Genomic DNA, 72,089 nt, shown 5'->3' with positions numbered 1-72,089 from the left:
GGCCCTCAATTTGACCCAATTCCGCCCCAAATTAAACCAGCCCAATCCCCCAAATTACTCGACCCTTGATCCAATTTAATAACCCACCCGGCTCCCTTTTGATCCAGGCCGTTGATTATTTTGATCAACAGCCATAAACTCCCCTTTCCTTTTTTAATTCCCAAACCACCCTTAACCTAATTCATTTCACCGAGATGCCGCCTTTGAACCCTCTTCGTCTCTCAAACTCTCTCGAACCTCTTCGAAACCCTAATCGTTTCCCACCTTATCTCACCATGTTTCCACCGGAATCCATGGCGTCTCCGTCCATGGACGGTCTGTACTCATCCTTTCTCATCATCAGACCTAAGCTATTCAAGGTTTGAAGCCTGACTTCAATGGCCTTCTTCATATCCTTCTCAGATCTATAGATCTATGGCTTCTCCGGCCATTATTCCGGCATATTCAAGCAATATGAGTCTTTTCGACTCAGGATCTGACTTTCCTCAAGACCTTTCTCATTACTAGGGTTTTCTATGCAACTCTAAGCCATCTGAGGTTCTGTACCCGCCTATTTTTTTTGATCTGTGATATGTCTTGGCTTTATTTGACATTTTAAAGGTTTTCCCCAAATTTCCTTTTTAAAATCGTTCAATTTCGATTTTAAGGTTTCTGAAAAAGTTTCTTCAAATATCTTTCTGATTCTTTCCATTCTTTCTTTATGTGTGTTTATCTATGTTAGGCTCGTATGTTTTCTTTTCTACTATGCATGAGTTTGCTCTCTTGTTTCTTTTCTATTATGCGAGACTCTTCTATTTTCCTGTCACTCTTATGCTCTCATGTTAATCCGTGTTATTAATCCTTATTCTTTGCTATATGTGTTTATGGTTGAGTTCTTTGATTTTGTTCACTTTACTGAGTTCTGTTTGTGTTCCTGCTAAGCATATTTTATCTACTTTTGTTTAAAGATCGTATCATCTCTTTCTTCTGAACTTGTTTAAACTCCAAGTTTTCTCGAGCATGTTCTCATGACTTTGAATCAGTGTTCTTTCTATCGTGTGTGTTTGTCTCTCATAAGTCTTTGAAAAAGACTTCAGAGCCCCTCTCAATTGGCCTGCCTTCTCATCTCCATTGTCTGACTCAATTTGAAACCCTAGGATTTGGGGGTTTCTTTGGCAAGTGGTATTAGGGACCCTAGGTTTTCAGACTCACTATGGATCTGTAACTGAACTCGAATCCCTTTTGCTTGTGGCTCTAAGACTTTCAATGTTAGACTCTTTTTCTAAGAAATCTGGCGATTCCTTTTGCTTGATCTGTGTGCTTTATATATGAAAAATTCCTCTTTCAAAAGTTTTCACCAATTAAGTGATTGATTCTGAAATCCCTTTAATAAGGATGATGAATTGTCACTGATTTTTTTCCGATTGAACCTCTTTTTCCTTTCTTGACTTGGTTCATTCGAATTGAACTTGAAATTTTGGTTTCTTGGCTGTTTGATTGATTCCCTTGCCATATTTGGCACAAACCGTATGCCATTGATTATTTTCCTTAAATAACTTCTATGTACTTGCCCCTTTTGTGCTACTTTGAAAAGGTTTTAATTAAAACTTCTTTCCTTAACTAATATTTACCCGTTGAAATCAGAATCCCTTAACCAAAGGGAAGTTGATTTCAATGATATTTCCTTGCCTTTCTTACTTACTCTCTGCACTATAAAACGGACTACCCTTCTGCACTTTTAAGACACCTTACACCTTCAGCTCACACGACCTACGCACTACCAATCCTTAACTCCAATTCAATACTTGCACACTTGCAATATTGCTTTGAATTCAATACTCTTTCAACAGTCTACTTTTGCTTGAGATCTTTTGGAATTGCTTGGCTTGCAACTTGGCTTTTTCTCAGACTACTGTTTTTACTTGTTTTCCCCTGAAACTTGTATGTTTTGATTTAACGCTTCTGCCTCACCCCTATGTGCTTATTTACAGTTTTCTGTAATCTTGTTTACTTTACTGCTCATGTTAATGATTTGTGCTAAGTATGTTCTTTCCCTGCACCTATTCCTATTATGAATCCCTACCCCCTATTCCCTTGTATGTGTTTGAGTTAAGGCTCATAGCCTGACAATATTCAAATTGCTGCTCAGGTCATCACCTGATCCACAATGGATCCTAACTCTTAAGATTTGGCTAACAGGCTGGTCGGGGGTATGCCAGCATTCCCAATTGCTGAGCATGACCACCAACCTACCATGCCTTTCCCCTAATTCCCCTATGCACTTACACTTATTCTTAGACTCTTAAGTTCTGCCCCCTCTTATGAGCCTTGCTTTGGGACCTTGAGTTCCATCTGAACTTGGACATCAGAGGGTTGGCCCTTCCACACTGCACTATGATCTCAATTCTGCAATGTGTTATGGGTGTAAGCACTGCCCGGGGCCCTTTGAGACTCTTGGAAACTTTGACACATCCCAAATATGAGAAAGGATTTTGGAAATATGATACTGGAAGTTGGTTTATCTCATATTGTTGGACTTTGAGTCTGAATTAGGCTGTTTGGTTGTAGCTGGAATTTCTGATATAATTTTACCTTTTTTCTGATTCATTCGGGTCTGTAATAATTTGTAATAACTATTGGGGTTGGTTAGTGAAAGGGGATGGGGATAAATGTATGCAAAGGGTAGAAAACTTACCTATAGGATTTTTTTTGATTTCTGCATTCTCATCTTAGAACTCATGCATATAAGATTTTCTGATTTCTGCATTCTCATCTTAGAAACCATGCCTATAAGTTTTTCTGCACTTCTGCATTCTCATCTTAGAAACCATGCCTATAAGTTTTTCTGCACTTCTGCATTCTCATCTTAGATACCATGCCTATAGGACTCTTGCATCTATGTAATCATTTAAAACCAATAACGCTTAGATAACTTGCCCATAGGAGTAATCAATTGAATCAACTTCGTCTATTTCGTCTATGAGTCTAAAATCAGTCATAAGGTTGTTTAAAATCTGCAGATCTTTTGTTTATCGAACCAGTAATCCTCTCTTTAAAATCAGTACGCTCCGTTAGATATCATGCCTATAGGTCTACCTTAGGCAAACCATTAGGTCATTAATTGACTGTGTCAGTTTTGATAACTACAACCAGACAAGGCTAATTCGGACTCCTCATCTGAGAAATATGGGATAAATCAACTTGTCCTAATGCTTTTAAATTTAATTCAGACTATAACCAGTATTTGAAGTCATGCTAAATAATGTGCTCCTTTAAGTAAGGAGGCCTGTTTGAGCCCTTAAACTGCTATTTGTTTCCCCTTACTTTTTTATGTGTTTTGTTTGTCACATTAGAATTTTGTCCTTTTAAAACTCTGGAAAAAAAACCAACCTCCCTCCCTTTAGGACTAGTTGTCCCAAATGCCTCCGGGACTGATAGAATCGGGATGGGTAATAGCATGCAGTAAACAACGACACTATTCCGCGTTTAATACCTTAACGGGGTGGGAAAGGGTAGATATGGACATGAGTGCGACCCTTCTTCTGAGGAGTGACTGCCGGGTATTGCATTGATGTGATCCATATTGTTTGTAAACCTAGGATCCCTTCCCCTTTACTTGTTATCCCTTTTTTTAAACTGTCCAGACTATTTGCTTAAGATTTCTGTTTTCTTTATCTTTCTTCAAACTTTTAATTCACTTGCAACATTATGTGTAAATCCCCTTCTATTTGAGACCTTTATTTGCTTACTTGTTAGTTAAATTCACAATTTTTAACATGGTCGGGAACCACACAAGTGGATCTTGGGGGGTGCCTAACACCTTCCCCTCGAGATAATTTCTAGCCCTTACCCGAACTCTGGTTTTCCAACTCGAACTCTTCTTTAGTGTCCTAATGCACTTTAATCATTAGATGGCAACTCTTCAACCCAAAAAAAACAATTCCCAAGAGGGAACGAGTTGTCCTCCCAAATGTCATGAACCCGATTTCGCCTTTAGAAAAAGGGGGAGCGACAATTGTACACACCACCAGTGACCGCAGGTACCTACTGAGTGCGAGTGCCGAGTGCTGAGTGATTGTGAGGAATGAGTGACTGTGAGGAATGAGTGATTATGAGGTTGGAGTGATTGGGAGAACTGAGTGATGATTGCCCGAGAGGCAGTATATGATTTCATTATTGATGCACACAGTTGCCTTACATCCTTGTTTTGAGAACTGTTGAAAGATATTTTATCTGGCTTTACTTGAACTTGACTTAAACAAACTGATTTGACTTAAACTTCCTGATTGAAAGCATGCCTATTCTTTACTAAACATTATGAGATAAATTGTATTTGTATAGCTCATCACTGCTTCTCAGTTCCTTATTTATTTCTATTACTTACTGAGTTGGTGTACTCACGTTACTCCCTGCACCTCGTGTGCAAATGTGACGACCCAAAGGGTCATCACCGGGTTTCTCCCTTTTTCCGTGCTTCCGAGGCCTTGAAAACCTCAACTTTAGTTGCCTCGATTTGCGTGCGCAGTCTGGACGCGTAGCCATAAAAGCTTATGTGGTAAATTATGTGAAATTTGATAAATTGTGTCTTTAAAATGGTTAAAGTTGACTTTGGTCAACATTTGGATAAACGGACCCAGACCCATGATGTGACGGTCTTGGAGGGTCCATAGAAAAATATGGGACTCGGGCGTATGCCCGGAATCGAAATCCGAGGTCCCGAGCCCGAGAAATGAATTTTTAAAAGAAATTGTTTCTTTGAAATTTATTTGGAAATTTGAAATAAAAATGAATTAGAAAGCATTGGTATCGAGCCCGTATTTTTGTTCCGGTGCCCGGTACAGGTCTTATATGTGGTTTAAGCGCTTTCTGTAAAATTTGGTTGAAATCGGACATCTTTTGACGTGATTCAGGCTTGAATTCCTAAATTTGAAAGTTTATGAAGTTTGATAAAAAAAGGATGATTTTGATGTTATTTTGGCGATTTGATCACTCGAGTAAGTTCGTAGGATGTTATTGAATTAGTTTGTGTTTTGGTTAGGAGCTCCGAGGGCTCGGGAGTGTTTCGGAAGTGTTTCGGAGTTGTTTTGTCCTTAGAAAAGTTGCAGAAGTTTCAGTTCTGGTGGTCTGGTATCTAGTTCTATGCGATCTCATAGGTAGCATTGCGATCGCATAGAGTAATCTTTCAGGTGCCCCACATTTGTTCTATGCGATCGCATAGATTCATCCGCGATCGCATAGCTTAGCAAGATCCTTCAATGCGAACGCAACCTTTAATCCGCGTTCGCGTTTCATTAAGTCCAAACCTGGAATGCACAACCTTTTCTTCTATGCGTTCGCATCAGCCCTTCCGCGATCGCAATGACCAGCTTCCCCTTATCCTATGCGATCGCATTACCTTCTTCACGATCGCATAGGGCATTTTTGCCCAGTGATTTTAAATACCCAAAATAGAACAGTGACAAGATTTAGTCCATATTTCACACGAGTTCTTCTTCTCCACAGCTCTTGAGCGAATTTTTGAGCACTTCTTTACCAAAGCTTCTTAGGTAAGTAAATTCCCACTCATTTCCTTCATCTTCCTTCATTAGTTAATGAGTTTCTAAATCTAAATCATGTAATCTAGGGTTGAAATTGGGGGAAAAGGGTAGAGTTAGGGCTTTTCGATTTTCTTTGATTTAGACCTCGTTTTGGGGTTGAATTTGAAAACAGATTGTATATCCGGACTCGTAGGGGAATGGGTAACATGGAATTGGTTCGAACCTCGTGTTTTGACCAAGCGGGCCCGGGGTCGATTATTGGAATTTTGGGAGGAAAGCTTAGAAATTCATATTTAGGCATTGGGTTTAGTTTGTTTAGCTATTATTAATATTGTAAAGTCAATATTTCATAGATTTGACTGAGTTGGAGCCGAATTAGAGGGGTAAAGCTATACTAGAGGCTTGAGTTGAGTTTGGAGCATTCGAGGCAAGTGTTTGTTCTAACTTTGCCTTGAGGGAATAGGATTAGAGTGTTGTTTGCTATTTTCTAATTGTTGAGTACGGTGTATAGGCATGGTGATGAGTATCTATACACCAGAGTCTAGCATGACCGTGAGTCTTATTTGTGTTTATTTAGATTTTGCGATACCTCTTCCTTGTTAAATTGATAAATTTCATATAATGTGAAGAGTTTGAGGAAGAATTATGATTTGTACATTCTTGGATGGAGCATTGGCTCGAGTATATTATAAAGCGTGAGAGTATATGAAATGATTGAATCCCTTGGAGCATTGGCTCAAGTGGTAAAGTGAGATGAGAGGTAAAAGTGAAAGATAGAGAAAGAATTATTGAATTGCTCCCTTGCCGGGATGTTTGTTTCTTTGTTGACTATCTTCCTTGCCGGGATGCTGAGATTATTGATATTGTTCCCTTGCCGGGTTTTTAACTACTTAATTGTGCTCCCTTGCCGGGAGTTAGTTGTTTATTTGTATTCCCTTGCTGGGATTTCTATCATTATTTGTCTACTCCCTTGCCCCTTGTTTGTGATTGTTGCTTGGGTGAGGAAGAGTGATAAAGCACGAAGGGTGATGTCGTGCATTGTTTGCTATTGTGAGGAAAGAGTGTAAAGCACGAAGGGTGATGTTGTGCCGCACGATGTACCATTCTGTGCCGATTTTATTGATTATATAGTGAGGAAAGAGAGTAAAAGCACGAAGGGTGATGTCGTGCATATTTCATTTATATGATTGCTTTGGTGAGGACGAGAGTAAAAGCACGAAGGGTGATGCCGTGCATTTGTTGATATCCGAGTTATGTTGTTTCTTTCATTACTTGTTGTTATTTGATTTACTTCGAGGTTATAGATTCCCTTACCCCATTTGCCTTGTGATTGTTGTTTGGGTGAGGAAGAGCATAAAGCACGAAGGGTGATGTCGTGTATTGTTTTGGTGAGGACGAGAGTAAAAGCACGAAGGGTGATGCCGTGCAAATTGTTGACTTTTGATTCTTGTTGAAATTCTGGCTTTGTTACTTCTTTCTGTTATTGAGGATTTCCATTTGAAACTGTTAGTTCCCCATAGCATGCTATCCCCCCCCCCCTCTTAGCTTCTTAAATTCTATATATTTCCTTTTATTGAATATATCTGCACATGTTGTTTTCGATAGGTCATGTCTAGCCTTGTCACTACTTCGCCGGGGTTAGGCCAGGCACTTACCAGCACATGGGGTCGGTTGTGCTGATGCTACACTCTGTGCATCTTTTGCACAGATCCAGGAGAAGCTTTTGGACCTCAGCAGTAGCATTTGATCGGGAGCTGAATTCAGTCCAGAGACACCGAGGTAGCCTTGCTGATGTCCGCAGGCCCGGAGTCTCTCTCTCTTTATTCAGTTTGTTATCTTTTGTACCGGAACAAACAGTTTATAATTTTCTTTCAGACGATTGTAATTAGTAAATCTTAGAAGTTCGTGAGCATTGTGACACCAATCTTGGGTAGAAGATTATGTTAAACTTTCCGCATTTCTATTCCGTATAAGTTAAGACTTCCGCTTGAAATTTTAATTATGTTGCCTTTATTACATGTTGATAATTATGGAAAAGAATGTGTGTTAAACGAAAGGTAATTTAAGTTGGCTTGCCTAGCTCCTATTAGTAGGCGCCATCACGACCCCGAGGGCGGGAAATCCGGGTTGTGACAGCAAATCTAGGAGTTGTTGGTCGCGAAAAGTGCTGATAGTCCTCGTAGCTGATTATTGGAGATAGCGAGGTAGCTGCCCGGTGTTCGCAACCTTGCTTTCTTCTTCCCTATCTTTCCTTTAGCTGTATTTTGGATTCCAGACTGTGTTAATCATGTTATTTTTGGACAGATTATATTTAGATGCTCATAACTTAGTGACACCTTGATGTTTGGGGCAATCTTTCCGCATTTTATTTTGATTTTAACTCTTGTTTTTATGAAAATCCTGTTTTAAAAAGGCTTTTGGTTTATGTTTTAATGAAAAGTATTTTGAAAGTTGGCTGGCCTGGTACCATTGATAGGCGTCATCACGATAGGTTGGAGTTTTGGGTCGTGACATGGACAGTGCAAGGCTTTGGCCAAGGCATTGTCATTGGCGCCTCTGATAGCACCTCACGCGAAAATGTTGGCGCCTCTGATGCTGCCTCTGGAGTAATAGCGGTGCCTTTGACTATGCTCCGCGCCAACGATGCTTATCCGAGCCACTTTTTTTTTCTCTTTATGTTTGGATGTGTAGCCCTCATCCCTACCTTATAAATACCTCCTAAACTTAGTTTTTAGAGGGAGAGATTGATTGGAGAGGCAAAAGGCTACGGAACACTCTGGAGCGCGGATCACACGAGTTTTTCTCCCCGTTCTTCTTTAATATATATAATTTAATGCTTTTGAATATTACTATGATTGTTTAGACAATTATAAGTAGCTAAAATCTCTAATATAGGGTTTGATGAAATCTTTTGGAGGATTAATTCTTGTGACGTTTTAATATAACTTTACCTTTGAATATCCCTACTTGTTCAACTACGTATTTATTGTTATTGATTGAATGACCATCAATTGAATGTTCATATTTATTATGTATTGCTTGAGAAAGAGTACATATTTAGATTATTGTCGAACAACGTCACTCTCAAGGTATATGAGAGATCAATACGGCAGGTTTAAAAGCAGGATTAGAGATAACAAAACTTTGACGTGATCATAGTGAGCGGTAAAAAAGTGCGAGCTAGTGTAATTCGAGCGAATATGACTAGTACATTATTGTAGTTGCTCGAGAGAGAATTATGATAAGTCGAGTGCTCATTATCAGTAGAAAAAACTGGGCAAAATTGTAGGAGACATTGCGGGAAGGATTTTGACAATTGGGGAAATTATAACTCTAGGTTTTTCTAATCTTATCTCCAAACCTTAGTATCCCTAGATGTTAATTTGCTACTTCAATTTGTTAGTTAATTAGTTAGACATAAGAATCTTAATATTAATAATTTTGGAATCATTCAAACTTATCTTTTTAGTGATATTGAACAGTTATAGTGAAACCTTAGTTCCCTATGGGATTCAACTCTGGACTTTTAGACCGAATTATATTTGCAGCGATCGCTTATCCTTTTTAGGACTAAAGTTGTGTAACGACCCGACCGGTCATTTTGATTTCTAGTGCGTCGTTCAACAGTTTGAGGCCATGAGCAGCTTCACTTCAGGTATTATGACTTGTGTGCACGGTTGGAATTGAAGATAATTCTCATTTCGGAAGCTTTAAGTTGAAAGAATTGACTAAGGTTGGATTTTTGAGTAAAAGACCTCGAAATTGGGATTCGAAGGTTCCAGCAGGTTCGTATGATGATTTCGGACTTGGGCTTATGTCCGGACTGGGTTTTGGAAGACCTGGGAATGTTTCAGCGCCTATTCTGGAAGTTAGCATTTTGGAAGAATCTCATAAGTTTGGGTTGAAGTGCATTTCAATGTTATCAATGTCCGTTTGGGATTCCGAGTCTGGGAATAGCTCCGTTTGGCGATTTTGGTATTAGGAGTGCGATCGGAAGTGAATTCGAAGGTCCGTAGGTCCTTTTGGAGTCATTTGGATAATGATAGAAATTTGAAGGTTTTTGGGAAGTTTGGCTGAGAGTTGACTTTTTGATATCGGGGTCGGATTCCGATTTCGGAAGTTGGAATAGGTCTGTAATGTCAAATGTGACTTGTGTGCAAAATTTAAGGTCAATCGGGCATGAATTGACAGGTTTCTGCATCGAATGTAGAAGTTTTAATTTCTAAAGTTCATAAAGCTTGGATTGGAGGTCGATTAATGATTTTGGCGTTGTTTGATATGATTTGAGGCCTCGAGCAAGTTCGCAATATGTTTTGGGACTGGTTGGCATGATTGGTTGGGGTCCCGGGGGCCTCGGGTGCATTCCGGATGGTTAACGAATCAATTTTGAAATTTGAGGAAGAATTGAGGCAGCTGATATCTGGTGTAACCGCACCTGCAAAGTTTTGGCCGCAAGTACGGAGCAGCAGAAGCGGCCAGGAGAGCCGCAGATGCGATTTTGGGCTGGAAGTGTAAGGACCGCAGATGCGGTCATCTCGCCGTAGAAGCGGGATCGCACCTGCAGAAATTGAGGTGCAGAAGCGGAAAGGGGATCCCGGAGAGAAACCACAGGAGCGGTAGAGGGGCCGCACCTGCGGAACCGCAGAAGCGGTCGTGTGACCGCAGGTACGGAATTGCTGGAGGTAGTAAGGTTCTTTAAAATTGGGGGTCTTGGCCATTATCCTCTATTTATCTCTTGTTTGTGCAATTTTTGAAGAGCTTCAAGAGAGGGATTTCATCATCAAACATGAGGTAAGTTAATTTCACCCCTTGTGAGTTAAATACATGGTTTTGTTACGGATTTGAGCATGAAAACTGGTAGAAACTTGGGGTTTGAGGGAAAGCTTAGAAAATTGATATTCTTGGATTTTGACCACGATTTTGGGTATGGAATTAAGAGAAAATCATGTATTTGAGTTCGTGAATTCATGGGTAAAATTTATCTTCGAGAAATTTCGGAATCCGGGCACGTGGGCCCGAGGGCAATTTTGTCAACTTTTCGATCGGGGTTAGAAATTTTTATAAATTGGATTGTAATGAGTAATTGAATGAATACTAATGGATTTGCATAATTATTGGCTAGTTTTGGAGCATTTAGCATCGATTCGAGTCTCCAGAAGGGCGTGGAATGTCGGTTGTAGATCTTCGGAGCGAGGTGAGTGTCCTTTCTAACCTTGTAAGAGGGAATTGTCCCCATAGATGAAATAATTGGTTATGTGCTTCTATTTGTGGGGGCTATGTAAGCACGAGGTAAAAAGAGTCCATGTGTAGCTACTATTATATGTAAGTCCGGGTAGTCTAGGACCCAAAAGCATGCTATACTTGGAATATTTGTAATCTTGTTGGCAGTTGAATTTCTTAAATCCTATCAAATCGGTAAATGAATTTCAAAAAGGATTAAACTTCATATCTTAAATTGCTAAAAGAGAATTGGCTTTTATTTAGATAAACGTTCCCCGATAAATTCTTAATTGGCTGTTTGAGCATGTATTTCTATGTGTACCTGCGTCGCATGTATGATTCGCGAGCAGGGTGATTTTTTATTTAAATTTAACCATGTCGCATGTATGATTTGCGAGCGGGGTAATATATGCATCTATGGTTTGCGCCGTTCGACCCTCGGCAGTGCATATTTTACATTTATATTAGATCGGGTCGTATGACCTTGGCATGATATGTGCATGCTTGTATGTATTGCCTGAGAATTTTAAATGTTGATAATTTCCCAGCCAGAGATAAATTGATAAAGATAATGAAAAGTAAATCCTTGGAAATCCTTTATTATTTGAGAAGTTGTTTACCTGCTTTCCGGCTTTATGAGTTAAATTTTTCTTTATGAAATCCATATGTTCCACACACTTTTACTATATTATCATTGGACCATTAGTAAGTGTCAAAGTCGACCTCTCGTCTCTACTTCTTCGAGATCATATGGGACACTCATTGGGTACACGTTGTTTTCGTACTCATACTATACTTGCTGTGCATTTTTGTTGCACAGGTTCATATGTGGCTTAATGGCATAGAGGCATGGTTGATACGGAGCTGTATTTATCGAGACAACCCGCAGCCAGCAGAGTCCCCTTCAGAGTATTTTACTGTGTTTTTCATTTCTGTCCACTTTGTATTTCGGACAATTACTGTATTTTATTCCATTCCCTAGTAAATGCCCATGCACTAGTGACGCCGGGTTCTGGGATGATTATGGGTATCTTGTATTAACTTCTTAACATTCATATTTGATTTGAAACAATTATCTTTTACTAGTAAAATTGAAGAAAAATTATAGTTTTCAAAATTATTAAAATGAGAATTTAATTAAGTATTTTGGTTGGCTTGCCTGACAGCGGTGTCCGGTGCCATCACGAACCTTAGTGGAATTTGGATCGTGACAACATGGTATTAGAGCACTAGGTTCCCTTAGGTTTCATGAGTCATGAGCGAATCTAGTAGAGTCTTGCGGATCCGTACGGAGACATCTGTATTTATCTTAGAGAGGCTACAGGGCTGTTAGGAGCACTTCCCTTCTTGATTTCTCATCATGCAATTTGATTCCTTGAGGCTTATGACCTTGTTTACTTCCTACTCAGTCTTACACAATGCGAATCGCTTGTTATAAATCGAAAATTGAGGAATTATAATGGTACTACAGATGTGGTGCGGGATGTTTCTCCTGGCATAGTTGATTGGGCTATTGTTGTCGCCTTGCGGAAGGATTTTTCTATTGTTTCGGCTCAGTAGTTGTGCTTCTAGGAGCTTGGAGGCTATGTACAGGTTGCTATGATACTCACGATTGGTTATCACATAGTATGGACTTGATAGCAGGAGACTTGCTTATGTGTTGGGGCAGTGAATGATTTGAAAGGATGCCTACTCAGTGCACGATTCAGAGACTTGATATTTCATTTCCGGCAGAGGAAAAGCAATTGGCCTAGGGATGTCCAGATTTGGAGTGATGGAGTAACAAGGCTCGGTGATTTCAAGTGTGATGGGATTTTCGTTTGCAATATGGTGTCGTCATCCGCGATTGCATGTGTTAAGTTCGCTAGTGTTATGGTCTTCTGCAATTCGACTTTGGGGTAAGATATTGTGAAATAATATTGGAGAAACGACTGTGAGATATCGCGGGGTACGGTAGTTCAGGATTGAATCAGTGTTTCTAATGTTGACGGCTCGAGAAAAATGATCTTCGGAAAGGTTTAAAGTTAGTAGCGATTTGTGGGTTCAAGTGTTACGAAGATAGATTTTATTTAAGGCAACAACTGAGCAGCAAAGGATGAGGAAGGACAAGTGGGGAGTGTCAGGCGGTGGTTAAAATTTCTAGAAGGCCAGGTATAAGAAGCAAAGGTCGAGTAGTCAACTAAAGGGGTGAGTTCTTCCAAAGTGGGTGAGTGGCAAAGTTGCATATGGGCTTTGTGGTAGGATGACCATGCACCTTGAGGAGAGTTTGGAATGATTTGGGAATTTTAGAGATTGGTGATTGGGGCCTACGGATTTAATTTGAAGCATGGGCTATTATGAGGCAAGAGATTTGATATAACGGAAATGAGCTGCTTGAAATAAAGAAGGATACAACATAACTTTGAATTGGAAGGATGTTGCCGAACATCTAATTGATGTCCACGAGGGGTAAATGGACTTGTGCAGCTAGAGAGTGAGCCTGGACTCAAGATAGGTTATTGATGTCGTAGAGATTGTACCCCATGCAGCAGCGTTGGAAGATGTCGGAAGGTGATTTCTACAGGTGGGTTATTCCCTGTGAGCAGGTTAGCGGTCACGTGGTTAGCGAAGCTTCTACGGAGGATTTTACTGTCCATTCTAGTAAGAGGTCGAATATGTGAATGTTGATGGAAATTCAGGGTGTTCATGAAGTGCTAATGGACGAATTTCAAGGAATCTGGCGGTTTAATCGAGCGAGGTCATGTCAATAAGAGATAAAGAATCTTGGTGAATTCCAGATGTGTGTAATAGTGGCTTGGGAGAGTCCCACCGCCTATGATTGGGTTTCATGGTTAACTACTTGCGAGGTTTCTTGTTACTAGCATGTTGATGGGTTATTTTAGCTACAGGAAAAGAACATAAGTGGTAATTTAAGCAAAGGGATTGTTAAAGGTGTGCTATGGTTGGCCTTATTGGCTCATGTTCAGACTTGGGGAAGGATTCAGGATTTGTGCCTTGTATGCAGGTTTCAAGGAAAGTGATTATGTCGGGTGCTTTGTCGAGGGGGTATTCATATGTTATATGATTCATGGAGTAGATTATATTCGGGGCCAAGTCAGAGTGGGTGGCTCTCAACAATGGTCCTGGTGGATTCAAAGGGGTAAAGTATGGTGCCTAATGATTTCGAGCCTATAGGTACGGTTAAGGATCAAGCTTTGTAGAAGCTTATGAGAAGAGGCCCAGAATATTCTATGATGTTTTGACTTGCAGTGCAGCATTTGGGAGGAAAATGAGAAAAGACTTTGGATTCGTAGAGAAATTATCAGAATGGGCATACCAGTTGAGGATGTGGATGTGCGCACAAAGGAGGTATGGAATAGTTTGTCGGATTTGAGACAGCATGGTCTCGTGACTCAAGGTCACTCAGGATGAGTACGGATGGAGTGAGCTATGTGTTGAATGGTGTTATTATTATTTCAAAGGCAATCAAGGATAAATTGGACGAAGATAGACTGGCTAGCCATAGTTGAATTGGCATATTGGTGGTAGTGATCAATTCCTTCAGCGTGATCAAGTTATGCAACGTGTGAAACTTGTCGGCCACCGTAATTGATGTTATTCAGAAGTATTCTACTGTTATGGCCTATTATGTGTAGGCGGATCACAGAAGGGCTATGGTGTCTTAGACCACTACTTAGAGATTTACATATTCTACTGTTATGAGAATTCACATGTGTGTTGCTATGGCTTTCCTAAAATGAGTTAAGGGAAAAGTTTTTATATGATGAAGTGTCAATCTATTAGTGGCTCCGGAATTATGATGGAAATCGTGTTCTATCATATATTGGCATATTGGTTGTAGTGAGAGGTATGGAATTTGAAGAGAGGATCAAGGTTGCAGCTCAGTGTTGACAAGGATGTCACGAGCTCGGATGAGCAGGAAAGGAGTTTGGATGTTTAAAGTAAGTTGGATGTTCAGTGTTGATAAGAATTCTTGATCGCTCTTCAGCGTTAGTGCGTCCGGTGGTTTGGATGCACAGACCTGTTCTTTGTTACGGAAGGTTGTGGGAGTGTGCCCCATAGGAAGGTTGTATAAGTGTGGCATGTAGTCACGTGATTGGTTGAAGAGTTAAACCAAGTATGAAGATTATGGTGATGTCGTTAAATTGAGAATTGATGCCTGGAGGGCACTCGGTTTATTGGGTTGTGGATTGTGGAGGATTACTCTGGTTATGATGGTTGTTCTGTGTGTTATGAGAAAAGGGAAGTTATTATGGACCTTTGAAAGGTTATTAGCTTAGTTCAGTGCGATCAGAATTAGCTTGAGGTCTGTGGATGGAGTTAAATGTGAATATGGGTTCTATATCAGGCCAGATGTGTTCATTTCAGCAATGCGCTCCTTATGGAAGAGTAGTCGGGGTATTATTTCTTCGTCAGCTATTTCATGTAATGATATATTGCGCCGTGTGAGTTATGAGACGGCTTGGTAAATTTCTTATGTGTTGAGGTTCCATGTAGAGATGATGTTATATGAGTAGAATGGCTCTTGAGATTCAGATCGTATATCGCACCTCATTTGTGCTTGAGTTTGTAGCTTATAGCGCTATATGTCTCCCCAAGGATGATATTATGTACTTAGCGTGTTTGTGACCGACATTCGGTATTTTGTTATAATGAGCAATCTGGCTCGGTGTGCATCTCCTTATGTGAATTTTATGGGTGGATCGAGTGACACGCTGCCATGGGTATGTTGTTTGGATCGGGTTGCGCGCCGCAACAGTGTGATGTTGAGTACAAAATCCTATTTCTGTTTTATGTGTTTTTTTCCTATCTTTCTGAGGAAAACTCATATTAGTTGTTGTTGATACCCAATTTTTTCCCTAGATAATTTTAATATGCAAAATAACTTTAAAATAGCATATACATGCATATATAAGTATGTCCAAATGTTTTATTATTTTTCCCATAACTTTTAAAGGCTTTTAAATTAATTTATTTCCCTCTTTTATCCATAAAAACCCAATAATTATTTCCAAAATTATTAGTTTTGGTAATTCATTATTGGATTTCTTTATTTATGCTAAATATAGCTAAGGTAATGTTTGCATATTTTTACAAATTTATTAAGTATTTTTTAAGCTAAATTGCATATAATTGCAATATTAGCCCTTTTAAGATTTAATTATGTTTTATATTCATAAAATTAAGTCCTGTATTTTTAAATTATTAATTATATGTTATAAATCATTTTAGTGTTTTCAATTTATTTTTAGAAATTAATTTACTATTTTTTATAATTTAAAAAGGGAAAAAATTGGCTATTTAAATAATAGCCCAATTGCATTTCAATTTTAGCCTAATTGTAACCCCAAATTAAACCCAATTTTACCGGCCCAATTCCAATTCAAACCCGACCCCCAACCCAATTTGACCAGCCCAACCCGGATCCCCTACCTACCCTCTTTAATCCATGCCGTTGATCATTCAGATCAACGGCCAATATTCACCTTTTCCATTTTTAACCCTGAAAACCCCCTAAACCTAATTAATTTTCCACCACCCGCCGCCTCTGAATCCCTTCCCTCTCAATTCTATCTGCAACCTCTCATGAACCCTAGCTGCCGCCATCTAATTTCACCCTAATCCACTTCAATCCCTGCCTAATCCATGGCCTCTCATGGCCATTTGATATGTGTATCGGTCTCCTATGGCTACTGAGTGTTTGTTTCCGTGATTTCATGGTCAGATCTCGAAGAGATCTGGTCCAGTCCTTGCTCAACTTCCATTCATGGCCTTTCTCCGGCCAACCATAACCGTTCAAGTCGAATCTTTGACTGTTCTGGGTAGATCGGTAACTTTCGAAGTCTTTCTCACTTTTTCTGGGTTTTCTGAAACCCTAAGCTTTAAGATCTTTCAATTTTCTTTCAGATCTATCTTAGATTTGCTCTTACTATGAACTTCTTAAGTATTTTTCTCAAAGATTCTCCGATTTCGTTTCAAAGTGACTCTTCATCTTTCAACGATCAGGGTTTTTCTTAACTTCTTTTTAAAGATCTCTTCTCTGAGTTTTGATGTTGTTTTATGATTTACTATGTTCAAACAACTTGTTTATGCTTTCCTTCTACTTGATTCAGCATATTGAAAACCCTATGTCTTTTGGTCTTGTCCGAATTTTGAAACTGTACTTGTTTGTTTGAATGTGTATTTGTTCGATTAAGTTCTTTAATTCTCTTTTCTTTGTGTGACTTATCTGGTTCTGGTTTCTTATCATCTCTTAAACTCGACTACTGTTGTCAAAACCTTAATTCTTTAAAAGGTTTTCCTCACTTGTTACTGTGAGACCTTTACTTGTTTCTGATTCTCTTACATGTTACTATGTTCTTCTTCACTGTTGATTCTAAGTGACTACTTGACCTACTTGACTACTGTGCTTCTAATACTTTTCTTACCGTTGAACCCTAGCTTACCCCTACTGCTACTGTATGTTTGTGTTGCTTCTTTTGTCAACATGTTTGACTCTGCATGCCTGTTCATTCCTTGCTATTTATATGTTGAGGTGCAGAATCTTGACCCTTTCTTGATTGATCCTGATTCCCTCGATATTGAGACTGAATGCAAAAGTTTTCTTATGAACCCTAATTTACTCGTTTGTTTGAATTAATTGATTCCCCTTCTTTAATTACTGTAGTGTTTTACCTTGCTGAATTTTTCCCAAAAATTAAGCCTATTTTGAACTTAGACTTGATTGTTTACTTCATGTTTTTACTGCCCCTTATATGGCAATAATCAATCTATCCCCAAACTGATTTCTTTTCTTAATTAAAACATGTTAGTATCCGTTAAGCAGTGATTCCTTAATTAAAGGGAATCACTTGTGTTAATTGATTCTGATTGTGATTATTTCCATGTTTGTGTTAAGACTTCACTCGTTTTCAAAACTATAAATGCCTACCCTCTCTTCTTTCAAAACACACGAACAATTTGAGTTCAGAACACACACTTACACTCAAACTTTCTCTCTTTTCTATAATATTACTTGTGCTGCTACTTTGTCTAGCCTGCTGAAAGCCAAAGCTAGACCGTGGAATCTTGCTTACTTTTCTTTCTGCACTTTGCTTCTCTACTGGTATGTCCTAGTTAATTATTAAAGTCTCAACAACAACATGTTCCTTTGATTGGTCTAATTTCTTTCATTCTTTTCTATTCCTGCTTATGTTTCTGCAGTTAAGTTATATTACTAGCATGCTATAATATGTCCCTTCCCCTTTAGATTAATGCTTCCCTATGTGTGTACTATATCAGTCACTTGTTAAGTGTTTGCTGACTTATGAATCCCATACCCCCCCCCCATATCCCCTCTATGTGTTTGTATCCTATGGTTGGTTTGTGGGCATGCCAGCATCAGCTATTGTTGTGCATGACCAAACTTGACCCCTTCTGGGGTCATATGCTACATACAATGTATTTCCCAAAAAACCCTTTACCCATTTGTGTAACTACTGATTCTGTGTAGTTTCAGTTTTACTACTACTTTTTTCAAACCACCATTACCACTTACTATTTTTAACCCTGTTTTAAATAAATCTCTTCCAACTAAGTTCTACACTTCCACTATATTCTTAGAACCTAGGTTCTGCCCCTCTTGTGTGAGTCTTGCCTTAGGACCCTTGAGCTCCCTCTGAACTTGGACACATAAGGGCTGGCTCTTCCCACACTGCACTCATTTCTGTCTGGTTATGCAAACCTAGGTGTAAGCACTGCCCGAGGTCCCTAGAGACCCATAGGGAACTTTGACACACACAGGTATGAGAAAGGCTTTGAAACCACAAATGGCATTTGAGGTGGTTTATTCCATAACTCAGAGAGGAAGTCAGAATCAGGCTTCCTATGGTTGTAACTTCTTATTTTACACTTTTTCTGATGTAATTCAGTATTTGGTCTGTAATAATTTGTAACAAATATTGTGGTTGGCTAGTGAAAGGGATGGGGTGATTATGCATGTTTTAGATATTAGAACGGTAGATAACATGCCTATAAGATGTATTTCGATATGATCTGTTAGAGAACATGCCTATAGGATCTGCTCTGTTTTAATTAAGTTATGCATGCTTTGCTTTCACACGAATAGAAACCATGCATATAGGATCTAACGGGTTCTAATAGAGATCATGCCTATAGGATCTAAATGGTTATGATAGAAGTCATGACTATAAGAACTTTGCTTTGATCAAATAAATCCTGCCTACTTCACTGCATGTTCAATTAAGTATCATGCCTATAGGACCAAATCAGCCTTTTATACTTAGAGATACTGACTATATCTAAAATCAACTTAGTTAAAATCAGTTTGACTTATGTCTATCTGAATCATATTAAATAGCTCACTCTTTTCGTGTTAATTAATATGGTTTAGAAAGCATGCCTATAAGATCCAAATCGCCTGTTTAAAATTAACCACTGCTCTACCGAATTCCTAATCAGTAATAGACATCATGTTCATAGGACATCACTATCACACATAGGCAAGCCTTAGGTAATAATAATATTAAAACAGAACTCGCCTTTGATTAATTAGCACTGCTACAACTAGCAGGCAAGCCTGATTCAGACTTCTTATCTGAGTTATGTAATAAATTTAGTCTGCTTCAACAATCTAAACACCCTGCTTTAGTGTTTTAAAATTCAGACCCCAATTGTGTTTAAGTAATGCTATTTGTATGCATTGTTTGCGGAGGTGTACATAAGCCTTTTAATTGTTTACATGTTTCCCATTTAAATGCAGTCCTACATGTTTTGTATGTCGCTTTAGCTTTTTACCTTTTAAAACCTAAGAGTCAGCCTAAAACCCTCCCTCTTATAGGAATAGTAGTCCTAAAATCCTCCGGGACTGATAGGAATGGGACGGGTAATAGCATGTAATAGAGGTCGAGACCAATCCGCGCTCTATTACCTTAACAGGGTGGGAAGGGTAGATATGGTATGATGATCAGTGCGGTAATACCACGTGTATCCCCTCTTCTGAGGAGTGTCATACCGGGTATTGCATCGAGGTTATCCATATTATAAACAAACCTAGGACCTACCTCCCCTCCCTTTTACATTCTCAATTATTTGTGAAACTGTAACTCCTTTTCAAAATTTGCCTTTTAATAATTGTTTTCAAACTCTTATGTGTTTAAACTTAAATCCCCTACTATTTGAGCCTATACTTGTCTATTTGCTAATTGTACAAATTCACAAAACTGTTTGGCCGGGAACCACACTAGTGGATCTTGAGGGGTGCCTAACACCTTCCCCTTAGGATAATTTCATGCCCTTACTCTATCTCTGGTTATCAAACAAACTCAGAAATGAACCCTATAGGTATCCTAGTATACCTTAAATCATTAGGTGGTGACTCTTCAAATGCAAACCCAGTTCCCAAAAGGAATGAGTTGTCCCATACCCAAAATGTCATAAACCCGATTTTCCAATATGAAGAGGGAATAAAGGGGCGCAACAGCATGGCGACTCTGCTGGGGATTTTAGGCTTTTACCTTTTTAGATTATTTTGTGAATTTGTACCCCTCCCCCCCCCCCCCATGTGCAATTACCTGTTTAAATTTCTTTAGGCATTTAATCTCCTTTTCAATTACAAAACTAACATGTCTTCTTTGTTTCTTTCCTTTATTGCCGCTTTAAATTATGAAACCGTTGTATTTATCACTTTCTTAATGTGAAAATATATTCCAACATGCTTTTAATTATTGCATAATCATGCTCAATATCATACTCCACTCATGCCAAACAAATATCATAGCAACTCTTATAATGAGTGGTTGCGCTCCTCCTATATCATTACTCCCTAAATTCAGAAAGGCATATTTGCGGTAAAACTAGTCGATCACCGGTGCAGTCGATAGTTCCATGCCTTCCCACTTGAGTGTCCGCTCAGGGGTACCAATCTAAAACCCCATAGAAACCTTACTTTGTTTAAATTGTGCATGCATCATGGTCAAACCTAGCCAGGTCGGTTATGTTGTCCGCATAATGATCCTTTAAGATAGCTTTGTCCAAAGTCCACTGGGTTTCCCTAAACCCAAACTGACATCATCACGTTCTATGCATTTATTTGGAGAACTAAATGCTTCATGTTAATTGTTGATATTAAATAGTCGAGTCTGGTGGGGGTAAGAGCCTAACCTTATTTGTCTTGCAGAAATATGAAGAACGAGGTCCCCAGCTTCGGTATGGTTAGCACACTCTCACTCTTACTAGACTATGGAGGAATCTTAAGTCAAATGACCAAATCAATGAATGGAAAGGGAGGGCAGCCAAATCCAGCGAAAAGCTGGAATATCTGGAATACAGCCTGCTGGAATTGGAAGGAAAAGTAAGGAAGAGAGTCACAGATTGCTAGAACGCTGAAGGGAACGAAAGAGAACACCTGGCAAAGGCATTTTTACTGGTGAACCTACGCGAGCTGGAGGATTTGATCAATGAGGGAATTTAACTTGAGGAAGGTCCTTTTGGGACCAAGTAGATAGGTCTTCTTCGCTTTATCAATGTAATAAGGCCAATGGTCATTAGTGACTTTTATTTCTTGCTTACTTAGTGTCGTTTTGGAATTCGCCTATCTTTATCAATAAAATGAGGCATTTAGCATTAAAAGTTCTCCAAGTCTATTTGTCGCTAGGCCTATCTCGGGCACAAAGAGGTTCCCAAATTAGGACACGCTTTACATTCTTGCACTATGTGTTTAAATATTGTAGTACTTCACATAATCCCCACTGACTTGATTACCTCTTTGTTTTTGCTTTTGTTTTATTATTCCCCAACCCAAAGGTTAGTTCGTGCACTCTGGACCTTCACCCACTCCTCCTCTTAGCCCCATTAAAGGCAAGAACAAAGGGTTCGGCAAGAACCTTCAAGGAATCTCTAAACCCATAAAACTCAAGAAACATGGCACTACCTTCGGTTTAGGATATGAATACACCTGGAGGAATTCAATAGTTGGTCGCCACCATGGCGTGGTCCTTACTGTCCACTAGAGCATCCAATACCATATCTGGAGCAGACTTTCCAATAGTCTGACATTATTTATGGATCAGATGAAGAAGAAGCACTTGCAGCGGTGAAGAACTTGTTCCTAGAAGACAATGAAATGGACTGTTGTGTTGTTCTCGGGGAGGAGGGGAGGAAGGCCTTTCCATACAGGCTGTGAGCAGAGGGGCACGCCTCAACAATTGGACCATCAGGACAACCAGAGTCCGACGAGCCTCGGGGTAGCAAGGCTAAAACAAGCATCATTCACTGTTTTATTTACTAAATAATTTTCTTTTCGCATTTTCAATTCCTGCAATAAGATCTTCAATGTTCAAAACAATTATGTAATTTATCAAAGAATTTGGATTTTCTTATGAATCAACACTCATTATCGTTTTCACTCATTACTTTACTTATACAGCATTACTATTACTTATCTTTTTGAACCAATGATTGTGACATGCAATGAGACAACGCAATAAACGGACATTGATTCAGAGGAGGATGACATACCTGACGAAATTGTTAGAGAAGTTGAGAACTTTGAGAACAGACCTAAATCCAACCTAGACGAGACCGAAATTGTTAACCTAGGAGATGTAGAAAACGTCAAGGAAACACGAATCAGCATTCACCTACAGCCATCAGAAAAGAAAGAATATATAGATTTTCTAAAGGAATATAAGGATATATTCGCTTAGTCGTATGATGAGATGACTGGCCTGAGTACGTCTATTGTGGCTCACAAACTTCCAACCGATCCGACTTGTCCACCGGTAAACCAAAAGATCAGAAAGTTCAAGCCTGATATGAGTTTGAAAATCAAGGAAGAAGTCACCAAGCAGGTCAAAGCAAAGGTTCTTAGGGTAGTAGAATACCCGACATGGTTAGCCAACATTGTACCAGTGCCAAAGAAGGATGGGAAGGTCAGAGTCTGCATCGACTACCGGGATCTCAACTGAGCCAGTCCAAAAGACGACTTCCCTTTGCCAAATATACACATCCTGATTAACAATTGGGCCAAGCATGAGCTACAGTCATTTGTAAATTGCTTCGCTAGTTATCATCAGATCTGGATGGATTAAGAAGATGCTAATAAAACGGCTTTCATTACGCCGTGGGGAATGTACTATTACAAGATGATATCGTTCGGCCTGAAGAATACAGGGGCCACCTACATGAGGGCCATGACTACCATTTTTCATTATATGATACACAAAGAGATAGAGGTATATGTAGATGATGTTATCATCAAGTCCAAGAAGGCCACTGACCACATGGAAGACCTGAGGAAGTTCTTCAATAGATTGCAGAGATGCAACCTAAAACTGAACCCCGCGAAGTGCGCATTTGGGGTTCCTGCTGGGAAATTGCTTGGGTTTATTGTGAGTCGCCGAGGAATAGAACTGGATCCGTCGAAAGTCAAAGCTATTCAAGAACTACCACCACCGAAGAACAAGAAGGATGTGATGAGTTTCTTGGGGAGACTTAACTATATCAGCCGGTTCATAGCACAATCTACAGTTATTTGTGAGCCAATATTTAAGATGTTGAAGAAGGACGCCGCTATCAAATGGACCGATGACTGCCAAAAGGCCTTCGACAGAATCAAGGAGTACCTGTCAACACCACCAGCCTTGGTCCCACCCAAGCCAGGTAGACCCTTATTACTCTACTTTGCAGTATTGGATGGAGCTTTCGATTGCGTTCTGGGTCAGCATGATGAAACGGGGAGAAAAGAGCAGGTCATTTATTACCTCAGTAAGAAGTTCACCCCATTCGAGGCCTGGTATTCTCTATTAGAGTGCACCTATTGTGCTTTGGCTTGGGTAGCCCAGAAGCTGAGACATTACTTATGTGCCTATACTACATATCTCATATCAAGGATGGATCCTTGAAGTACATCTTTCAGAAGCCCATGCCCACTGGCAAGCTGGCCAAGTGGCAAATCCTGTTGAGTGAGTTTGACATTATCTACGTAACTCAGAAAGCAATCAAAGGACAGGCACTAGCAGATCACCTTGCTGAAAATCTCGTGGACGGAGAATACGAACCCCTGAAAATGTATTTTCCTGATAAAGAGGTATCATTCATAGGAGAGGACATTGTAGAATCCTATGATGGTTGGAGAATGTTTTTTGATGGAGCAACAAATTTCAAAGGAGTTGGAATAGGAGCAGTCCTAGTATCAGAAATCGGTTAGCATTATCCGGTGTCTGCCAAGCTCAGGTTCCTCTGCACCAACAACATGGCCGAATATTAAGCTTGCATCTTAGGGCTTAAAATGGCCATTGACATGAACATTCAAGAGTTGCTAGTGATTGGAGATTTAGATTTACTTATACATCAGTACGAGAAGAATGGGAACCCAAGAACTCCAAGATACTCCTGTATCTGCATCATGTACAGGAATTGAGAAAGAGGTTCACGAAGACGGAGTTCCAACATGTTCCTAGAGTCCAGAATGAGTTCGCTGATGCATTGGCTACCCTATCATCTATGATACAACATCCAGACAAATATTTCATTGATCCCATTCCAGTAAAGATCCATGATTAGCCAGCTTACTGTGCCCATGTTGAAGAAGAAGCAGACGGAAAGCCTTGGTTTCACGATATCAAGGAATATTTGGCAAAAGGAGAGTACCCTAGAGCTTGAAAATCCTACTCAAAAAAGCACACTTCGGAGATTGTCTAATAACTTCTTTCATAGTGGAGGAATCCTGTACAGGAGGACTCCTGATTTGGGATTATTAAGGTATGTCGACGCAAAGGAAACATCCAGGCTACTAGAGGAAATTCATGCTGGGACCTGCGGTCCACATATGAACGGCTTTGTCTTAGCGAAGAAGATACTCGGGCTGGTTAATTTTGGATGATTATAGAGATGGACTGCATCCAGTATGTCCAGAAATGCCACCGCTGTCAGATACATGTAGACATGATAAAAGTACCTCCAAATGAGCTCAATAAAACGAGCTCACCATGGTTGTTCGTCGCTTGGGGAATGGATGTTATTGCACCAATCGAGCTTGCCGCTTCCAACAGGCACAGGTTTATCCTAGTAGCAATCAACTATTTTACCAAATGGGTCGAAGCAGCATCTTACAGAGCATTAACTAAGAAAGTCATGACAGACTTTGTCCGCGACCGCATTGTTTGTCGATTCGGGATTCCAGAGTCGATCATTACTGATAATGGCTACAAACTCATTAGTGACTTGATGAAAGCGATGTGTGAAACCTTCAAGATCAGACACAAGAATTCCATAGCCTATAGACCTCAGATGAATGGAGTTATAGAGGACGCCAACAAAAACATCAAGAAGAGGAAAATGATAGAGAAGCATAAACAGTGGCATGAGAAGTTATCATTTGCTTTATTAGGATATCGCACCACAGTCCGCACATCAATCGGGGAAACCCCCTATATGCTGGTTTACGGTACAAAGGTAGTCATTCCCGCCGAGGTAGAAATTCCTTCCCTAAGGATTATACAAGAAGTCGAGCTCGACGATGCAGAATAGGTAAAAATTTGTTATGAACAAATATCCCTCATAGACGGAAAGAGAATGAATGCAGTCTGTCATGGTCAGCTCTATCAGAACAGAATGTTTAGAGCCTTCAACAAAAGAGTCAAGACAAGACAGTTCACACCAGGGTAGCTGGTGTTAAAGAAACTTTTCCCGCATCAAGATGAAGCCAAGGGGAAGTTCTCTCCCAACTGGCAGTCCATACATGGTTTACTGGGTTATGACAGGAGAAACCCTCATAGTTGCAGAAATGGACGGAGAAGTATGGCCAAAGCCGATCAATTTAGATGCAGTCAAGCGTTACTATGTGTAATCCTAACCTGATTCCCGTTTAAGAGGGGATACGTAGGCAGCCCTATGGGTTCGGTCACAATGCAATAAAAATTTCATTTCCCCCCATCTCCCCCCCTCCCCCCGCAATTGGAAACTGAGGCAGAATTTTGAGGAGGACCCTCAAAATTTCGAAGTAACTTCAGCCGATCGTCGTGCGAGCAGCAGCCAGAAACGTCAACCCATCAAACTAGGGCAAAATTTTGAGGGGGACCCTAAAAATTCCGTAGCTGGAGAGGTTGCAATGTCCCGAGCTATGTCGCAGTCATCGGTTCATCTAAAAAGCTAATTTAATTATACACTTATGTCATATTTGTTTTACGAAATTATGCATATTTATTACTGAAACTGCTTTGTTTAGCAACGTTACCCCAATAATACAGATGGTATTGCCAGATCAAAGCCGAGCAGGTCAAGCAAAGCCAGTGGGGATACGAACTAACCTCCCCTTTTACAAAACTCACGATTTTTCTTTGGATGTAGGCACTAGGATTGCAAAGTCATTAAAAATACTGCATGCCTACAGAGCAAACACTGCTCAAAGATACGACTCTCCGAACCGTTACACTTGCAAACATTTTCTATCAGCATACACCGGTGATGCCATGTATGTCACAATGCTCCCAGTAATCACAACACTGCAATCTGCTATCAGCTAAGAAAGCTCTACTATCAATTGTCATTTTATTTCTTGCATAAGGCTACCATTCTACATTCCGAGGTTAAGCTCTACCTCCATCTGCATTTGCATTGCATAAGACTACTATTCAACCTTCCGAGACTAAACACTGTCTCCATTTGCATCTGCATTCTTGCATAAGGCTACTATTCTGCCTTCCAATCTGCATAAGGCTACTATTTTGCCTTCCAATCTGTACTATTCGGCCTTCCAATCTGCATAAGACTACCTCTCTACCTTCCGAAACTAAACATTATCTCCATTTGCATCTGCATTCTTGCATAAGGCTACTATTCTGCCTTCCAATCTGCATAAGGCTACTATTCGGCCTTCCAATCTGCATAAGGCTACATTTATGCCTTCCGAGACAAAACATTGTCTCCATTTGCTTCTGCATTCTTGCATAAGGCTACCATTTCTGCCTTCCGAGACTAAACACTGTCTCTATCTCCATCTACATTATTGCATTGCACAAGGCTACTATTCTACCTTCTGAGACTAAACGCTGTTTCCATCGACATTTTTGCATAAGGCTACTATTCTGCCTTCCGAGACTAAACACTGTCTCCATCCGTATTTTTGCATAAGGCTACTATTCTGCCTTCCGAGACTAAATGTGTCTCCCTCTGCATCTTTGCATAAGGCTACCATTCTGCCTTCCAAGATTAAGCTCTACCTCCATCTGCATTCACATCTTTGCATAAGGCTATCATTCTACCTTCCGAGGCTAAGCTCTGCATCCAATACGTTTCAAAACTAAGCGCTATCTCAAGCATCGTTTATTTCGCTTTTCTTACGGGCGCTCTGCCCTTCAATTCGCAAGACTAAGCTCTGTCTTGTCCGCATCATGCTACTGCATCTCATAGGCTAAAAGATTGCCTCATACTACATCTCATGGGCTGAAAGATCGCCAAATTAACCAAAGGCGTCATCGTTTGGAGACACCATCTTCATAGCCCAAAACACCATGTCATGGCCTGAGGATCCCTTTCATTCTTTTGCATATCATTATTCAAAGGCACCACTGTTCGGAGGCACCATCCTCATAGCCCGAGAGCATCATTTCGCGGCCTATGAATCCTTTATCATACGCTTCATGGCCCAGGATGGCATGGTCTAAGAATGTAATTCTAACCGTCCAAAGACAACATTCATGGTCCTACGGGAATTTGCATCATGTTTAAATTTATACGCGATATACTCTTGTATTGTTTCTAATTGCATGTAAACACGCGAGCAGCTACCCCAGCAGGAGCGATTCTGCTCCAGTTCCCATGGCCATATCAAACCTAACCATTTCAGTAAACTGTTCACTCACCTGGCCCTAGATATTGCATTCGTTCTTGAAACCGTCTTTATAGGCATACTCCGCCGATGGATCCTGAACTACAAACGGCCTCAAATCCTGTAAAATCAGGGATATGTAGGCAGTTCAGAAAGCCAGGGTGCGGCCTGAACCTCTTCAAACCGTTTCGCTCGGTCAAAATTGGTCATCATATCTTTACCCGACAACTCTTTCATCCTTCCCGGGTAAAGAGGGGCAGCTGTTGATACCCAATTTTTCCCTAGATATTTTTAATATGCAAAATAACTTCAAAATAGCATATATATATATATATATATATATATATATATATATATATATATATATATATATATATATATATATATATATGTCCAAATGTTTTATTATTTTTCCCATAACTTTTAAAGGCTTTTAAATCAATTTATTTCCCTCTTTTATCCATAAAAATCCAATAATTATTTCCAAAATTATTATTTTTGGTAATTCATTTATTGAATTTTTATATTTATGCTAAATATATATAAGGTAATTTTTGTATATTTTTACAAATTTATTTAGTATTTGTTAAGCTAAATTGTATATAATTGCAATATTAGCCCTTTTAAGATTTAATTGCGTTTTATATTCATAAAATTAAGTCCTGTATTTTTAAATTGTTAATTTTATATTATAAATCATTTATGTGCTTTCAATCTATTTTCAGAAATTAATTTATTATTTTTTATAAATTAAAAAGGAGGAAAATTGGCTATTTAAATAATAGCCCAATAGCATTTCAATTTTAGCCTAATTGTAACCATAAATTAAACCAAATTTCCCCGGCCCAATTGCAATTCAAACCCGACCCCTGGACCAATTTAACCAGCCCAACCCGGATCCCCTACCTACCCTCTTTAATCCAGGTCGTTGATCATTCAGATAAACGGCCAATATTTACCCTTTCCATTTTTAACCCTGAAAGACCCCTAAACCTAATTCATTTTCCACCACCCGTCGCCTCTGAATCCCTTCCTTCTCAATTCTCTCTGCAACCTCTCATGAACCCTAGCCGCCGCCATCTAATTTCACCCTAATCCACTTCAATCCCTGCCTAATCCATGACCTCTCATAGCCATTTGAGATGTGTATCAGCCTCCTATGGTTCCTGAGTGTTTGTTTCCGTGATTTCATGGCCATATCTTGAAGAGATATGGTCCAATCCTTGCTCAACTTCCATTCATGGCCTTTCTCCGGCCATCTCTGGTCTCTCTCCGGCCAATCATGGCCGTTCAAGCCGGATCTTTGACTGTTCTGGCTAGATCGGTAACTTTCGAAGTCTTTCTTACTTTTTCTGGGTTTTCTGAAACCCTAAGCTTTAAGATCTTTCAATTTTCTTTCAGATCTATCTTAGATCTGTGCTTACTATGAACTTTTTAAGTGTTTTTCTCAAAGATTCTCCGATTTCCTTTCAAAGTGACTCTTCATCTTTCAATGATCAGGGTTTCTCTTAACTTCTTTTTAAAGATCTCTTCTCTGAGTTTTGGTGTTGTTTTATGTTTTACTATGTTCAAACAACTTATTTATGCTTTCCTTCTACTTGATTCAGTATATTGAAAACCCTAGGTGTTTTGGTCTTGTCCGAATTCTGAAACTGTCCTTGTTTGTTTGAATGTGTATTTGTTCAATTAAGTTCTTTAATTCTATTTTCTTTGTCTGACTTATCTAGTTCTAGTTTCTTATCATCTCTTAAACTCGACTATTGTTTTCAAAACCCTAATTTCTTAAAAGGTTTACTGTGAGACCTTTACTTGTTTCTGATTCTCATACCTATTACTATGTTCTTCTTCACTGTTGATTCTAAGTGACTACTTGACCTACTTGACTACTGTGCTTCGAATACTTTTCTTACTGCTGAACCCTAGCTTACCCCTACTACTACTGTATGTTTGTGTTACTTCTTTTGTCAACATGTTTGACTCTGTATGCCTGTTCATTCCTTGCTATTTATATGTTGAGGTGCAGAATCTTGACCCTTTCTTGGTTGATCCTGATTCCCTCGATATTGAGACTGATTGCAAAAGTTTTCTTATGAACCCTAATTTTACTCGTTTGTTTGAATTAATTGATTCCCCTCCTTTAATTACTGTAGCGTTTTACCTTGCTAAATTTTTCCCAAATATTAAGCTTATTTTGAAATTAGACTTGATTATTTACTTCATGCTTTTACTGCCCCTTATATGGCAATAATCAATCTGTCCCCAAACTGATTTCTTTCCTTAGTTAAAATCTATTAGAATCCGTTATTCAGTGATTCATTAATTAAAGGGAATCACTTTTGTTAATTGATTCTGATTGTGATTATTTCCATGTTTGTGTTAAGACTTCACTCGTTTTCAAAGCTATAAATACCTACCCTCTCTTCTGTCAAAACACACGAATAATTTGAGTTCGGAACACACACTTATGCTCAAACTTTCTCTCTTTTGTCTACTACTACTTGTGCTGCTACTTTATCTAGCTGGATGAAAGCCAAGGCTAGACTGTGGAATGTTGCTTGCTTTTCTTTCTGCATTTTGCTTGTCTACTGTTATGTCCTAGTTAATTTTTAAAGTCTCAACAACAACATGTTCCTTTGATTTTTCTAATTTCTTTCATCTTGTCTATTCCTGCTTATGTTTCTGCAGTTAAGTTATATTACTAGCATGCTGTAATATGTCCCTTCCCCTTTAGATTAATGCTTCCTTATGAGTGTACTCTATCAGTCACTTGTTATGTGTTTGCTGACTTATGAGTCCCAAACCCCCCATATCCCCTCTATGTGTTTGTATCCTCTGGCTGGTTTGTGGGCATGCCAGCATCAGCTATTGTTGTGCATGACCAAACCTGGCATACAATATATTCCCAAAACCCATTGACCCCTTTGTGTAACTACTAATTCTGTATAGTTTGAGTTTTACTACTACTTTTTTCAAACGACCCCCAACCCTTACTATTTTCAACCCAGTTTTAAATAAATCTCTTCCAACTATGTTCTTCACTTCCACTATATTCTTAGAACCTAGGTTCTTCCCCTCTTGTGTGAGCCTTGCCTTGGGACCCTTGAGCTCCCTCTGAACTTGGACACATAAGGGCTATCCCTTCCACACTGCACTCATTTCTCTCTAGTTATGCAAACCTGGGTATAAGCATTGCCCGGGGTCCCTTGAGACCCTTTGGGAACTTTGACACGCCCAGGTATGAGAAAGGATTTGAAACCACAAATGGCATTTGAGGTGGTTTATTCCACAACTCAGAGAGGAAGTCAGAATCAAGCTTCCTATGGTTGTAACTTCTTATTTAACACTTTTTTGATGTAATTCAGTATTTGGTCTGTAATAATTTGTAACAAATATTAGGGCTGGCTAGTGAAAGGGATTGGGTGATTATGCATGTTTTAGCTATTAGAAGGGTAGATAACATGCCTATAGGATGTATTTCGATATGATCTGTTAGAGAACATGCCTATAGGATCTGCTATATTTTAATTAAGTTCTGCACGCTTTGCTTTCACACGAATAGAAACCATGCATATAGGATCTAAACGGTTCTAATAGAGATCCTTCCTATAGGATCTAAATGGTTCTGATAGAAGTCATGACTATAGGAACTTCGCTTTGATCAAATAAATCCTGCCTACTTCACTACATGTTCAATTAGATATCATGCCTATAGGACCAAATCAGCCTTTAATACTTAGAGATTATGTCTATAGGATCTAAAATCAGCTTAGTTAAAATCAGTTTGACTCATGCCTGTCTGAATCAAATTAAATAGCTCACTCTTTTTGTGTTAATTAATATGGTTTAGAAAGCATGCCTATAGGATCCAAATTGCTTGTTTAAAATTAACCACTGCTCTACTAAATTCCTAATCAATAATAGACATCATTCTCATAGGACATCACTATCACACCTAGGCAAGCCTTAGTTAATAATAATATTAAAACTGAACTCGCCTTTGATTAATTCGCACTGCTACAACTAGTAGGTAGGCCTGATTCGGACTTCTTATCTGAGTTATGTAATAAATTTATTCTTCTTCAATAATCTAAACACCCTGCTTTAGTGTTTTAAAATTCAGACCCCAATTGTGTTTAAGTCATGCTGTTTATATACATTGTCTGCGGAGATGTACATGAGCCTTTTAATTGTTTACATGTTTCCCCTTTTAAATGCAGTCCTACATGTTTTGTATGTCGCCTTAGATTTTTTACCTTTTAAAACCTAAGAGTCAGCCTAAAACCCTCCCTCTTATAGGAAGAGTAGTCTTAAAATCCTCCGGGACTGATAGGAATGGGGCGGATAATAGCATGCAATAGAGGTCAAAACCAATCCACGCTCTAATACCTTAACCTGGTTGGAAAGGTAGATATGGTATGATGACTGGTGCGGTAATACCACGTGTATCCCCTATTCTGAGGAGTGTCATATCGGGTATTGCATCGAGGTTATCCATATTATAAACAAACCATGGACCCCCCCCTCCCTTTACATTCTCAATTATTTGTGAAACTGCAACTCCTTTTCAAAATTCGCCTTTTAATAATTGTTTTCAAACTCTTATGTGTTTAAACTTAAATCCCCTACTATTTGAGCCTATACTTGTCTATTTGCTAATTGTACAAATTTACAAAATTGTCTGGCCGGGAACCACACTAGTGGATCCTGAGGGGTGCCTAACACCTTCCCCTTAGGATAATTTCATGCCCTTACCCTATCTCTGGTTATCAAACAAACTCAGAAATGAACCCTATAGGTATCCTACTGCACCTTAAATCATTTGGTGGCGACTCTTCAAATACAAACCCAGTTCCCAAAAGGAATGAGTTGTCCCATACCCAAAATATCATAAACCCAATTTTCCGATGTGAAGAGGGAAAAAGGGGGCGCGACAGCTTTGTGCCCGTGTCTCATGTATGATTCACAAGCGGGGTCTTTGTTTAATTATGTTGACCGTGTCGCATGTATGATTTGCGAGCGAGGTAATTGGATTTCCTTTTCAGAGTTCGTTTTCCTTTTGTATCGCGTTCGAGTTGGTAGCCCATTGGCGCATTGTGGCATCATATTAGACTTTTAGTCACGTATGGGTGGCTTATTGCTTGAGCAGTTCGTACTGGGTGAGATGAGATAATTGGATTTAGGATCAGTGCAATCTGATTATATGAAGTATATTTGGTTCAGAAGGTGATGGTTCTTGTCAGGAGTTTAGACCCAATGATTTATTGATTCAGCAATTAGTTATGAATTTCTACACATCTCTTCTGTCGGGGCAGTATTGTAAGAGTTAAAGCAAGACCTATGTATGTCATGAGGTGCAATAGGAGCATCAGATTCGTGGAATTTCGAATAATTTGATCAGAGAATGTTATTGTGGTCCTGTGAGTAAAGTGGTGCAAGGTGTGAATTCAGCTAAGGTATGCAGTCATGTTTTGGTGTTGCGTGTAGTTATTGATACGGTGGGCATATGCTGGAATAGGCCTGGCAGAGAATTCCGGATGTTGGAATTGGGCTCTAAAGCTTATTTGCTTAAGTGAAAAAGGATATCTTCAAATTGATCAAGCTACACTTCTCAGCTGAGTTGTGGTAGTACGGGTAGGTGATAGAGGTGTTAAATAGTGATTTCAAGCAACTCCAGCGCAGTTCATAGCACGTTCGAGGACGAAAGTATGTTTAAGTGAGAGAGAATGTAATAACTCAACCGGTCGTTTTGAGCTCTAGCACGTCATTCAACAGTTTGAGGTCATGAGTAGCTTCACTTCAGGTATTATAACTTGTACGCACGGTCAGAATTGACTTTCGAGAAGTTCGGAGATGATTTAGAAAGAGAATTCTCATTTCGGAAGCTTTAAGTTGAAAGAATTGACTAAGGTTAGATTTTTGAGTAAACGACCTCGGAATCGGGATTCGAAGGTTCTAACAGGTTTGTATGATAATTTCAGACATAGGCATATGTCCGTACTGGGTTTTGGAAGACTCGAGAATGTTTCGGCGCCTATTATGGAAGCTAGCATTTTGGAAGAATCTCAAAAGTTTGGGTTGAAGTGCATTTCAGTGTTATCAATGTCCGTTTGGGATTCTGAGTCTGGGAATAGCTCTGTATGGTGATTTTAGTATTGGGAGAATGATCAAAAGTGAATTCGGAGGTCTGTAGGTCCTTTTGGATTCATTTGGCTAAAGATAGAAATTTGAAGGTTTTTGGGAAGTTTGACCGAGAGTTGACTTTTTGATATCGGGGTCGAATTCCGATTCCATAAGTTGGAGTAGGTCTGTAATGTCAAATGTGACCTGTGTGCAAAATTTGAAGTCAATCGGGCATGAATTGACAGGTTCGACATCAAATGCAGAAGTTTGAAGTACTAAAGTTCATAACGCTTAGATTGGAGGTCTATTCATGATTTTGGCATTGTTTGATATGATTTGAGGCCTCGAGCAAGTCCGCAATGTGTTTTGGGATTGGTTGGCATGATTGGTTGGGGTCATGGGGGCCTCAGGTGAATTCTGGATGGTTAACGGATCAATTTTGGAATTTGAGGAAGAATTCAGGCAGCTGATATCTGGTGTAACTGCACCTGCGAGGTTTTGGCCGCAGGTACGGAGCCGCAGAAGCGGCCAGGAGAGCCGCAAATGCGATTTTGGGCTGGAAGTGTAAGGACCGCAGATGCGGTCATCTCGCCACAAAAGCGGGACCGCACCTGCGAGAATTGAGGCGCAGAAGCGGAAAGGGGAGCCCGGAGAGAAACCGCAGGAGCGGTAGAGGGGCCGAATCGGTGAAACTGCAGAAGCGGTCATGTGACCGCATGTGCAGAATTGCTGGAGGCAGTAAGGTTCTTTAAAATCGGGGGTCTTGGCCATTTTTCTCTTGTTTGGGCGATTTTTGGAGAGCTTCAAGAGACGTATTTCATCGTCAAACATGAGGTAAGTTAATTTCACCCCTTGTGAGTTAAATACATGGTTTTGTTACGGATTTGAGCATGAAAACTAGTAGAAACTTGAGGTTTGAGGAAAAACCTAGAAATTTGATATTCTTGGATTTTGTCCACGATTTTGGGTATGGAATTAAGATAAAATCATGTATTTAAGTTCGTGAGTTCATGGGTAAACTTTATCTTTGAGAAATTTTGAAATTCATGCATGTGGGCCCAAGGACAATTTTGTCAACTTTTCGATCGGGATTATGAATTTTTATAAATTGTATTGTAATGAATAATTGAACATATACTAATGGATTTGCATAATTATTGGCTAGTTTTGGATCATTTAGCATCGATTCGAGTCTCCGGAAGGGCATGGAATGCCGGTTGTGGATCTTCGGAGCGAGGTGAGTCTCCTTTCTAACCTTGTAAGAAGGAATTTTCCCCATAGGTGAAATAATTGGTTATGTGCTTTTATTTGTGGGGACTACGTACGCACGAGGTGACAAGAGTCCGTGCGTAGCTACTATTATATGTAAGTCCGGGTAGTCTAGGACCCAAAAGCATGCTATACTTGGAATATTCGTAATCTTGTTGGCAGTTGAATTGCTTAAATCCTATCAAATCGGTAAATGAATTTCAGAAAGGATTAAACTTCATTTTCTTTAATCGCTAAACAAGAATTCGCTTTTATTTGGATAAACGTTCCCCGATAAATTCTTAATTGGCTGTTTGAGCATGTCTTTCTATGTGTACCTGCGTCGCATGTATGATTCGCGAGCAGGGTGATTATTTATTTAAATTTGACCGCATCGCATGTATGATTCGCAAGTGGGGTAATAGATGCATCTATGGTTCGCGCCGTTCGACCCTCGGCAGTGCACATTTTACATTTATGTTGGATCGGGCCGTACGACCTCGGGATGATATGCGCATGCTTGTATTGCTTGCCTGAGAATTTTAAATGCTTATAAATCCTTTATTATTTGAGAAGTTGTTTACCTGCTTTCCGGCTTTATGAGTTAAATTTTGCTTTATGAAATCCATGAGTTCCTCACACTTTTACTATATTATCATTGGACCATTAGTAAGTATCGAAGTCGACCTCTCGTCTCTACTTCTTCGAGATTAGACGGGATACTCATTGGGTACATGTTATTTTCGTACTCATACTACACTTGCTGTGCATTTTTGTTGCTCAGGTTCATATGTGGTGATCATAGGCTAAAAACTCGTGTTTTAGTCATTGTAACAACACTTTAATTATTGCATTTTACAAAGGCTTGAGCTTAAATGATAATGAATACTAAATTCATGCTTTATGTCTTGCAGGAAGCTAATCCGACTTAAGAATTTAATTTGGGATGAATTTGATTAATTTCGGGCTTTAAAGTATGAGTAAAAGCTAAATAAATCAAGTCGGAATCGTGTTCGGGGGTCGCAAAGCAAGCCAGGATAGCAAAACAAATGAAAAAACGAAGCAGCGCAAAAAATTGCACTATCGTGTCGCGTGGGGCATCGCGGCAGTGCAAAATTCTGCGCTGCATTGTTTTGCTCTGTTAAAATGTATTCTGCCTCTGTCCAATCTATGTACGCGTTGCACGGGGCATTATACAGGGCGTCGCGGACGTGTAAAAATCGCAGAACTACTCTATTTCGGTCTAAAAAGGGTATAATTGTCAAAACTCATTCTTACACGATTAAAAAGGGTAAAGCAGTCATTATAGAAGTAGCAGACCTGTTTTGAGAGAGAGATAGAGGAGGAGATCCATCTTGGAGGATCAAAATCAAGAGGAGACAACACTTTGGAGCAAGGATTAAAAGGGTTTTTCTAAACTTTCTTCTAGTATCCATTTATTTGATGTTTAAGACTTATATTGTTGATGTTTGTATGAATATGAGTAGCTAAAAACCCAAATAATTTGGGGCTATGGGTGTTAGATGATTATGTTGTTTGAAGTTTATATTGATGATCTTGAATTTATCGTTAAGGGTTATTTATTTGATTCTGCTGTTAATTATTTTACTGCATAGCTAACAGTGAAATACTATTTACGAATCTTGAGTTAAACTTGAAAAAGGAAAATCTTGATTGCATATAGAATCAAATAGAACAAGATCTGAATCCTGGCCATCGGGTGAAAGATTAGCGATTAAGATAGAAATATACTTAATTGTCTTGTTTGGTTGAAAAATAGGAATTGTAAATGCATTTGAGTTAATATTGATGCCATAGAAATATAGGTATTAATTTAACTTGAATAGGTGCATAAGAATTCGGCAGATTCTTATTTAATTCTTATGGATATTATCAACACTATAATCAATAACCCGGATAATTCAATAAATCATTCTTAAGCTAAAAACATAGCATGATCTCTAGCAAGCCCATAACCCTGGAATATCTCTCTTATTAATTGTTAAAAGAAAACTTCATAAGTGGCGTAGTAACTTTGCGTTGTATTATTGTTTGACTACTAGTTAAATTATAAATTGATTATTTATGTATTTTGTGATGAATTAGCTTGAATCTATAATTGTTTGAGTTTGCATCAGTTGATAAGTTGATCATAAGTCCTCGTGGAAACGATACTTTACTTATTACTATATTACTTGAAGACCGCGTACATTTGCGTGAGTGTTTTGATCGCAACAAGTTTTTGGCACCGTTGTCGGGGACTTGGAAATTAACTACTTGACTGAGTTAAACTTTTATCAGCTATTGGTTTAAGCATTAATTTTTAGTTCACTTTGTTTGTGTCACGCAGGCTCTTCTCTTGAATGCGGAGGAGTAGAAGCACAAGCAATCTCTTCCCTCTTGATCCTGAAATTGAAAGAACACTTTATAGAGCAAGGAAGGAGTTGGAAGCTAGATACAAAACATAAAGAGAGTTGGACATCTTAGTTCAACCACAGCCAACAGTGATGGCAGGTAATGGAGGGCGTCCGGTGATAGAAGCTGCAAGGCCAAATCTTGCTAATATGACTCAAGCTATTATGAAGCCTGATATCACTGGTCACTTTGAGCTTAAACAGTACATGGTATAGCTGATTCAGTCCACTGGGCAATATGTAGGTCTATCTCATGAAGACCCGCAGAGGCACATTCAGAATTTTTTGGAAATCACGGATACTTACAACTATCCAAATGTTTCCAAGGACTATGTCAGGCTGACCTTGTTTCCTTTTTCATTGTTGAGGGAAGCTAAAGAATGGTTGCATAAGGAGCCTGCTAATTCAATCCATACTTGGGATGACTTAGAAAAGAAATTCTTAATCAAGGTTTTCCCCACTAAAAAGACAAAGTGTTTGCGGAGCCAGATTCTTGGGTTTCAACAAGGGGATGGTGAGACTCTTCGCCAAGCTTGGGAAAGATACAAGAAACTACTCCGAGACTGTCCGCATCATTGTCAAACTGATGAGGTATTGGGCCATACTTTTGTTGATGGATTAGATGAGACTTCAAAGATGAATCTTGATTCAGCTTGTGGAGGTAGTTGCATGGCGAGACCATATAGTGAAATACAACTTCTGCTAAACAACTTCACTGCTAATGATCATAATTGGCAAGGTGAGGGAGAACCAAGGAGAGCAATGAAATAGGAAGCAACAGGGGTACTTGAACTTGATGACTTTTCCGCCATGAGAGCAGATATAGCAAAATTGGCAAATCAAATGAATAGAATGACAATGAACTAGACACAACAAATGCAACATGTTCAACAAATGTTGATTTGTTGTGAAATGTATGGTGACAATCACACTAGTGATATATGTCCAACGAATCCTGAATCTATTTATTATGTGGGACAACAAAGCAGAGGTCCGATGAACCAATAGGCAAAATATGGGAACACTTACAATGCAAATTGGAGGAATCATCCTAATTTCTCTTAGGGTGGAAATCAATCAAATCAGAATCAATATAGACCCAAAGAAAATTTTAATCAACCTCAAAGGCCACCCCAGCAGGTAGAAGAAAGTACAAGTGATTTGTTGAAGAAATTGTTGCATGACAATCAACAACTTAGAACTGATTTCAGAAATCTGGAAAGGCAAATGGGACAGCTAGCTGCAAATCAAAACACAAGACCTGCAGGTGCTCTTCCAAGTGATACAGAGAAAAATCCGCAAGTCAGTGCAATTACACTTAGAACTGAAAGGGAATTAGAAGGAATTCCAAAGAAGAGAAAAGACAAGCTTATACCTGAGGGTGAATTGATTCACAAAGCAACACAGGAAGCAAATAAAGATGATACAGTTTCAGCGCCTGTGAATGTTCCAAGGCCACCACCACCTTTTCCACAAAGATTGTAGAAAAAGAATGATGATAGCATGTTCAACAAATTTCTCTCTATGTTGAGTTAGATTCAATTGAATATTCCGTTGGTAGATGTGATTTGTGAAATTCCAAAGTATGCCAAGTACATAAAAGATATTGTGGCTAACAAGAGGAGATTGACTAAATTTGAAACAGTTGCACTTAATGAGGAGTGCACTTCAAGGGTCCAAAATAAGCTTCCTCAAAAGCTTAAGGATCCTGGCAGCTTTACTATCCCTGTGAGAATAGGTATTGTTGATGTAAGCCATGCACTTTGTGATTTGGGAGCGAGCATAAATTTGATGCCATTGCCTTTGTACAAAATATTGGGTCTGTGAGCCCCAAAACCCACCACGGTGATGTTACAACTAGCAGACAGGTCCATATCTTACCCGGTTGATTGAAGATGTACTGCTGAAAATTAAGAAATTTATTTTCCCGGTTGATTTCATTATCTTAGATTTTGAAGCAGATGAAAAGGTTCCTATTATATTGGGAAGACCTCTTTTGGCTACAGGTGATGCTATAATTAAAGTAAGAGAAGGAAAAATGATCATGAGAGTTGACAATGAGGAGGTTGTTTTTAATGTATACAAAGCAATTCAACTTCCTCGCCATTATGAAGAATTGTTTGTGATATCTGTCATGGAGATGGATGAGCAACTTATTGCCCCAAGTGTATATTTGAAGGATTCTTTAGAGAAAGCAATTGTGTTGTTCGAGAGTTTGGAGATTAATGATGGGGTTGAAGAGATGAAGCATATTTTGAATGCATCATGTGAATATATGAAAGGTTTAAATCCCTTTGAATCTTTGAACAGGCCAAATGGTCCTCCTCCGAAGCCATCAATTGAAAAAGCTCCAAAATTGGAACTAAAGCCTTTACCTTCTCACCTTTATTATGCTTATTTGGGTAGTTCTGATACGTTACATGCTATTATTTCTTCTGACTTGTCTGAATTGCAGGAGGAAAAATTGTTGAGAGTACTACGTGAGCATAAAAGAGCAATTGGGTGGACAATGTCTGACATAAGAGGTATTAGTCCAGCTTTTTGCATGCATAAAATTCTCATGGAGGAAGGACACAAGCCGAGCATATAACAACAACGCTGCCTAAATCCCAACTTGAAAGAGGTGGTAAGAAAAGAAGTGATTAAATGGCTTGATGCAGGTATTGTATTTCCAATCTCTAATAGCAAATGGGTAAATCTAGTCCAATGTGTTCCAAAGAAAGGAGGAATGACTGTAGTGACAAATGAAAACAATGATCTGATTCCCATACGAACTGTTACTGGGTGGAGGATTTGCATAGATTATAGAAGATTGAATAATGACACCCGAAAAGACCATTTTTCTCTCCCCTTTATTGACCAAAGGCTTGATAGATTAGTTGGGCAAGAATACTACTATTTTTTGGATGGCTACTCGGGATATAATCAGATTGTTATAGCCTCAGAGGACCAAAAGAAGACCATATGCATTTAAAAGAATATTTGGTCTTTGTAATGCACGTGCGACTTTTCAAAGGTGTATGATGGCTATTTTTACTGATATGGTTGAAAGATTTGTGGAAGTATTTATGGATGATTTTTCTGTATTTGGATGTTCTTTTGATGAATGTTTAATGAATCTTGACAAGGTACTTTCTAGGTGTAAAGAAACAAATTTGGTACTGAATTGGGAAAAATGTCGTTTTATGGTAAGAGAAGGTATAGTCCTAGGGCACAAAGTGTCCAAGAACGGATTGCAGGTAGATAAAGCAAAGGTGGAAGCAATTGAAAAATTACCTCCACTGACATTAGTTAGAGGCATTTGCAGTTTCTTGGGCCATACAGGTTTTTATCGTCGTTTCATTAAAGATTTTTCAAAAATTTTATCTCCTTTGTGCAGGCTTCTTGAGAAAGATACTTCCTTCAAGTTTGATGATACTTGTCTGAAAGCATTTGATGAGCTAAAAAGAAGATTAGTTACTGCACCAATTATCATTGCTCCAGATTGGAAACTTCCATTTGAGTTGATGTATGATGCAAGTGATATAGCCATTGGAGCAGTTTTGGGGTAGCAGAAGGAGAAAATCTTTTATTCCATTCATTATGCGAGCAGAACTCTTAATCCAACTCAAATGAATTACACTATTGCTGAAAAAGAGTTGCTTGCAGTAGTATGGGCATTTGATAAGTTCAGGTCCTATCTAGTGGGAACCAAAGTCATAGTTTACACAGATCACTCAGCTATCAGGTATTTATTTGCAAAGAATGATGTCAAGCCAAGGTTAATTCGATGGGTTCTTCTTTTGTAGGAATTTGATTTAGAGATTCGAGATCAAAAAGGGACAGAGAATCAGATTGCAGATCACTTATCCAGGTTGGAAAATCGATGCCATGTCACTGAAGGAGAATCAATCAAAGAAACATTTCCTAACGAACATTTGCTAGCCATCACTTCGGATGAAACCCCATGGTATGTTGATTATGTGGATTTTATTGCAAGTGGGGTGACTCTACCAGAATTCATAGCTGATCATAGAAGAAGATTCTTACATGATGTGAGATTCTACATATGGGACGAACCTTTTCTATACAAGCAATGCGCAGATCAATTGGTAAGCAGGTGTGTCCCTGAGGAGGAGTTGAATGCAATATTGCATGACTGTCATGCTTCTCTTTATGGAGGTCATCATGGTGGAGACAGAATGGCACAAAAGGTTTTGCAATCAAGTTTTTACTGGCCAAAATTGTTTAAAGATGCACATGCTTTAGTTAAAAATTGTGACAGGTGTCAAAGAACAGGTACAATCACGAAGAGAAACGAGATGCCTTTGCAAAATATTTTGGCAGTAGAGCTCTTTGATGTCTGGGGAATTGATTTCATAGGACCATTTCCATATTCGAATGGGCACAGATACATTTTGCTTGGAGTCGATTATGTGTCTAAGTGGGTTGAGGCCATTGCTCTTCCTACTAATGATGCAAAGGTAGTGGTAAAATTTGTAAAGAAGCACATTTTCACACGCTTTGGAACTCCAAGGGTGTTGATAAGTGATGGAGGAACACACTTTTGTAACAAATTGTTGAAAAATGTTCTAGAAAAATATGGGGTAAGACACAAGGTTGCTACTGCATACCACTCTCAAACTAGTGGTCAAGTTTAAGTGTCAAACAGAGAAGTAAAACAGATTTTGGAGAAAATAGTGAGTGCAAATAGGAAAGATTGGTCCGGTAAGTTAGAAGATGCATTGTAGGCTTACCGAACTGCATACAAGACTCCAATAGGTACTTCTCCATACATGTTGGTTTATGGAAAGGCATGTCATTTGCCCGTTGAGCTAGAACACAAAGCTTATTGGGCAATCAAAAAGCTAAATATGGATATGGACTTAACCGGTGAAAAAAGACTGCTACAACTCAATGAACTTGATGAGTTTCGTTTGCATGCTTATGAAAATTCCAAGTTATATAAAGAACAGACCAAGATGTGGCATGACAAGCACATCCAACATCGTGAGTTTGAGCCGGGTCAAGAAGTTCTCTTGTTTAATTCAAGGCTAAAGCTTTTTCCTGGAAAGCTTAAGTCTCGTTGGGCAGGCCCTTTCCTTGTGGTAAGTGTGACTCCTCATGGAACAGTTGAATTGCGGGACATAAATTCAAGTGGTACTTTCTTGGTAAATGGGCAGCGAATAAAACACTATTGGGGTGGTGATATTAAACGTCACAAGACCTCGGTAGATTTGGTTGATGGCTGATGAAGTGTTGAGTCGTGCCGCGACATTAAATTAGGTGCTTGTTGGGAGGCAACCCAATGACTAACATCATTAACTTCTAATTGTAGTTTAGAAATATTAGATTTTAGATGTTATAATGTTTGTAGTCAGGTACAAGTATGAATTTGGCATAAAATCAGTATACAATGATGTAGGGGGTAAATTGTGAGCTAAAAATCGAAAAATAGGCTAACTCTATGAAAAATTGGCCTACCGCGTCGCATGGGGCATCATGCCACACACCGCACCAGGCAAAATTGCATAGAGGAGGCAGAATACAAAATTTTTGGAGCAACTGGGATTTTTGGCCTACCGCGCGGCGGGTGTGCCGCAGGGGGCACCGCGGTAGGCCATTTGTTTTTTAAAAAAATTAAAAAATAATACATATATATATAAGAGATAGATTTTCTTTAGTAACATCCCCGAGCTTATGGTGCTTAAAGAGAATGAGATTTGTTGTTATTATGTAAAACCTCAAAAAGGTTGGAGATGGTTTAACATAAGAGTGATGCTGAAATTATGAAATGAAATGGTGTATGTATGGAAGTGCTTAAAGAGGTGTAGCTACTACATTCTATATTTATCATACTCTTCCTCAGCCTGCATTACAACCAATTAAAGTCCTATTTGATCCTTGATTGAATAAGCTCAATTAGTAGAGTATTACACTAGGGGCAAGCATATGGTATGTCATCTGTTGCACATGAATTTCAATTCTGAGAGTGAGTTAGTTCTTCCTATTTTGAGTTCCTAAATATTCTTGAATATTAATTTTGAGAGGAACTAGTCTATATTAGTTGTGGGAGGGCACATGATTTGTATAAGCAAGGAAACGTTTTGACCTTTGTGTTAGAGTAAGTAAGCAAGTTATGAAAATGTGTGGCACTTGCGAGTCATGTCTTAAGGTTGAAATATTATGAATTGGTATTTGAGTGTCGGCATGTGTTGTTAGAAAAATAATTTGATAAAAAGGTCGCCCTTATGTGAAATATATGTTAATTGCTCGAGGACGAGCAATGGTTTAAGTGTGGAGTATTGATCATAGGCTAAAAACTCGTGTTTTAGTCGTTGTAACAACACTTTAATTATTGTATTTTACAAAGATTTGAGCTTAAATGATAATGAATTGTACTAAATTCATATTTTATGTCTTGCAGGAAGCTAATCCGACTTAAGAATTTAATTTGGGATGAATTTGATTAATTTGGGGCTTTGAAGTCTGAGTAAAAGCTAAATAAATCAAGTCGGGATCGTGTTCGGGGGTCGCAAAGCAAGCCGGGATAGCAAAACAAATGAAAAAATGAAGCAACGCAAAAAATTGCACTGCCGCACCGCGTGGGGCACCGCGACAGTGCAAAATTCTGCGCTACATTGTTTTGCTCCATTAAAATGTATTCTTCCTCTGTCCAATCTATGTACGCGTTGCACGGGGCGTCGTGAACGTGAAAATCACAGAACTACTCTATTTCGGTCTAAAAAGGGTATAATTGTCAAAACTCATTCCTACACGATTAAAAAGAGTAAAGCAGCCATTATTGAAGTAGCAGATCTGTTTTGAGAGAGAGATAGAGGAGGAGATCCATCTTGGAGGATCAAAATCAAGAGACAACACTTTGGAGCAAGGATTAAAAGAGTTTTTCTAAACTTTCGTCTAGTATCTATTTATTTGATAATTAAGACTTATATTGTTGATGTTTGTATGAATATGAGTAGCTAAAAACCCAAATATTCTGGGGTTATGGGTATTAGATGATTATGTTGTTTGAAGCTTAAATTGATGATCTTGAAATTATCGTTAAGGGTTGTTTATTTGATTCTGTTGTTAATTATTTTACTGTGTAGCTAACAGTGAAATACTATTTACGAATCTTGAGTTAAACTTGAAAAAGGAAATTCTTGATTGCATATAGAATCAAATAGAACAAGATTTGGATCCTGGGCATCAGGTGAAAAATTAGCTATTAAGATAGAAATATACTTAATTGCCTTGTTTGGTTGAAAAATAGGAATTGTAAATGCATTTGAGTTAATATTGATGCCATAGAAATATAGGTATTAATTTAACTTGAATAGGTGCATAAGAATTTGACAGATTCTTATGGATATTATCAACTCTATAATCAATATCCCGGATAATTCAATAAATCATTCTTAAGCTAAAAGCGTAGCATGATCTCTAGCAAGCCCATAACCCAGGAATATCTCTCTTATTAATTGTTAAAAGAAAACTTCATAAGTGGTGTAGTAACTTTGCGTTGTTTTATTGTTTGACTATTTGTAAATTGGTTATTTATGTATTTTGTGATGAATAAGCTTGAATCGATAATTGTTTGAGTTTGCATCAGTTGATAAGTTGATCATAAGTCCTCGTGGGAACGATACTTTCTTATTACTATATTACTTGAAGATCGCGTACAGTTGCGTGAGTGTTTTGGTCACAACAAGTGGCTAGTGGCATAGCGGCATGGTTGATACAGAGACTTAGGTGAGCTGCATTTATCGATATGACCCGCAGCCAGCAGAGTCCTCTTCAGAGTATTTTACTGTGTTTTTCATTTCTGTCCACTTTGTATTCCGGACAGTTACTGTATTTTATTCCATTCCCTAGTAAATGCTCATGCACTTGCGACACCGGGTTCTGGGATGATTATGGGGTATCTTGTATTAGCTTCTTAATATTCATATTTGATTTGAAACGATTATCTTTTACTGGTAAAATTGAAGGAAAATTACAGTTTTCAAAATTATTAAAACAAGAATCTAATCAAGTATTTTAGTTGGCTTGCCTGACAGCGGTGTCCGGCGCCATCACGACCCTTAGTGGAATTTGGGTCGTGACAAGTTGTGTGTGATCAATTATTTCTAACAGTGTTGGGCCATCTCCAACGCTGTCTTCATTTGTCATAATGCAGTCAGTTTATGGAGAAATTTGACTCCAATACTGCTGCATTTTTTGCTGTAAAATGGGGAATAAATAGTGTCACTCCAGAGTTGGACTGACACTATTCATCTCTTCCATTAAAATTCTCTATTACTTTATTATTTAACTCTTTCAATTGATCTCTTTATATATACCTAATTATGTTTATGTAATACCTTTATAATATTAATTTTACATCTTAACTTTGGTGTATAATTTTGATAAATTAATTTTCGTGCATTTATTATTTTTATGTAAAATTGTAAGTCAATTTTATTATAAGTTATAATTGTACAAAAAATATATAATCATCTCAAAAAAATGAATGGTGCAAATATAAAATATTAAATATTGTTAAAATTGAAAAGTGCGAATATAAAATATTAGAAGTTGCTAAAATTGAAAATTAAAAATTAAAAATACATTAAATTAAAATACATAAAAATTGAAACTATGGTATATAGCATAATAGCTTAGTAAGGACCTATGTCATTTCCAGATTTACCAAAACCATTACAGTATTGAGTGAATGGGGTCGAGGATTATTGTGGTTGTGATTGTGAAACTTATATGTGATGAATATGTAAAAAAAAAAAAGATAGAATTTCTTTAATAGAAATAAGAAAATAAAAGTTAAATAAAAGATAATAATATAATACTAAAGAGAGAGAAGAATATAAAATGGAATATATTTTTTTGGTAAAAAAAATATAGTAATTGTTGGAGCAATTTTACTCCATTTTCTCCTCCAAAATGGAGTAAACGCCAAAATGGAGTAAAGTTACTCCAACCTTTACTCTATTTTTTACTCAAAAAAGAATATTCCGTTTCATATTCTTTTCTATTTTTAATATTATATTATTATCTTTTATTTAATAAAGAAAATTGTCGTACAAAATTCGACCAAAGCTACAATTTACATATAACTTATATACACTTGTATATAATTTTTAATGCAGAATCAGGTGAAAAATCTATAATTTTACATACAACTTACATATAAATCTGTATTCAATTATGTTAGTTGTATATATTTTGTATGTTGTTTGTACACTCGGCATATAAAATATATACAATTTATTTATATTTTCTTTGAGTTTCAATCTGAAATTCCAACAAACTCAACCAGAATCTTCACCAAATTCACTCATAATTGAGATATAATTTCTAAGGAATATTGCAATCATCATTTGCAAAAACTCAACCAAACAAATAATAATTTTACAAAATTTGATTTTTGAATTTAAAGTTTCAAATTTTTTTAATGTCTATCAATAGAGATTTTTATTAGTTGTCATTTTTCTACTGTTTCAAAATAACTAACCCAACAATTTCTTCTCTATTACATCGGTGGCCAGAGTCCTCTCAATCCGTTAAGAGGTCTATTTCTTTCGCAGGTCTGTTCATTCATTCTTTCCCTTCAAACTTTTTTATTTTTTATTTTTTGTTATTGCTATGTTTTTTAAGAGAAATTAGATGCTGAATGAAATTTGACTGGTGCAGAGTTGATGGAGAAAGAATTGTATGGGTAAATAGTTTATACTGTAGTATAGATAAGTAAATGTGATGATCCAGTCATCAAAATGAAATAGCGAGATCAAGTTAGCGGATAAACATAATACGACTGGCTATCTTTTTTTATTGGTTGTAAATACGAATACTTTATTAAAAACGATGTAACATTACATAGGACTCTCTCAGCCATCCCATTGGGATCGAAACTGAGAGAGTTTACAAAAGTACTAGAGTTTTGCACAGCATTAATGTTCCCCATATGTAAGGCCCCGTGAATTTCCTACTCAGAACCCCGAATCCTGTGGTGCCAAGTGAGGATCATGCGTTAGAGATGCGTAAAATTCTCCGCGGCGAGCTTGCGAACCGCTATTCGGACCTTTTTGGACTGATCTATGATATAAAAAGTCAAGAAATAATATTTTCCAGAAAATGCGCTTCTGCGGTCGCATATCAGGTATGCGGACCGCATAATTGCCGCAAAGTGAGTCAGTGTGTTGGTCAAATTTGAGGTCAACTATGCGGTCAAGTATGTGATCGCATAACCGATATACGGACCACTTAGTCGTCGCACATTTCCCTTGGGATTTTGTGAGGGGCAGTTCTGCGGTGCATTATGCGACCGCAGAACGGGTATGTGGACCGCATTTCTGCCGCATACCCAGGCAGTGTGTTCGGATTTTGGGAGCACTTTTGCGGTCCATTCTGCAGGCCGCATTTCCACTTTGCGATCACATCTGACTCAGGGCTCCAATTTTCTAAATTTTAAACCCGACCCCTTATCGATATAACGGTATTATAGCTCATTTTGAGGATATTTCCTGATGCTTTTAGAGAGAGAGAAAGGGTCTTAGCGAGGGAAGTGTTTCCCATCAAATTACTCCATGAAACCTTGCTAAATCTTTGACGATAATCAAGTGAGGGCACCTAAATCTTCATCCCAAGAGGCAAGACTTCATTACCTCAACTCTTATTCCTATGCTTAGCAATAAGGGATCACTAGTGAAGTAATTCATGGGTATAAGAATGAATTTCTTGCATGCATATCACACCATAAAATATTGGGAGGTAGTGAACTGAAAAAGACAGCAATTGGGGTATAAAATGATAGAAATTTCTCTCAAAAGGGCCTAAGATCACAATGCACCTTTAGTGTTTGATAGTATGCTCAAAACAAGCTAGAATCTCAATCTCGTCTCTAATTCTCGATTTAATTTGTAATTCTTACACAATAGATCGAAGTGCTAAAAGTTCCGGAATTTTGTAAGGAATAAGGAAAGCTTTATTGAGGTATGTATGGCTAAAAACCCGTCTTTTAGAAATTGAGCATCATCGGTGTTTGTGTGGGCATGGCAAGATTAAAGTTGAATTGTTGCATTGCTTACTATGTGTGTGAAAAATGTGTCCCAACATAATCAACGTGCTATCTTGACAGCTTGAAAGGGGCAAAGGTATGAATTATGTGTTGGAAATGTTTAGACCTTAAATTGAGATTGCAGCTGAATATATTGTGCTATCTACGTGAAATCTTATCTATGTTTACAATTTAAATTGCTCTTGTGTGCACCTACTGTCCTAACTGGCAAAGCTAATATTGAAAATTGGGAACGATGTAAAATGCGGCCTAGTGCCAAGAATGATTTGATAAGTCGTGGCCCCAAGTGCCTATGAAATGATATATGAGAAATGAATTGATTTATGAGAAGGGAAGAATGCCTTGATGAGGTGACTTAGCCGATCGGGTCGAGATCGGACTCCGCTCAAGATAGCGGTGGTATTAGAAAGGTATTGTGAATGAATTCCGGGAAAGAAGGAAAATGAAATTGTGATTGAAGCATATGTCTCAAATGAGGCAACCTAGCCGATCGGGTCGAGATCGGACTCCGCTCAAGATAGCGGTGGTATTGTGAACAAATAATGAATAGTGTGAAATTCCCCTAACTAAAAGCTATGGGAAAATGATGTGAAAGTTGTATGATTCTTTTATTTGATAATGTGGTGATCGTTTAAAGTTTTTTTATACTTGTGATTTCTTATTCTTGTATGAAAGTTCTTTCTAATTTGATGGTGTTTAGTTATACATACTAGTGCTATTCAATGGCACTAACGTCCCTTTTGCCGGAGGCGCTATATTTTTTAAATGAATGTAGGTGGCTCCATAGCAGATAGTGTCGATCGTGTGTAGCGGAGCATCCTCTTCTCAAACTCTTGGTGAGCCCCTTCCTCCTTCAAGGGGTTTTGTGACATGCCTTTTGTTATAGATGTCTTTTTTGAGGTATAGTCGGGGCCTTGTCGTCGGCGTTGTTATCGCTGTCTTGGGTATCCTTAGAGGCTCCGTAGACATATGTGTGGGTTATGTACGGGCGTTGGATAGGTCTACTAACTATGATGTAATTCAAATTCTCGTTTTGCTAAAGTGTAATTGTATGTAATCTTGGGAACTTAATTACGGATTAATGTTGTGATATAAAATGAACTAACTTTGTAGAATGCACTATCTTTCCTCGTCTAAGCAAATGAATGAAAGCATGGTTTCCTTATTCGTATCGAGTTGGGTAGGAAGTGTTTGATAAGGCTTGCTCAGTTGGGTTTACTCGATTGAGCGTCGGTCGCGCCTGCCGAGGTTGGGGCGTGACACCATACTAGCCAATCTATTACAAACTTCTTCCGATATTGACCTAAAGTACTGTCTTCCAACAACATCATTCTTCAAAGCTGCCTCCACCGGCTGGGTAGGTGCATGATGAATGACTGTTTTATTTATGGACTTTAGCTTCTTACTGTCCTTTGCCAAAAGATGAGCTACTGAATTTGCTTCTCGGAAGTTATGTCTGAGCAATTGTGTTCCCAGTTGTGCCATTAACCACCTGCATGAGGAGATAAGATGATCATAAATTTTGTGATCTTTGTCAAAAAGAGATATTACCTCGGTGGAATCCGTTTCTATTTCCATAGGATGAAGCTTGAATTGGACCGCAACTCTAAGACCTGTTTCTAGTGCAAGGAGTTCAGTATGAGTGTTGCTTATGGCTTTAGTTGGTTTTTGGTATCCCACTATCCATTTGCCATGGTTGTTACGTATGACTCCTCCCAAACCACTATGTTGGTGTTATTGGTGTAAGCACTGAATACGACTGGCTATCAAGTTTTGCATTTCAAGTTCTTTTTAATGTTTGAAGTCAACTCTCAAAATGCAGTCTACTGTTGGCACTAAGAAAATGTAATACATCAAAAATTGAGTGTTATCTCACATGTAGAACTATTATAATGTATCTCATATGTGGAAACCTTCTTGATTCGGATTTAGCTCTAATACTTCGTATAGTTTTAAGAACAAATTCAGAAAAGCTGAGGTGGCTCCATAGCTAGTTGATTATGAACCAAATAGAAAAATATATCATTCACAATATTATCTAATAAATTATCGTTGCGTAAGAATGATGGAAAGAAGAACAAGGAAGAAATACTTTTTTCCGAATGTAGATAAGTGGCTTCTTACCCTTTAATATTGACTTAGGAGTCATAGAATTTTCTCATTCGCTCATTGGTTTGATCATTTCACTAATTGTGCAATGGAAGTATGTAAAGGATCTGCTATTAGATATATCTGCTTCTCCTAGTTTAAGGAGAATCATTTCAATGATATTTAGAGCTATTTTCCGGGTAAAACTTAACCTGACATCAGATTTAGACAATGCTGCAAAACTCTTTGTAAATGCTGAAAATCATAGGCATAACCTGTTAAATTTGGACTCCATTCAGGTATTTGAATTATAGTCCTACTGCACAGTTTATGGCAGTATTCATACACAGTCCATATATAATATAATATAATATAATATAGAGAGAAAGAGACATGACATTGATGTATAATCAGTCGCTTGAAGATTGTATATTTCTAACATAACTACAAAACTGTGTATATACAATTTACAGTATATGGAATAACAACTTCCAGATTAGCAGGAGAAAACATTGAGTAGCGAGCTTCTAGATCTAATCAGGCATCTAAATGTTGCTTCCAATCCATCTTCGAAGCTGACAAGATAAGTCTCAAAGCTTTCGAGCCTGGTTTCTAAGCTCATGTTTTCTTCTAAGACAAGTGATGCTATTCTTTCTTTGTTTACCAATCTTGAAAGCAGTGACCATTTAGATGGCTTAGGCTTCAAAAGTGGTACACACAAGAAGGACAAGAGCATTTGGAAAGTTGAAATGCATTCTGCATTAGCTTCTTTTAGTGCTCTAATCACAGCTATTGTATCTTGATCTGCATCTAGCAAAGCAGATACTGTAGTGTCTTGATCCATTTGTTTCAAGGTCAATACTAATCTTTTGGCACCCCTCTTGATCTTCTTGCTGAAAGCGGTAAATCTGGTAACGTTGCCATCTGTGGTTGAATCTCCTTTTCTCCTCCTGAGGGAGGATTGGAGATCTCTTACATTTTCTTTGCATTGTGATACAAGTTCCCTTGCAGTGCCACACAGATCAAGAAGCCTCATTGATTTATCCATTAGATCTTCAACACATTTTGCATGTAGACTCTGGGAGAGGGCATGACGGGTTTGAGGCAAGTTGAGAAGATCATCTATGCACTTGTACAATTTCTCCAAACCTTTTAGACCATTGGTCACTGTTGTTGGTGCAACAGATACTTCCAATGATTTGAGCTTGTTTAGCTCCTCTTCAACTCTCTGGATGGTAGGGTGTGATCTCCCAGGCAAACTGATTGATCGAACGTGATTGGATTTTGAAGAAAGTGAAGCCATTTCTTATGGTTTTCTTTCAGATTAGGGAATTTCGCAAAGTTTTGATGGAATTTAATTTTGAGACTTGGTATTTATAGGAAAACAACCATGGGAGGAGACAAGATGAGCAATGGCCTAATTAAATCAGCATGTGATTGCACAGCTGGATCTTTTTGGAACTTGTAAACCTGCTACACATTTGGCCAACAAAAGGTTGTACTGATTACTTTCATTAATCCTCGTAGTTATAAGATGAACACGAGGCATATAATTATCATGTAAGTGTTTGCATGATTTGCCTCTTTCTGTCTCCAGAAATGGTGCCAATACTATGACAAAAAACTTTTCTATTGATATTATTTGATTGTAGATGCATCAACTTCAAGAAGCCTACTTTATTTGTTCAGTTGTTTAGTTAGTCTCTGTCATGTAATAGGTGGCCAGGTAAGGCTGTCTCCTCCATAAAGGCTTAAATACATCAACTACTAGAATACATAATATTTAGATAATTGAAATGTAAATAATGACAGAATAATGGGAATATTTTAAGGTGTCAAGATCTCAGAGGGGCTAGTAGATCAACTATAAAATTCAAAATGCAGTTGTACACGTATGGGATTTTTTTCTTTTGGATTTGGTTGGCTAGGGGTTGGAAGCATATCTGTATAAGCTCCTGGACTAGATGTAATGCTTCCAATAAATGGTGGGAAAAACTAATTAATATATGTTGGTACATTCATATCCTGCTATTTTCCTTGGCTCCATCCAGAAGATTACAGCTAAGAACTCCTCCTTCTTGACTTGGTTAAAGATGCCCGAGATATGGCTATGATGTTCATCCTTTTAATTAGTCCAGTGGTAGGTGGCTTCTTCAGGGTGCTTCACTCAAAGGGCAATTTTTAATTAAATAAATAATTGATACACGAGTGTATTGGAAATAAAAATATTTAATTTTGTGCATCTATGTATGGCTGGTTATGCTGTGCTTGTTTAATGTTTACTAAATTATTGACTGCATGGTTATTTTCCTACACAACTCACCCTCTGGGGCAAAGAGAAGGAAGTTTTACATTCTTTACTAACAAACTTTTATAAGGTACAATCCATGAGTTTCATATTCTTTCCGAGATATCTTATTTTACAAGTATGCAGGGGAAGGAACCCATAAGAATGCAGATTGAATCAGATGGGGAGAATATATTCAGGAGAGAGCTCCTCAATCTAATCAGGCACATAAATGCTCCTTCTAATTCATCCTTAAAACTCTCAAGGTGACCATTGAAGGATTCCAGCCTAGTTTCAAAGTTAATGTTGTTGCGGAAGCCAAATGTATATAGTGTGAATAAGTCACAACTACTATACCAAAAATTATGACAGCCACCAAATAATAAATAAGACAATAAAGCAACAATAAAGGGAACACCAGAATTTACGAGGTTCGGCTAATTTTGCCTACTCCTCGGACACAACCAATATTTTATTTCACTCCAAAAATACAAGTGAAATAATACTAAAGAGAGAAGATACAAATGCCTTAAACAGATGAGAAGGCAAATGAGAGGTGTGTTTAAATCCTAAACATTAAGCCTTCTTTTATAGGGGGAAAATCCCCCCAACTATTGCTAACCCACCGATGTGGGAATCTGAAATTTTGACATTTCAACAAATCTCCACCTTGGCAAAAATTCCACGTCTTCAATTTTCTCTCTATAACAAATTTTGGTTGTGTCTTCATCTTCAATCTTCAGTGTTCAACAATGTTGATCAAATCCAAACAATGTTGAAACTTGACCGCAGTCACCACCTTTGTCAGCATATCAGCAGGATTCTCTGTAGTATGAATTTTCTTCACCGTGACTCCACCTTCTTCTATGATTTCTCGTACGAAATGATACCGAACATCAATGTGCTTCGTCCTTGCATGATAAACTTGGTTCTTCGCTAATTGAATAGCACTTTGACTATCACAAAAAATTGTGATACCTTTTTGTTCAACACCAAGCTCCTTTAGCAATCCTTGAAGCCAAATTGCCTCTTTCACAGCATCTGTAATAGCCATGTACTCTGCCTCTGTTGTAGACAAAGCAACTGTTGACTGCAAAGTAGACTTCCAACTAACTGGTGCCTTTGCAAAAGTAAACACATAACCAGTAGTTGATCTTCGTTTGTCCATATCACCCGCAAAATCTGAGTCACAATATCCAACTACAAACTGATTGTCTTCCTGCTCAAAAACTAACCCGACATCTACAGTATTATGAATATACCGTAGAATCCACTTCACAGCTTGCCAATGCTCCTTCCCTGGATTGTGCATATATCTGCTAATAACTCCAACAGCTTGTGAAATGTCAGGCCTTGTGCAAACCATTGCATACATCAAGCTACCAACAGCATTTGCGTATGGTACCTTTGACATATACTCTCGTTCAGCTTCATCCATTGGCGACATAGTAGTACTTAGCTTAAAATGGGGAGCAAGTGGAGTACTAACTGGCTTAGTCTTGTCATCTATGCCAAAACGTTGTAGTACTCTCTTCAAATATTCTTTCTGAGATAAACAGAGTTTCTTTGAACGTCTATCTCTAATTATCTCCATGCCAAGAATTTTCTTTGCCTCACCCAGATCCTTCATCTCGAACTCCTTCTTCAGTTGAATCTTCAACTTATCAATTTCTTCCGAATTCTTGGAAGCTATCAACATATCATCAACATATAGGAGAAGATATACAAAGGAACCATCTTTAAGCTTGTGCAAATACACACAATGATCGTATTTGCTTCTCTTGTACCCTTGCCGCAACATAAACTCGTCAAATCGCTTGTACCATTGTCTAGAAGATTGTTTCAATCCGTACAACGATTTTTCAAGTTTGCACACCATATTTTCTTTTCCAGCAACTTTGAATCCTTCTGGCTGAGTCATGTAGATTTCCTCCTCCAAGTTTCCATGTAAAAACGCAGTTTTTACATCCATCTGAACTAGTTCCAAATCCAATTGTGCTACCAAAGCCAACATAATTCTAATGGAGGAATGTTTTACAACTGGAGAAAACACTTCATTGTAATCAATTCCCTCCTTTTGAGCATATCCTTTGGCCACCAATCTTGCTTTGTAGCGAACATTTACTTGGTTAGGAAATCCTTCTTTCTTTGCAAATACCCATTTGCACCCAATTGCTTTCTTTCCCTTCGGGAGATTGGCCAATCTCCATGTATGATTCTGATGAAGGGACTGTATTTCATCATTCATGGCAATCCTCCACTTATCTTCTTCTGAACTTTGGACAGCGTCTTTATAAGTGGTAGGAACATCATCAGCTACAATTGAGGTTGCACAAGCAACCGTCTCTATGAGACGAACAGGTTTCGTTATTGTTCTTTTTGGCCTGCTGGTTGCTATTGATTCAAGTTGTTGTTGAGGTTCCTGAGTTGGAATCTCCTCTACTGGCTCTCCTTCCAGAGGGTAATCTTCATTTGTTTCCTCCTCTGCTTCTTGTGTAGGAAAAATAAATTTTCCCTCAAACTCCACCTGCTTAGAAGCACCTTTATTTTGTTTGGTGTCTTCTGTTACCTTATTTACCATAGCAGATTCATCAAAGGTAACATCTCTGCTGAATATTACTTTCTTTGTCATAGGACACCATAAGCGATATCCTTTGACTCCAGAAGTAATTCCCATAAAAATAGCCTTCTTTGCCCTTGGATCCAATTTTGACTCCGTCACATGATAATATGCAGTTGAGCCAAACACGTGCAAAGAGTTATAATCTACAGCAGGTTTTCCATACCATTTTTCAAATGGTGTCTTGCCATCAATAGCAGCAGATGGTAGACGATTAATGAGGTGGCATGCATATGTAATTGCCTCAGCCCAAAATTCTTTGCCCAAGCCAGCATTGGACAACATACACCGTACCTTCTCCAGCAAGGTCCGGTTCATACGTTCTGCCACTCCATTCTGTTGTGGTGTATGTCTAACAGTGAAGTGTCGGACGATGCCATCATTTTCACAGACCTTATTGAAATGATCATTTTTGTATTCACCTCCATTGTCTGTGCGAATACACTTGATCCTCCTGCCTGTCTGATTCTCCACCATCGTCTTCCATTTGAGAAAAATTCCCAACACTTCATCTTTGCTCTTCATTGTATACACCCATACTCTTCGGGAAAAATCATCAACAAAGGTTACAAAATAGTGCTTCCCACCCAATGAAGGTGTTTTGGAAGGACCCCAAACATCAGAGTGTACATAATCCAAAATGCCTTTAGTATTATGGATCGCTGTACCAAATTTAACCCTTGTCTGTTTCCCTTTAACACAATGCTCACAAAACTCCAAGTTGCAAGCCTTGACTCCTTTTAACAATCCTTGATCTGATAGAGTTTTCAAGGATTTTCCTCCAGCATGTCCCAAGCGCATGTGCCATAGCTTGGTTGCTTCTGCCTCTTTGTCGTCACTGGATGTCACTGTCGCTGTCCCAATAACTGTACTGCCACGATAGCGGTACATATTATTATTCTTCCGATTAGCCTTCATTACCACTAGTGCACCGGAACATACTCTCATCACTCCATTTTCTGCAATGATTTTAAACCCTTTTGATTCCAGGGCTCCCACAGAGATGAGATTCTTCTTCAAATCCGGTACATATCGAACATCTGTTAATGTTCTGATCATTCCATCATGGTTCCTTAATCGTATTGAACCAATGCCATATGAGGTAAGAGGGCTGTTATCCGCTGTGTGGATGACTCCATATTCTCCTTCTTGAAATTCCACAAACCAGTCCCTGTTGGGACACATATGATGGCTACAAGCCGAGTCCATCAACCATATGTCTGATGATGTTGATGACTCTGTTGTAACTAATGAGAAGTCTGAATCATCACAATCAGCTACATTTGAATCCATAATGGTCTTTCCATTGTTATGTTTGGCCTTATTCTTCAACTTCGGACAGTCTTTCTTCCAGTGCCCTTTTTCTCGACAAAAGGCACATTCATCTTTGCTGGGTCTGGATCTTGACTTGGATCTTCCCTTCTTTGTCCTCGTTTGATTTTGAGGACGACCCCTCACAAATAGTGCTTCTCCTTCTCCGCCCTTCTGTTTTTCTCGCTTTCTTTGTTCATAGCTGTACAAAGCCGAACAAACTTCTCTAAGAGAAACTTCGTCATTTCCATGGAGTAGAGTAGTTTCAAGGTGCTCGTACTCATCAGGAAGTGACGCCAACAACATCAAGGCCAAGTCACCATCATCATAAGTTGTATCCATATTTTGCAAATCTGTGACCAACTTATTGAAACTGGTGATATGTTCATTCATCGTGGTACCGCAAGCAACACGGTTGATAATTCTCCAATCTTCTTCTCCAATAACATCTGGTTTCTTTTCTTCAATGGCCAGATCTAGCCCTTGTTGAAAAAGGACATCTAGAACCTCGCCTTGCCACATCCCAAAATGTCCGGACCCGTCAAAAATTTCTACCGCAAATTTCGCATTTGACACAATTCTTGTCATAAGCGAAGATGCCAATGATGACGTATTGTTGACACTTGATGTAGATTCTTCTTGTTTATTGTCTCCCATATTTGACACAAATATTATTTAATAGCTGACGACACAAATCAAGATTATTTCCTTTCTGATGTAGAAGATCAGACTAAGCTGCAACTACAGAGCATACTCAGACAGAACCTTGACTCAGTTACCAAGATAAATCTTTTCTGATGTGGAAGATCAGACTATGCTGCAACCACAGAGCATACTTAGACAGTACCTTGGCTCTGATACCAATTGTTGCGGAAGTCAAATGTATATAGTGTGAATAAGTCACAACTACTATACCAAAAATTATGACAGCCACCAAATAATAAATAAGACAATAAAGCAACAATAAAGGGAACACCAGAATTTACGAGGTTCGGCTAATTTTGCCTACTCCTCGGACACAACCAATATTTTATTTCACTCCAAAAATACAAGTGAAATAATACTAAAGAGAGAAGATACAAATGCCTTAAACAGATGAGAAGGCAAATGAGAGGTGTGTTTAAATCCTAAACATTAAGCCTTCTTTTATAGGGGAAAATCCCCCAACTATTGCTAACCCACCGACGTGGAAATCTGAAATTTTGACATTTCAACAAATTTTATCTGCTCGACTTTTCACATGCTATTCTTCCCTTATGCACCAATCTCAAAACCAGTGCCATTTAACTGGGACGAGTTTGACTTTAACTGGGACAGATAAGAAGTAGCAAGAGCATTTGCAAAATTGAAATGCATACTAGGTTGGCTTCCCTTAGTGCTCCAATCACATATGTAGCGTGCATATCTGAATCTTGGAATTCCGATTCCTCAATGTCTTCATCCAATTTTAAGAGATAAGACCAGGAATAACTTTTGGCTCCCCAATCTTCTTGCTGAAGGAGATGATCTGGTAAAGCTGGCTTCTGTACTTAAGTGATCTCCTTTTCTTTGACATAGGCACAGGCACACTTGTCAGTTGGCTAAACAAAGTCTAGTGGGCCTGTCCTTGGCACAACACGTTTAGAAGCTAGCCACGGGGCCATGACATTATGTATGTGAAAAATGTGTAGCCAACTTCAGATTAGCATGAGAAGATATTTAGGAGAGAACACTGCAATATAATCAGGCACCTATGTCCCTTCCAAAATATATTCGAAGTTGTCAGCTGCTCCTCAAAAGTGTTTCTGTCCACACTTCAAATCTATTTTTGGGGAGCGTACATATCGTTGTTTTCAGGGACTGCTAGAGGATTTTTTGGGAGCTATGCAATTAAGCTTGCTGAGCAATGCCACTTTAGTTGTTCATATAAAACTGATATTGAGTCGAGCAAAGTGGCACTGTTAATTGCTCCATTTATTTGTTCGAAGGAATGCTATTGGCTGCTTTGCCCGCTGATCTGGTGCCAGATCCTTGTGCTAGATCTTCCGTTTTGTTTTCTTTGTTGAATTTGGCTTAGGCTCTAGAAGAAAAAGGACATAGGATAAGACTCCTGATTAGATCTACTGCTTCCAATTATCTCAGAAGGAGGACAGATGATATCAAGATTGTCATAGTTACAGTGGTCTCCATATCTAGATGGACTATGAAGTAAGATAAGCAAATCATAAGCTATATTCCTAATTTATCGGTGATGCCTAAAGTATGGTGGATAAGGAGCATAAGGAAGAAACTTTTCATCCAGATTATGGCCCTTCATTAGTTTGATCTTTGAAGCCAATTATCCAGAGAAAGTCTGTAATGAATGTGCTATGCGTTTTATTTATTTCCCCCTCTAGCCTAAAGAGGACCATTTCAATGGATATTGACATTTTTGAGACACTGGTATCAGGTATGGAGAAATACTGCTAAGTGCTTTCTTTGCGCTGAAACTTACAGGCATAACCCTTTAATTTTTGGTCACAGAGAGAGAGAGAGAGAGTCAGTAAGTGGTGTATAATCTTTCACTTGAAGTTTATATATTTCTAACTACAAAACTGTTTATGTACAATTTACAGAGTATGGAGCAACAACTGCCAGATTAACAAGAAAGAACATTGAGGAGCGAGCTTCTAGATCTAATCAAGCACCTAAATGTAGCTTCCAGTGCATTTTCAAAGCTGTCAAGGTAGGCCCCGAATGTTTCCAGCCTGGTTTCTAAGCTCGTGTTTTCTTCTTGGACTTCAGGTACTATTCTGTCTTTGTGTACCAATCTTGAAAGCAGTGACCATTTTGATTGTTTTGGCTTCAAAAGTGGCACACACAGGAAGGACAACAGGATTTGGAAAATTGAAATGCACACCGCATTAGCTTCTCTTAGTGCTCTAATCGCAGCTATTGTATCTTGATCTGCATCTAGCAAGACTGCTACTGCAGTCTCTTGATCCATTTGTTTCAAATTCAAGGCTAATCTTTTGGCATCCCTCTTGATCTTCTTGCTGAAAGAGGTAAATCTGGCAACGCTATCATCTGTAGTTGAATCTCCTTTTCTCCTTCTGAGAGATGATTGAAGATCTCTTACATTTTCTTTATATTGTGAGACAAGTTCCCTTGTAGTGCCACAAACATCAAGAAGCCTCACGGATTTGTCCAATAAATCTTCAACCCATTCAGCATCTAGACTTTGGCAGAGGGTTTGTTGTAAGCTGAAAAGATCATCTATGCGCTTGTATAATTTCTCCAATCCGAATAGACCACTGTACACACTGTCTGCTGTTGGTGCAACTGATAATGATTTGAGCTTGTTTATCTCCTCTTCAACTCTTTGGGTGATAGGGTGTGATCTCCCAGGCAAACTGATTGATCGAACATGATTGGGTTTTGAAGATAGAGTGGCCATTTCGTATGGTTTTCTTTCTGATGAGGGAATTGTTGAATTTGGCAAAGTCCCACATTTGTCGGTTAGCCATTTGGTTGGGAAATTTTCCCTATAAAAGAAGGCTTAATGTTTAGGATTTAAACACACCTCTTATTTGCCTTCTCATCTGTTTAAGGCATTTGTATCTTCTCTCTTTAGTATTATTTCACTTGTATTTTTGGAGTGGAATAAAATATTGGTTGTGTCCGAGGAGTAGGCAAAATTAGCCGAACCTCGTAAATTCTGGTGTTCCTTTTATTGTTGCTTTATTGTCTTATTTATTATTTGGTGGCTGTCATAATTTTTGGTATAGTAGTTGTGACTTATTCACACTATATACATTTGGCTTCCGCAACAATTGGTATCAGAGCCAAGGTACTGTCTTAGTATGCTCTGTGGTTGCAGCATAGTCTGATCTTCCACATCAGAAAAGATTTATCTTGGTAACTGTGTCAAGATTCTGTCTTAGTATGCTCTGTGGTTGCAGCTTAGTCTGATCTTCCACACCAGAAAGGAAATAATCTTGATTTGTGTCGTCAGCTATTAAATAATATTTGTGTCAAAGATGGGAGACAATAAACAAGAAGAATCTACATCAAGTGTCAACAATACGTCATCATTGGCATCTTCGCTTATGACAAGAATTGTGTCAAATGCGAAATTTGCGGTAGAAATATTTGACGGGTCCGGACATTTTGGGATGTGGCAAGGCGAGGTTCTAGATGTCCTTTTTCAACAAGGGCTAGATCTTGCTATTGAAGAAAAGAGACCAGATGCTATTGGAGAAGAAGATTGGAGAATTATCAATCGTGTTGCTTGCGGTACCATTCGATCCTACCTTGCTAGAGAGCAGAAATATCCATACACAAAGGAAACTTCTGCAAGTAGATTATGGAAAGCACTGGAGGATAAATTTTTGAAGAAAAACAGTCAAAATAAATTGTACATGAAGAAGAGACTGTTTCACTTCACCTATGTTCCTGGTACCACGATGAATGAACATATCACCAGTTTCAATAAGTTGGTCACATATTTGCAAAATATGGATACAACTTATGATGATGGTGACTTGGCCTTGATATTGTTGGCGTCACTTTCTGATGAGTACGAGCACCTTGAAATTGCTCTACTCCATGAAAATGACGAAGTTTCTCTCAGAGAAGTTTGTTCGGCATTGTACAGCTATGAACAAAGAAAGCGAGAAAAACAGAAGGGCGGAGAAGGAGAAGCACTATTTGTGAGGGGTCGTCCTCAAAATCAAACGAGGACAAAGAAGGGAAGATCCAAGTCAAGATCCAGACCCAGCAAAGATGAATGTGCCTTTTGTCGAGAAAAAGGGCACTGGAAGAAAGACTGTCCGAAGTTGAAGAATAAGGCCAAACATAACAATGGAAAGGCCATTATGGATTCAAATGTAGCTGATTGTGATGATTCAGACTTCTCATTAGTTACAACAGAGTCATCAACATCATCAGACATATGGTTGATGGACTCGGCTTGTAGCTATCATATGTGTCCCAACAGGGACTGGTTCGTGGAATTTCAAGAAGGAGAATATGGAGTCGTCCACACAGCGGATAACAGCCCTCTTACCTCATATGGCATTGGTTCAATACGATTAAGGAACCATGATGGAATGATCAGAACATTAACAGATGTTCGATATGTACCGGATTTGAAGAAGAATCTCATCTCTGTGGGAGCCCTAGAATCAAAAGGGTTCAAAATCATTGCAGAAAATGGAGTGATGAGAGTATGCTCCGGTGCACTAGTGGTAATGAAGGCTAATCGGAAGAATAATAATATGTACCGCTATCGTGGCAGTACAATTATTGGGACAGCGACAGTAACATCCAGTGACGACAAAGAGGCAGAAGCAACCAAGCTATGGCACATGCGCTTGGGACATGCTGGAGGAAAATCCTTGAAAACTCTATCAGATCAAGGATTGTTAAAAGGAGTCAAGGCTTGCAACTTGGAGTTTTGTGAGCATTGTGTTAAAGGGAAACAGACAAGGGTTAAATTTGGTACAGCGATCCATAATACTAAAGGCATTTTGGATTATGTACACTCTGATGTTTGGGGTCCTTCCAAAACACCTTCATTGGGTGGGAAGCACTATTTTGTAACCTTTGTTGATGATTTTTCCCGAAGAGTGTGGGTGTATACAATGAAAAACAAAGATGAAGTGCTGGGAATTTTTCTCAAATGGAAGACGATGGTGGAGAATCAAACAGGCAGGAGGATCAAGTGTATTCGCACAGACAATGGAGGTGAATACAAAAATGATCATTTCAATAAGGTCTGTGAAAATGATGGCATCGTCCGACACTTCACTGTTAGACATACACCACAACAGAATGGAGTGGCAGAACGTATGAACCGGACCTTGCTGGAGAAGGTACGGTGTATGTTGTCCAATGCTGGCTTGGGCAAAGAATTTTGGGCTGAGGCAATTACATATGCATGCCACCTCATTAATCGTCTACCATCTGCTGCTATTGATGGCAAGACACCATTTGAAAAATGGTATGGAAAACCTGCTGTAGATTATAACTCTTTGCACGTGTTTGGCTCAACTGCATATTATCATGTGACGGAGTCAAAATTAGATCCAAGGGCAAAGAAGGCTATTTTTATGGGAATTACTTCTGGAGTCAAAGGATATCGCTTATGGTGTCCTATGACAAAGAAAGTAATATTCAGCAGGGATGTTACCTTTGATGAATCTATGGTAAATAAGGTAACAGAAGATACCAAACAAAATAAAGGTGCTTCTAAGCAGGTGGAGTTTGAGGGAAAATTTATTTTTCCTACACAAGAAGCAGAGGAGGAAACAAATGAAGATTACCCTCTGGAAGGAGAGCCAGTAGAGGAGATTCCAACTCAGGAACCTCAACAACAACTTGAATCAATAGCAACCAGCAGGCCAAAAAGAACAATAACGAAACCTGTTCGTCTCATAGAGACGGTTGCTTGTGCAACCTCAATTGTAGCTGATGATGTTCCTACCACTTATAAAGACGTTGTCCAAAGTTCAGAAGAAGATAAGTGGAGGATTGCCATGAATGATGAAATACAGTCCCTTCATCAGAATCATACATGGAGATTGGCCAATCTCCCGAAGGGAAAGAAAGCAATTGGGTGCAAATGGGTATTTGCAAAGAAGGAAGGATTTCCTAACCAAGTAGATGTTCGCTACAAAGCAAGATTGGTGGCCAAAGGATATGCTCAAAAGGAGGGAATTGATTACAATGAAGTATTTTCTCCAGTTGTAAAACATTCCTCCATTAGAATTATGTTGGCTTTGGTAGCACAATTGGATTTGGAACTAGTTCAGATGGATGTAAAAACTGCGTTTTTACATGGAAACTTGGAGGAGGAAATCTACATGACTCAGCCAGAAGGATTCAAAGTTGCTGGAAAAGAAAATATGGTGTGCAAACTTGAAAAATCATTGTACGGATTGAAACAATCTTCTAGACAATGGTACAAGCGATTTGACGAGTTTATGTTGCGGCAAGGGTACAAGAGAAGCAAATACGATCATTGTGTGTATTTGCGCAAGCTTAAAGATGGTTCCTTTGTATATCTTCTCCTATACGTTGATGATATGTTGATAGCTTCCAAGAATTCGGAAGAAATTGATAAGTTGAAGATTCAACTGAAGAAGGAGTTCGAGATGAAGGATCTAGGTGAGGCAAAGAAAATTCTTGGCATGGAGATAATAAGAGATAGACGTTCAAAGAAACTCTGTTTATCTCAAAAGGAATATTTGAAGAGAGTACTTCAACGTTTTGGCATAGATGACAAGACTAAGCCAGTTAGTACTCCACTTGCTCCCCATTTTAAGCTGAGTACTACTATGTCGCCAAAGGATGAAGTTGAACGAGAGTATATGTCAAAGGTACCATACGCAAATGATGTTGGTAGCTTGATGTATGCAATGGTCTGTACGAGACCTGACATTTCACAGGCTGTTGGAGTTATTAGCAGATATATGCACAATCCAGGGAAGGAGCATTGGCAAGCTGTGAAGTGGATTCTACGGTATATTCATAATACTGTAGATGTCGGGTTAGTTTTTGAGCAGGAAGACAATCAGTCTGTAGTTGGATATTGTGACTCAGATTTTGCGGGTGATCTGGACAAACGAAGATCAACTACTGGTTATGTGTTTACTTTTGCAAAGGCACCAGTTAGTTGGAAGTCTACTTTGCAGTCAACAGTTGCTTTGTCTACAACAGAGGCAGAGTACATGGCTATTACAGAGGCTGTGAAGGAGGCAATTTGGCTTCAAGGATTGCTAAAGGAGCTTGGTGTTGAACAAAAAGGTATCACAATTTTTTGTGATAGTCAAAGTGCTATTCAATTAGCGAAGAACCAAGTTTATCATGCAAGGACGAAGCACATTGATGTTCGGTATCATTTTGTACGAGAAATCATAGAAGAAGGTGGAGTCACGATGAAGAAAATTCATACTACAGAGAATCCTGCTGATATGCTGACAAAAGTGGTGACTGCGGTCAAGTTTCAACATTGTTTGGATTTGATCAACATTGTTGAACACTGAAGATTGAAGATGAAGACACAACCAAAATTTGTTATTGAGAGAAGATTGAAGATGTGGAATTTTGCCAAGGTGGAGATTTGTTGAATTTGGCAAAGTCCCACATCGGTGGGTTAGCCATTTGGTTGGGAAATTTTTCCTATAAAAGAAGGCTTAATATTTAGGATTTAAACACACCTCTCATTTGCCTTCTCATCTGTTTAAGGCATTTGTATCTTCTCTCTTTAGTATTATTTCACTTGTATTTTTGGAGTGGAATAAAATATTGGTTGTGTCCGAGGAGTAGGCAAAATTAGCCGAACCTCGTAAATTCTGGTGTTCCTTTTATTGTTGCTTTATTATCTTATTTATTATTTGGTGGCTGTCATAATTTTTGGTATAGTAATTGTGACTTATTCACACTATATACATTTGGCTTCCGCAACAGGAATTTCTCAAAGTTGTGATGGAATTGACGCTTGAGAGTTGGTATTTATAGGCAGCACACCATAGCAGGAGACCAAATAAGCAATGGCCTAATTAAATCAGCATGTGGTTGCTCTGCTGGATCTTTTTGGAACTTGTAAAACTGCTACACATTTGGCCAACTAAAGGTTCTGCTGATTACTTTCATTAGTCCTCGTAGTTATGGGATAAACATGAGGCATCTCATTATCATGTGGGTGTTTGACTCATTAGACTTTTTCTGTCTCCATATATGGTGTCAATACTATAACACAATTAATTTATTCATACTATTTAATTGAAGATGCATCATTTTCAAGAAGCCTACTTAATTTGTTCAATTGTTTAGTTAGTTTTTGTCTTGTAATTGTAAAATAGGTGGCCTGGTAAAGTTGTCTCCTCCATAATAGCTTCAATATGTCAACTACTAGAACACACAATATTTCGATAACTAAGATATTAATGGTTAAATAGTAGTGGGAATATTTTAAGGTGTCAAGACTTTTAAAAAGGGCCAGTAGATCAAATATAAAGTTCATTTTGCACGACTGAAGTTTATATTATGTAATTGTACACGTATGGAAGTTTTTCTTTTGGATTTGGTTGGCAAGGGGTTGGAAGCATATCTTTTGGTTAGGTGTAATGCTTCTTATAATTTTGAGAACAAGTCCAGAAAGGACAAATTAACTTGGTCCAACTAATGGTGATTTCCACAAGTAGTTGGATAAATGAACCAAAGAAGAGCAGACTGTGAGCTGTATTATCTAATCGATTAGAACGTGTTAAGATAAGGTAGGTAAGGTGAATAACCAAGGACTATTATTCATCAGATGTGCACGGGTGCCTTCTTGCCCTCGACTCATTTCTGTCATGGTTGGCGAGTTCTAATATCTTTGAAATATTTGAGCTGTTTTCATGCCTTCAATTTTATTCTCCCTGCAGTTCTAGGAAAGATAGCTAAACAATAGTGTATTGAGAAAAATTGTATTTAAATATAGAGGTGACGTGTCGAAACACGTAGACTAGTCAAATGATCAAAGAATTACAACTAGCAAGAGACACGAGTTGTAACAGATACGAGCAAATGGCAGAGGAAGAGGCACGGGCAGGAATACAAATAACCCAACACCCATGTCTATCTAAGTCATTTATGTCCGAGAATCAAAAGGAATGAATCTGATAATAGAAAAGAGTGCAGATACGGCATTTAATAGGCATTAAATGTGTAATACGTTAGAGAATTTGTATTGAATGTAATGATTATGTAACGTAGCATTCAATGTCTTTAATTATTCATAATAGCCTCATTATAATTTGGGCAAAACGTATACCTCCAAGATATCTATAAAAGGGAGATATCTGATCAATTGTAAGGACACAAAAATACTATTGGTATAAACTTTGGTTTACTTGTTTTTCTCTTGATTACTCTCTTGCTACCTAAATTACTTCCTTTTATACACTCTTTTGATTATCAATAACCCGTGTTCTTCTAAATTCTAGCTTTGACTAAAATTTCATTTTTTTGGTTAAACAAATTTGCTCCGTTACCGGGAATCTGATAATCTATTTTCTTTTCACTTAACTTTTCTTGTTGCATCAACTATGTCGAACAACGATGACAACATTCAAGGAAACCAAGAAAACCAAATAAACCAACAACTTCATAGAGACCCTCAGGATAATAACGCACTGATTATTTCTCCACAAGGCTATCCTCGGCGATCTCGTGAAGGCACTCCTGAGGGATCTCATACAGATGGACAAGCTCAATTCGAAAATGTTGAAGCTGTGGATGAGGCTTTGCAAAAACTTATTACCGCACAGGTCAATAAAGCCGTTCAGGCCTTGGTTAGCCAGTTACCTGATGCATCACTCACACCTACTCCAAATAACAACACTCTGGAGAACCCTCGATCCGGGCTTGTTAATTCAGCCAGCGGTGGAACCCCCAGTGAATCGCAAGATGGAGAACCAGGTAATTTAGTTAATTCAGATTTCCAAAATTTAGTACTAACTTTGCAGAAACAGCTCAAGGAACAAAGTGAGCGCATAGAGCAGATACCCGGGGTGACGCCCATAATCAAAGTGGTAGATATGGATAGATATTCGCAACAACCCTGGAAGCCAAGTGCTGCTCCACTACCAATTCCAAAAAAGTTCAAAATGCCTGATATTCCAAAATATGATGGAACAACAAACCCACGAGATCATGTAACTGCATTCACAATGGGTGTAAAAGGCAATGATTTGACTAAGCAGGAGATTGAATCAGTATTAGTCAAAAAAATTGGTGAAACGCTCGCCAAAAGAGCGCTAACATGGTATTCTCTTTTACCCGAAAATTCTATAAATTCTTTTGCTGAGCTTGCAGATTCTTTCATCAAAGCACACTCGGGAGCTCAAAAAGTAGATAAAAGAATGGAGGATATTTTCAAAATCAAGCAAGGGGATTCAGAACTGCTTAGAGAATTCGTGAACAGATTTCAAGGAGAAAGAATGACATTACCACGTGTACCTGACAATTGGGCAGCTATAGCTTTCACAAGTAATTTAAATGAAAAACGCTCGGAAGCTACGAGGAGACTCAAGGAAAGCCTTCGAGAATTCCCGGCTACAATGTGGAATGATGTTTATAACAGGTATAGCACGAAGCTGAGGATTGAGGAAGATGCTGTTCCACGATTTCAAAAAGAAGAAAAGGTTAGTTCGAGACGTGCGGAGACCAAAAAAAGATCCGGTAAAAACAGGTACGAGCCTTACATGGGACCTGTGGAAGAGGACTCGCGGTCAAAGCAGGATAATCAAAGGTACGATCACAGATCAAGAAACAGAGAATCGGGTTCTTCATCAAGATTTAGGAACGAGCGAAACAACTATGAGTCACGAGAAGATGATAGAAATTTAAAAGAGAGACTCTGTGGTTACAACTTTAACGTCAGCACCTCCGAGATTGTAGCTGTTTTGAGAAGCATGGGAGATAAGGTTCGATGGCCAAAGGAAATGAGATCGAATCCAAACAGGCGCAACCCTGACCATTGGTGCGAGTTTCATAATGACCACGGACATAAAACAGCAGATTGCAGATTTTTACAAAGTGAAGTTGATCATTTATTAAAACAAGGATATCTTACTGAGTTGTTCAGTGAGAAAGGCAAGAAAGCTTACATGAAGAACAGGCAGGAGCCTCCAAAACCACCTTCTCCCAAAAGAACTATCAACGTTATAAGTGAGGGTGAAGACGTCAATGGTATATCATATACTGCAGCTAACAAAATTTCCAAAGTAACAATTACCCAAGGGAAACGGGTGAGGCATGTTTAGAGGAAGATAACATTACATTAAATGACGCAGATGCAGATGGCATATTAACCCCTCATAACGATGCGTCGGTGATATCTTTAATTATACATGATACTAATGTGAAACGAGTTTTAATTGATCCAGGTAGTTCCGTGAACATTATTTTACTAAGAGTATTACGTAAGATGCAAGCTGAAGATAAAATGATACCAAAGGCACATACTCTATCTGGATTTAATAATTCTAGTGTCCACACAAAAGGAGAGGTAACACTCACCACATTCGCTGAAGGAGTCGTTAAAGATACAAAGTTCCAGGTGGTAGATATGGAGATGGCTTACAACATGATTCTTGGGAGACCATGGATCCACGAAATGGATGTTGTTCCTTCAACCTTGCATCAAGTTATTAAATTTCCATCGTCATGGGGAATCTGTCAAATTCATCGAGATCAACATACAGCCAGGCTATCAACTATGTTGCAGATACAAGCATGAGAAATGAAGGTAAATAGCAATCACAAAAGGCAGTTGAGGTCACCACAACACAAACCTCAACTGAACAAGGGCAAACAGATGTAGATTCAAGGCCTGATACCATTCAAAAACTAGAAGAGAATGAAAATATCAAAACAACAATAGAGGAATTAGAGCCTGTCGTGTTATTTGCTCAATGGCCTGATAAAAAAGTCTATGTTGGAGCCAATCTTAGCCAAGGTATGAGAGGTAAGTTAATTGAATTTTTGAAAACTAACGTGGACTGCTTTGCTTGGTCCCATTCTGACATGATAGGAATACCACCGGAGGTGATGACTCATAAACTAAATGAAGATCCATCATAACCTCCTGTCAAGCAAAAGAAAAGAAAGCAAGGAACTTTCAAGAATTAGGTGATTCAGGAAGAAGTCCAAAAATTGCTAAAAATTGGTTCCATTCGTGAGGTAAAATATCCTAACTAGTTAGCTAACACTGTTGTAGTTCCAAAGAAGAATGGTAAGTGGCAAGTTTGTGTAGATTACACAGATCTTAATAAAGTCTGCCCTATAGATTCTTTTCCACTACCACACATAGATCAATTAATTGATGCAACTGCAGGTCACGAACTATTAAGTTTCTTAGATGCATATTCAGGTTATAATCAGATTAATATGGATGTGGGAGATGAAGAAAAAACTTCTTTCATAACAGACATGGGGACTTACTGTTATAAAGTAATGCCCTTTGGTCTAAAGAATGCAGGTGCAACGTATCAGAGGTTAGTTACGAAAATGTTTCAAGAGCATTTAGGAAAGACTATGGAGGTATATATAGATGATATGCTTGTTAAAACTCAGTATTCAAAAGATCACATATCACATTTATCTGACACATTTTCATTTTTGTGCAAATTTAATATGAAGTTAAATCCCGAAAAATGTGCGTTTGGCGTTGCATCAAGCAATTTTTTGGGTTTTCTTGTTTCTAACCGTGGTATTGAAGTGAATCCTGCACAGATCAAGGCCATTGAGGAAATCCTTGATATACTTTCAAACAAGAAAGAAGTTCAAGATTAACAGGGAGAATTGCAGCCTTGGGAAGATTCATTTCTAAATCATTAGAGAAGTGTTTTAAATTCTTCTCAGCCCTTAAGAAGCAGGATCATTTTGAATGGAATGAGGAATGTCAACAGGCATTTAGGAATTTGAAAACATACTTATCAAATCCACCTCTGCTGGAAAAACCAAAGGCTGGGGAAAGACTACTCATTTACCTTGCTGTTTCGGAAGTTGCGGTAAGCGCTGTTTTGGTCCGAGAAGAACAAGGTAAACAATCCCCTATCTACTATATTAGTAAATCTTTGTTAGATGCGAAGACACGGTATCCTCAGTTAGAAAAACTTGCACTTGCATTAATCATGGCATCTAGAAAGGTAAGACCTTACTTTCAGTGTCATCCTATCGTCGTAGTAACTGTCTACCCTTTACGTAATATATTACATAAGCATGAGCTATCAGGTAGGTTAGCTAAGTGGGCAATAGAGTTAAGTGAATATGAAATCACATACCAACCTAGAACTGCTATAAAATCACAAGTGTTAGCTGATTTAGTGGTTGATTTTAGCCAATGGATGCAATTAGAAGCAGAAAAAGAATTACAGATATTCAATGGGGCTAACCCAGGAATTTGGACTTTATTCACTGATGGCTGATCTAATGTAAAAGGTGCAGGTTTAGGGATTGTCTTGGTACCACCTATGGGTGAGACCATTCGACAAGCTATTAAATGTCACTCCATAACTAACAATGAAGGGGAGTATGAGGCTATGATTGCAGGTCTAGAATTGGCACGAGAGCTTGGCATAAATCAGACTATAATTAAGAGTGATTCGCAACTCGTGGTTAATCAAATGCTGGGGACTTATACTGCTAGGGAAGAAAGGATGCAACAATACTTAGAAAAGGTACGGGAATTGATAAAGCAATTTCAAACCTGGAAAGTTATACAAATACCAAGGGATGAAAATGTTGAAGCGAACGCCCTAGCTAATCTCGCATCTGCAGCTGATGTGGCAAGCGATGCAAAGCCTCAGTTATACATTTGTTTCATTTAGTTCTCGATCTGATAAGAATGAAGTAAATTTTAATAATTTAACTTGGGATTGGAGGAACGAGATTGTTGCTTTTTTCAGTATGGTACCGTCCTTGATGATAAGAAGAAAGCTCATGCGCTTCGAAAGAAGGCTGCTCGGTACTGCTTAAAGCAAGGCAATTTATATCGTAAAATGTTCGGTGGTCCCTTAGCAAGATGCCTCGGACCTTCGCAAATGGAGTATGTAATGAAAGAAATACACGAGGGACATTGCAGGAATCATACAAGAGGAAGGTCATTGGTAAGAACCTTAATTAGGGCAGGTTATTATTGGCCTAAAATGGAAGAAGAAGCAGGAAGGTTCGTGGCCAAATGTGCTAAATGTCAAAGGTACAGTAACAATATGCATAGACCTCCGGAGTTATTACACCTGGTCATTGCGCTATGGCCATTATAAAATGGGAAATGGATATCGTGGGTCCATTACCACAAGCAAAAGGACAGGTAAAGTTTCTGCTCGTACTCACTGATTATTTTACTAAATGGGTGGAGGCAGGAGCATTTAAACAGGTGCGAGAAAAGGAAGTCAAAGATTTTATTTGGAGGAATATCATATGCGGATTCGGTGTACCAAAGGAGATCGTGTGTGATAATGACCCTCAATTTATTGGAGCTCAAATCGCGGAATTCTTTCAAAGTTGGCAAATTAAAAGGATTACGTCAACACCTTATCATCCGGTGGGTAATGGGCAAGCAAAATCAACAAACAAGGTTATTATCAATAATTTAAAGAAACGATTAGAGGAATCAAAAAGTAACTGGCCTGAAGTGTTACCTGGAGTTTTATGGGCATATCGCACAATTGCAAAAACAAGTACAAGAGAAACACTGTTTTCATTGGTTTATGGAGTTGAGGCTTTAATTCCAGTTGAGATAGGGGAACCAAGTACGCGGTTCACACAGGCAACACAAGAATCTAATAACGAGGAGGTGCGAGTCAATCTAGATTTACTCGAGGGGAGGAGAGAAGATGCATTGATAAGAATGGCAACACAAAAGCAAGT

At 38.6% G+C, this 72,089-nt stretch overlaps 3 protein-coding genes across 6 annotated transcripts; all 3 read left to right on the top strand.

Moving 5' to 3' along the window:
* Nucleotides 1-40,414: 40,414 nt before the first annotated feature.
* Nucleotides 40,415-41,986, top strand: LOC138885072 (uncharacterized). Its single transcript, XM_070165967.1, has 5 exons — nt 40,415-40,474; nt 40,586-40,670; nt 40,830-40,885; nt 41,135-41,445; nt 41,611-41,986. Exons 1-5 carry the CDS (start codon nt 40,415-40,417, stop codon nt 41,984-41,986), a joined length of 888 nt encoding a protein of 295 aa, XP_070022068.1.
* A 135-nt stretch (nt 41,987-42,121) lies between these two features.
* On the top strand, nt 42,122-42,577 carry LOC138885071 (uncharacterized). The gene has a single exon (XM_070165966.1). It carries the CDS (start codon nt 42,122-42,124, stop codon nt 42,575-42,577), a length of 456 nt encoding a protein of 151 aa, XP_070022067.1.
* Nucleotides 42,578-57,879: 15,302 nt separating this feature from the next.
* On the top strand, nt 57,880-65,482 carry LOC104249260 (uncharacterized). 4 transcript variants are annotated; one of them, XR_011405337.1, is made up of 4 exons: nt 57,886-59,136; nt 59,303-59,380; nt 59,472-59,731; nt 65,139-65,482. XR_011405337.1 is itself a non-coding variant. In XM_070167982.1 (3 exons), the coding sequence occupies exons 1-3, from the start codon at nt 59,046-59,048 to the stop codon at nt 59,630-59,632; spliced, it is 330 nt and encodes a 109-aa protein (XP_070024083.1). In that variant the 5' UTR covers nt 57,887-59,045; the 3' UTR covers nt 59,633-60,316. The 4 variants fall into 4 exon arrangements, 1 of the variants encoding a protein (XP_070024083.1); XR_011405336.1 differs by lacking the exon at nt 65,139-65,482 and adding an exon at nt 59,830-60,316; XR_716682.2 differs by lacking the exon at nt 65,139-65,482 and having other exon boundaries at nt 57,880-59,136; nt 59,303-59,412; nt 59,539-60,316.
* The last annotated feature ends 6,607 nt before the right edge of the window (nt 65,483-72,089 follow it).

This window comes from Nicotiana sylvestris, chromosome 2, assembly GCF_000393655.2.
Source record: "Nicotiana sylvestris chromosome 2, ASM39365v2, whole genome shotgun sequence".
Classification (NCBI taxonomy): Eukaryota; Viridiplantae; Streptophyta; class Magnoliopsida; order Solanales; family Solanaceae; genus Nicotiana; species Nicotiana sylvestris.
The sequence above is the reverse complement of the archived record's forward strand: the minus strand, read 5'-3'. Positions and strand labels throughout refer to the sequence as shown.

Coding starts and splice junctions, on each gene's coding strand:
- LOC138885072 (XM_070165967.1), top strand. CDS start 40,415: ATGGATGATTTTTCTGTATTTGGATGTTCTTTTGATGAATGTTTAATG. Junction 40,671..40,829: donor CAGTTTCTTGGGCCATACAG/GTTTTTATCGTC, acceptor TCATTGCTCCAG/ATTGGAAACTTCCATTTGAG. Junction 40,886..41,134: donor GTGATATAGCCATTGGAGCA/GTTTTGGGGTAG, acceptor CTTCTTTTGTAG/GAATTTGATTTAGAGATTCG.
- LOC138885071 (XM_070165966.1), top strand. CDS start 42,122: ATGTTGGTTTATGGAAAGGCATGTCATTTGCCCGTTGAGCTAGAACAC.
- LOC104249260 (XM_070167982.1), top strand. CDS start 59,046: ATGAATGTGCTATGCGTTTTATTTATTTCCCCCTCTAGCCTAAAGAGG. Junction 59,137..59,302: donor TTTTGAGACACTGGTATCAG/GTATGGAGAAAT, acceptor TACAATTTACAG/AGTATGGAGCAACAACTGCC. Junction 59,381..59,471: donor ATCTAATCAAGCACCTAAAT/GTAGCTTCCAGT, acceptor CTTGGACTTCAG/GTACTATTCTGTCTTTGTGT.